At 36.0% G+C, this 72089-nt stretch overlaps 2 protein-coding genes and 1 non-coding gene across 3 annotated transcripts; all 3 read left to right on the top strand.

The window, feature by feature from the left end:
- Positions 1 to 23332: 23332 nt before the first annotated feature.
- On the top strand, positions 23333 to 23439 carry LOC120578769 (small nucleolar RNA R71). The gene has a single exon (XR_005644580.1). It is a non-coding gene; the product is annotated as a small nucleolar RNA R71 (small nucleolar RNA).
- A 12131-nt stretch (positions 23440 to 35570) lies between these two features.
- On the top strand, positions 35571 to 45406 carry LOC25486732 (probable ethanolamine kinase). Its single transcript, XM_013608450.3, has 11 exons — positions 35571 to 35885; positions 36384 to 36475; positions 36709 to 36815; positions 37791 to 37896; positions 38948 to 39070; positions 39925 to 40016; positions 41058 to 41142; positions 42119 to 42224; positions 42339 to 42405; positions 44787 to 44879; positions 44967 to 45406. The coding sequence occupies exons 1-11, from the start codon at positions 35749 to 35751 to the stop codon at positions 45090 to 45092; spliced, it is 1134 nt and encodes a 377-aa protein (XP_013463904.1). The 5' UTR covers positions 35571 to 35748; the 3' UTR covers positions 45093 to 45406.
- A 1321-nt stretch (positions 45407 to 46727) lies between these two features.
- LOC25486733 (protein MIZU-KUSSEI 1) lies at positions 46728 to 48300 on the top strand. The gene has a single exon (XM_013608451.3). The coding sequence runs from the start codon at positions 47017 to 47019 to the stop codon at positions 47839 to 47841; it is 825 nt and encodes a 274-aa protein (XP_013463905.2). The 5' UTR covers positions 46728 to 47016; the 3' UTR covers positions 47842 to 48300.
- The last annotated feature ends 23789 nt before the right edge of the window (positions 48301 to 72089 follow it).

Below are 72089 nucleotides of genomic sequence, written 5' to 3'. Positions count from 1 at the left end.
TCAATGTTTAAACAATACTTGGTGTAACGCCCTTTTTGATTATTTAATTATTTTGTTGAGTTTAGAGTCTATTAAGATGATTTATATGATTTATGTGATTTATATGCGATTATGTGATGTGTGATATTTTATTTGAGAGATCTTATTTTATTATTTAATAGAATAAGATTTGAAAATAAAATAAATATTGAGTTGAGGGGTTGTTTTGAGATTTTAGAGACTTTTGTGGAAAAAAGATGAAATAAGATAAAATAGATGGGAAGAGATAAATAGGAGAAAACCTAAGTCAGAATAGTTTCACATACGTTCAGTTTTGGAGAAAAGGGAGAAAAGTCAAGAGAAGAAAAGAGAACCAAGAGAGGCTGCTGATTTCGATTTTGATTAAGGTAAGGGTGAGACTAACATTCAACTCTCTTAAGCTGATAATTATGATGATTAGATTTAACATGTGTAGGTTAGTTTTGATAGTTGGAAATTAGGGTTAAGAGTGATAATTGATGGATAGATGATGTAGAATTGTAGAATTGATGTAGAAAGTGTTTACAGACCTTAGATAATCCATAGGGTGATGTTTAGAATCAGTTTTAAGCTTTAAACCATGTGTTTAGGTGGATTTTCGTAAAAATCTGCATTCTTCCCGAGCCTGAATTCATCGCTCGCCTCGCGAGGGATGAACTTCATCGCTCGCCTCGCGAGCAATTCCATTCGCCTCGCGAGTTGCACTTTGTAGCTCGCCATAGCGAGCAGATCACTCGCCATAGCGAGTTTGACCAATGAGGAAACCTGATTTTGAGAATTAATTCCTTTAGTCGAACTTTAGATGATTTTGAGTGCCTGAATCAATATTGATTAGGCAAGTTTTTAGATTGAGATTGAACACGAGAAAGTTTAAAAATGGATTTTTGAGTGAAAAATATCAAATTCCCGAGAGCACCCAGTTTCTTGTTCGCCAAGGCGAATGCCAATTTCCTGAACTCGCCATAGCGAGCAATGGCCCTCGCCTCGCGAGCTCATGTAAGACAGAATACCTTGTTTAGGGTTTTGCAATCTTTGTCGCAGAGATGTTATGAGTTGGTCCTTGGGGTAGGAATGGAGGTTGAATATAATATTACTGATGTCCTGTGAAGCTGTTATAATATGATTTAATGTTGATAGTAATTTAATATATTTGTATATGCATTATGTGAATTATTTAAGATGTTTAAGTTGTAGTTGATTATCGCTTGATATTATGTTAATGTGCTGCATACGTTGTTGTTGTCCATCAATTAAACTGCATGAGTCGGTCTAAGATGAAAGATGTTGTTCCAAATTATTGGATTTATATAAGAGGTCGATGTTTGTAAGATGTAAGTTGTTGAGTCCATGCATACTCATTCATGTTGGGGGCTTGATGCCCTGGAGCATTTGCAGGTTTTTGGTGGAAATTGAGAAATTGGGTCTAAGATGAATTAATGGTTTTTGGGGTAGATATTGCTGTTCTTATGTTAGAATTAGGTTCTGGTTGCATAGAACACTTCATTGCTTATCTGTAAACTAATTTGGGGAGTGAATTGGAGGAAAATGGGATGTTGGGGAAAAACCTGTTTTCTGCCCGTACAGAAGTTCATCGCTCGCCTCGCGAGTAGCTTGTGCTCGCCAAGGCGAGTGAGCAACTTCATAGCTCGCCTTGCGAGCAGACCAACTCGCCGTGGCGAGTAACCCAGTTGAAAACATGATTTTTGAAGTATTGTTATAAGCTGTAATATGGATAGTTTTAGGTGCCTAGATGATTTTAGAGAGGTCTGGGACAATTTTCAGATTAAAAAGATGAGTAGGGAACTTAAAAATGAAGATTTAGTGAGAAAAATGTCAAAAACTCCCGAGAGCACCTTATTTTCACTCGCCTCGAGTTCGCCTTGAACTCGCCATGGCGAGCAACCCGTTTTATGAGTTCGCCATAGCGAGCAGATGTGCTCGCGAGGCGAGTAGCCCAGAACCTGAGGGGTTTATTCTGTTTTGAATATTGTTGAATGATGTTGATGTTTGAGCATTGTTTTGTTTAATTGTGCACCTTTTTCTGGATTGCTGGATTACTGATTGTTGATATTGATAATGACTGTGATGTATGTTGTATTTGCTAAACCATATATGTTGTTTAATTACGGAGTCACATGAGAATGTATGCATGGTCAAATTGTATGTAGATATACACAAGTGGGTCCATGGCATATGCATAAACAGCGGGAGGACTCATGTCCTGGAGCACTAGTTGTTCACAGCGGTGAGGGCTTCGGTCCTGATGAATGCTTTAACCATTCAAAAGCGGTGAGGGCTTCGGTCCTGTTTTGGTACCACATGCATAATTGCATTTATTGAGGGGTCTTAGTGGTGTCGTCATGTCATGCATGAGTCTTTGTTGTTGGTTGTAATTGTCATATTGATGATGATTATGATGTTGTTGATGAATATATATTTATACATATACTATGATGAATTGATTTGAAGATGATGTTGTTGCTTTGTGAAATATATATATTTATATTTACAAGATGACGTATTGATGTTTAATAGGGTGTTAGATTCAATTGATGATTTTAATATCTATATTTTATTGTTGTGAATCTCACCCCTTCTGCTTGAAAATGTTGCCCTTCCTATGGGTAACTTGCAGGTGATCCTGAGTAGTCGGTGGTGGCTCAAGTGTCGTGTCTAGGGCTCTGATACGTGGGATGGGATTTCTTATTGTTTTCTTTCCTATGTATCAATTTTTTGGAACATGATGATGTGGCCCTATGATTGTTTAGATTTCTTTGATGAGGCTTTTATGCCAGGATAATTTGATGGAGAATTTAACCGTTGTCGTTGTTGTTTAAATGCAAATATTCCACTGCAAGATTAATGATGTTTTGAAAGTTGTTTAATTAAATAGTTCATATGCTATTTAAGAAATTTTGAAAATGTAGTGTAGCATGCCCGTTTGGTGCTTAACTCTGATGATTATTTTATATTTAATATATTTGGGATATCAGGGTGTTACAATTGGTATCAGAGCAGGTTGGTCCGTCCGGTCAAGTAGTAGAGTCGTGTTGAGCCACCTAGGATAGAGTGTCAACTTTAATGTTGCTTTTGTTGTTGTTCTGAGTTGTTGTTTATTATGTAGAACTTTGAGATGACTGGAGGTACTGATGCTGCTCTCGTTGTTGCGCTTGAGGCTGTAGCTCAAGCTGTTCAACAGCAACCAAAAGCTGAAGCTGGTAGTGATGAGACTAGAATGTTGGAGACTTTCTTATGGAACCATCCACCAACATTCAAAGGTAGATATGATCCTGATGGTGCTCAGAAATGGCTAAAGGAGGTTGAAAGAATTTTCAGGGTCATGCAGTGTTCAGAGGTACAGAAGGTGCGGTTTGGGACGCACATGCTAGCGGAAGAGGCTGATGACTGGTGGATTAGTATGTTGCCTGTTCTGGAGCAGGATGGAGTTGTGGTAACTTGGGCTATGTTCAGGAAAGAGTTCCTGAGTAGGTATTTTCCGGAAGATGTCTGAGGTAAGAAGAAAATTGAATTTCTGGAATTGAAACAGGGTGATATGTCCGTTACGGAGTATGCTGCTAAGTTCGTGGAACTTGCTAAGTTCTACCCCCATTACAGTGCGGAGATAGCTGACTTCTCCAAGTATATCAAGTTTGAGAATGGACTAAGGGCTGATATCAAAAGAGCTATTGGGTATCAGAAGATTAGAATTTTCTCTGAATTGGTAAGCAACTGCAGGATATATGAGGAAGACACTAAAGCTCATTACAAGGTAATGAGTGAGAGGAGGGGTAAGGGACAGCAGAATCGTCCTAAACCTTACAGTGCTCCTGCTGACAAAGGGAAGCAGAGGATGAATGATGATAGGAGGCCCAAGAGGAGAGATGCTCCTGCTGAAATTGTTTGTTACAAGTGTGGTGAAAAAGGCCACAAAAGCAATGCTTGTGGTAGAGATGAGAGGAAATGTTTCAGGTGTGGTCAGAAAGGACACACCCTAGCTGAATGTAAGCGTGGAGACATTGTCTGCTACAACTGCAACGAAGAAGGTCATATCAGTTCGTAGTGTACTCAGCCGAAGAAGGCTAGGACCGGTGGGAAAGTGTTTGCATTGACTGGTACGCAGACTACAAATGAGGACCGACTTATCAGAGGTACTTGTTTCTTTAATAGTACTCATTTAATTGCTATTATAGATACTGGTGCTACTCATTGTTTCATTGCTATTGAATGTGCTTATAAGTTGGGTTTGGATGTATCTGATATGAAAGGAGAAATGGTTGTTGAAACTCCAGCTAAGGGTTCAGTAACTACTTCTCTAGTTTGCTTGAGGTGTCCATTGTTTATGTTTGGTAGAGATTTTGTGGTTGATTTAGTTTGTTTGCCGTTGTCGCGTATGGATGTTATTTTTGGGATGAATTGGTTAGAGTATAACCGAGTTCATATCAACTGCTTCAGTAAGACGATGCATTTTTCTTCTGCTGAAGAAGAAGGTGAAGTTGAGTTCTTGTCTACGAAATAGATGAAACAGCTAAAACGTGATGGAATTCTGATGTATTCTTTAATGGCATATTTGTCGTTAGAAAATCAAGTTGTGATTGACAGGTTGCCTGTGGTGAATGAATTTCCAGAAGTGTTTCCTGATGAGATTCCTGATGTGCCACCAGAAAGGGAGGTTGAATTTTCAATTGACCTTATTCCAGGAACGAAGCCGGTGTCGATGGCACCTTATCGTATGTCAGCTTCTGAGTTAGCTGAATTGAAGAAACAGTTGGAGGACTTGCTTGATAAGAAGTTTGTAAGACCAAGTGTTTCACCTTGGGGAGCGCCGGTGTTACTAGTAAAGAAGAAGGATGGTAGTATGAGGTTGTGCATTGATTACCGTCAGTTGAACAAGGTTACGATAAAGAACAGGTATCCGCTTCTGAGGATTGACGACTTGATGGATCAGTTGGTTGGTGCAAAGATTTTTAGTAAGATCGACTTGAGGTCTGGTTACCATCAGATAAAGGGGAAGGATGAAGACATGCAGAAGACGGCCTTTAGGACACGAAATGGTCATTACGAATACAAAGTGATGCCTTTCGGTGTTACTAACGCGCATGGTGTGTTCATGGAGTATATGAACCGAATTTTCCATGCTTTCCTGGATAAATTCATGGTGGTATTTATTGATGATATTTTAATCTATTCCAAGAATGAAGAGGAGCATGCAGAACATCTGAGAATTGTATTGCACGTTTTGAAAGAAAAGAAGTTGTATGCAAAGTTGTTAAAATGTGAGTTATGGTTAAGTGAAGTGAGTTTTCTGGGTTACATTATTTCTGGTAGTTGTATTGCAGTTGATCCATCGAAAGTTGATGCAGTATCACAATGGGGGACTCCGAAGTCAGTAACTGAAATCAGAAGCTTTTTGGGTTTGGCTGGTTATTATCGCAGGTTCATAGAAGGTTTTTCGAAATTGGCACTTCCGTTGACTCAGTTGACCTGTAAGGGTAAGTCTTTTGTGTGGGATGCTCAGTGTGAGAGTAGTTTCAATGAGTTGAAGCAAAGATTGACGACTGCTCCTATTTTGATTTTACCTAAACCAGAAGAATCGTTTGTTGTTTACTGTGATGCATCTAAGCTGGGCTTAGGTGGTGTTCTGATGCAAGATGGTAAGGTGGTAGCATATGCTTCTAGGCAGTTGAGGATTCATGAGAAGAATTATCCTACGCACGATCTGGAGTTGGCTGCGGTGGTGTTTGTTTTAAAAATTTGGAGGCATTATTTGTACGGTTCCAGATTTGAGGTGTTCAGTGATCACAAAAGCTTGAAATATTTGTTTGATCAGAAGGAATTGAACATGAGGCAGAGGAGATGGTTAGAGCTGTTGAAGGATTATGATTTTGGCTTGAATTACCATCCTGGTAAAGCCAATGTGGTTGCTGATGCATTGAGCAGGAAAACATTGCATATGTCTGCTTTAATGGTAAGAGAATTGGATTTGCTAGAACAGTTTAGAGACCTGAGCCTTGTTTGTGAATTGTCACCTCAGAGTATACAGTTGGGGATGTTGAAGATTAACAGTAATTTTTTGAATAGTATCCGAGAAGCGCAGCAAGTGGATGTAAAGTTTGTTGATTTAATGGTTGCGGGTAATGAGACAGAGGATAGTGACTTCAAGGTTTATGATCAGGGTGTTCTGAGGTTCAGAGGAAGAGTTTGTATTCCTGACAATGATGATTTGAAGAAGTTGATTCTTGAAGAGAGTCACAAGAGTAGGTTGAGTATTCACCCGAGGGCTACAAAGATGTATCATGATTTGAAGAAACTGTTTTGGTGGTCCGGTTTGAAGCGTGATGTTGCTCAGTTTGTTTATGCTTGCTTGAGTTGTCAGAAGTCTAAGGTTGAGCATCAGAAGCCTGCAGGGTTGTTGACACCGTTGGATGTACTGGAGTGGAAATGGGATAGCATTTCTATGGATTTTGTGACGAGTTTACCAAACACTCCGAGAGGGCATGATGCCATTTGGGTTGTTGTCAACCGGTTGACGAAGTCGGCACACTTCATTCCTATTAATATCAGTTATCCGGTAGCTCAGTTGGCTGAGATTTATGTTCATAGCATTTGTGAAGCTGCACGGTGTACCGTCGAGTATTGTGTCGGATAGGGATCCGAGGTTCACTTCTAGGTTCTGGAAGAGTTTACAGGACGCTTTGGGTTCGAAGTTGAGATTGAGTTCGGCTTATCATCCTCAGACAGATGGTCAGTCGGAGAGGACGATCCAATCGTTTGAGGATTTGTTGAGAGTGTGTGTGCTTGAGCAAGGTGGAGCTTGGGATAGTCACCTACCGTTGATAGAGTTCACATACAACAACAGCTATCATTCGAGTATTGGTATGGCGCCGTTCGAAGCTTTATATGGTCGGAGGTGTAGGACTCCTCTATGCTGGTTTGAGTTAGGAGAGAGTGTGGTGTTGGGACCGGACTTGGTTCATGAGACTACTGAGAAGGTCAAGATGATAAGGGAAAAGATGAAAGCTTCGCAGAGTCGACAGAAGAGTTACCATGACAAGCGGAGAAAGGCCCTAGAGTTTCAGGAGGGTGATCATGTTTTCCTGAGGGTCACTCCTATGACGGGTGTAGGACGTGCATTGAAGTCGAGGAAGTTGACTCCAAAGTTCATTGGTCCGTATCAGATTTCAGAGAGAGTTGGAACAGTGGCTTATAGAGTTGGTTTGCCACCACATCTTTCGAACTTGCATGACGTGTTTCATGTGTCGCAGCTTCGGAAGTATGTAGCGGATCCTTCACATGTGATTCCAAGAGATGATGTACAGGTTAGAGACAACCTGACAATTGAGACTTTGCCGGTGAGGATTGATGATCGGAAAGTGAAGAAGTTGAGAGGCAAGGAGATACTGTAACGCTCCTATTTCTATTAAAGCAATTAAACATGCGAATAATACATTTATTCAAGAATTAGAGATTACGTCTTATTCAAAATTCAAAAACCGATAGACATGTATGTAAACCTCAACAATTACAGCGGAATATAAATCAGAGTGATCAAATATATACATGCCATGAGCAAATAAATCATATCCCAAAGATAAATCTCAAAACCCAAACATACGGGTAATCATCAACAAAATAATAATCCAAAGGAAAAATATACACAACCTAATCTAGACCGACACGACAAGCCTAGATCAGAGCCGACACGACACCGATATCGGAGGAAGCTCCCGATATCCCAAGCAAAGACTCACTGAGACTACTCCTGCACAACGTCTACTTACCCATACAGGCAAGTAGGCGGTTAAAACCACTGGGGGTAAGCATTACATTATCATAATCCAGATAATAATCAAATCAAATAATATCATGTACTTGAATAATATTAGTCATGCATAAATACTTACATCACAACTCGATATCTCATATCAACATACATCAATCACATGAATAATTACCCAATCATAAATATTCATTCACAACACCAATCACTGAACAATCATTATCAACATTCATTCATCTCATTTCATCACCAATCACATATTTCCCATAGGACTCATGCTATGAGATGCACTTATGGACACATAAATGCATGTGGTACCAAATCTCAACAAGGTCGTCACCTTTCGATGCCACTTGCACATCGAATGTAAGGGCTCACACCTGCCTTACAATAATCTCGAAGTAAAAGAGTCATCCCTTTTACAGCAACAACGACTATGATGCATGGACATGTGTAAGGACTCGATAATGCGACAACAATCACAATTTCAAACTCAATATATAGGACAACACCCAATTATATTGATTATCTCCACAACATTGCATTATCAAGAAAACATGCCCATACACAATTAAATCATAGTATTCACCATCACACTTCAACATGATTATCAATAATCAACAATGTCATGCAACATCAACTATATCATATAGTTTCACCATTTCAAGCATTTTCATATTCCAAGTAATAGGGAAAAACAACATCTCATGATAAATATCATATTCAACATATAACCATTAAACATCAACTATCACATATAGTTTCACTATTCAAGCATTCCTTACATTCTAAGTAAGATAGCATACATATCTCATGATAAACATCATATCCAAAATATAATCACTCATTCATACAACTTCACTTAGTCATACAAGAATAATCACAATAACTCACAAAACAATTTGTTAAAGAAACATTTCCGACAAAAATCCAAATCATGTGGCAAACGGCCAACATTGATAATTTTCAAAGCTAGGCAACTTATTCAAGTTTGAAATCCTACAATTCAATCTTAATCAATCATATAAGTATGAGCATAGGCCACTTACGAACTATCGATCATTAGTTCAAAGGTTAGCCTAAGTTCGTATGAGAAAATCCCAAGTTTATACATTCCACATTCCACATTCCCACCCGAAAATCAAGTTTGACATGATTAAGACATTGTACCAACCTTACAAGCATTGCCTAAGCCCATAAGAACTGTAGAATAAGCTTGCAACTCCTTTTGTTCACAAAGACCAAGTTCCAACAATTTCCGAAAAACCGAAACGACACAAACTCAAGTTTCAAACCATTTAGAAAATTAAAGTTCCGACAAAGCCAAATGTGTTCTAGTAGAAAAGTAGGTGAAAACAGCAAAAGAACACTTCAAAACGATCGCCTGGCGCTAGCAGTGGGGCGCCTGGCGCTGGCTTCCTGACTTGTGGGCGCCTAGCGCCTTTGCTCAGGCGCAGCGCTCCGTAAACGCGCGTTTTCGCGAGTTTCGGCCGCGGGTTTTCGCCAATTTCGACCAAAAATCGAATATTTAAAGTCCTCAATCATCAAAAGTGATCCGAGGCATAACCCAAGGCTCTAACACATCGAACTCGCTCGTTTCGTGGCATTTGTACAAGTTATGAAATTGTTAAAAATGATTTTCTCAAAACAATAAGTCTTCAACAACAACAACAATTCATTTCTTCCAATTCAACACAATTCAAATTCTCATCATCAATCCATGAATATGCAAACCCAAGCAATTATTCATCAATCATAATATCAAATAACATTCATAACATCAATTGAACATGAATCACATCTCAAATCAACAACAACTTTAGGAGAAATTCACCAATTGAGCATAATATTCATAACTTATCATTTTTGCATATATGAACATGTAATTTCACCAACAATCATACAACTAACATCAATTCATGCATACAAACATAACATCACAACAAGAGCACGAATTTAGCATGAATTGTTCGTCAACTCATTTTCATACAGCATGAGAATATGCAAAATTACACATGATTATGATAATCACTAACCCCCTTACCTTTGAAGTTGATTATCTCTAACCCTTGCTTCAATTCAGCTCCTAGGTCACCCACTTGATTCCTAAAGCTTCCCTTCAACCCTCTTGCTCTTCTCTTCACCTCTTCTCTCTCTACCTCTCCTTCTCTCTATGAAAATTTTTTTGTGAAATGAATAACCATTCTAAGACAACCCTAGTGTTATCCCCCTTAATGGGCTTAACTCAAAATTCTAATGGGCCTAACCCATCCTAACACAATTCAAAAGTTTCTATACACTCCACGGTAATTACTAACAACGGTAAAATATAACCGACGGTCACTAACGGTAAAAACTAATCATTACACTAGTAACTTAGTAAAATAAGGGTTCTCACTAATTATTAAAATAATTCTCACCAAAATTACCATTTTACCCTTACCCACCAAATGACCAAAATACCCTCCTAATACGGTAAACCACGTAAATGCACCCGATGACAATAAAATACATACAATCACAATTAATCACACAATAAAAGTAATTAAATAAAACTAGCTAAAAATCGGACTGTTACAGATACCTCTTGTGAGAGTCGTTTGGGATGGAGCGACTGGTGAAAGTTTGACTTGGGAGCTGGAGAGTAAGATGTGGGAGTCGTACCCGAAGTTGTTTGCTTGAGATAAGATTTCGAGGACGAAATTCTGTAATTTGGGGAGAGTTGTAACGCTCTAGTCGTTGTTTTATTTATTTTAATTTATTTAGAGTCTTGTATGTGATTTTAAATAAATTTGGTGATTTATGTGATGTGTTGTATTTTATTATATAGTTTATTTTATAATAATTAGACTAAGTGAGAAATTAATATTATTTTGGAGTTTGGGAAGTTAATTAATATTTAATAGAATTAAGAGGGAGTTAAATGAAAATAAGGGGAGTTAAGTAAATGGGAAGCTAGGAAAATAGAGGTCAGAAGCATTTTACGTGAAAACTGTCAAGTTGGGAGAAAAGGGAGAGAAGAGCAAGTTAGGCCAAGGAACCAAATTGCTGTGCATTTCTTTCAATTGAATTAAGGTAAGGGTGAGTTTTACTTCAGTAGTATAGATATGAAATTCTGAATTGGAGTTTAACAGGTTTTTGGTGGAAATTGAGAAATTGGGTCCAAGATGAATTATTGGTTTTTGGGGTAGATATTGCTGTTCTGATGTTAGAATTAGATTCTGGTTGCATAGAACACTTCATTGCTTATCTGTAAACTAATTTGGGGAGTGAATTGGAGGAAAATGGGATGTTGGGGAAAAACCTATTTTCTGCCCGTACAGAAGTTCATCGCTCGCCTCGCGAGTAGCTTGTGCTCGCCAAGGCGAGTGAGCAACTTCATAGCTCGCCTCGCGAGCAGACCAACTCGCCGTGGCGAGTAACCCAGTTGAAAACATGATTTTTGAAGTGTTGTTATAAGCTGTAATATGGATAGTTTTAGGTGCCTAGATGATTTAGAGAGGTCTGGGACAATTTTCAAATTAAAAAGATGAATAGGGAACTTAAAAATGAAGATTTAGTTAGAAAAATGTCAAAAACTCCCGAGAGCACCTTATTTTCACTCGCCTCGAGTTCGCCTTGAACTCGCCATGGCGAGCAACCCGTTTTATGAGTTCGCCATAGCGAGCAGATGTGCTCGTGAGGCGAGTAGCCCAGAACCTGAGGGGTTTATTCTGTTTTGAATATTGTTGAATGATGTTGATGTTTGAGCATTATTATGTTTAATTGTGCACCTTTTTCCGGATTGCTGGATTACTGATTGTTGATATTGATAATGACTGTGATGTATGTTGTATTTGCTAAACCATATATGTTGTTTAATTCCGGAGTCATATGAGAATGTATGCATGGTCAAGTTGTATGTAGATATACACAAGTGGGTCCATGGCATATGCATAAACAGCGGGAGGACTCATGTCCTAGAGCACTAGTTGTTCACAACGGTGAGGGCTTCGGTCCTGATGAATGCTTTAACCATTCAAAAGCGGTGAGGGTTTCGGTCCTGTTTTGGTACCACATGCATAATTGCATTTATTGAGGGGTCTTAGTGGTGTCGTCATGTCATGCATGAGTCTTTGTTGTTGGTTGTAATTGCCATATTGATGATGATGATGATGTTGTTGATGAATATATATTTATACATATACTATGATGAATTGATTTGAAGATGATGTTTTTGCTTTGTGAAATATATATATTTGTATTTACAAGATGATATATTGATGTTTAATAGGGTGTTAGATTCAATTGATGATTTTAATATCTATATTTTATTGTTGTGAATCTCACCCCTTCTGCTTGAAAATGTTGCCCTTCCTATGGGTAACTTGCAGGTGATCCTGAGTAGTCGGTGGTGGCTCAAGTGTCGTGTCTAGGGCTCTGATACGTGGGATGGGATTTCTTATTGTTTTCTTTCCTATGTATCAATTTTTTGGAACATGATGATGTGGCCCTATGATTGTTTAGATTTCTTTGATGAGGCTTTTATGCCAGGATAATTTGATGGAGAATTTAACCGTTGTCGTTGTTGTTTAAATGCAAATATTCCGCTGCAAGATTAATGATGTTTTGAAAGTTGTTTAATTAAATAGTTCATATGCTATTTAAGAAATTTTGAAAATGTAGTGTAGCATGCCCGTTTGGTGCTTAACTCTGATGATTATTTTATATTTAATATATTTGGGATATCGGGGTGTTACAATAGTAGTTCACTATATCTGTTTAATTAGAAAGCGTTGAATATGAGGCGAAGAATATGTTTGGAATTATTGAAGGATTATGATTTTGAGTTGAGTTATCTTCCAGGAAAGGCCAATGTAGTAACATATTCAATGAGTAGGAAGTCCTTACACATGTCAACACATATGGTTAAGTAAATAGAATTAATAAATCAATTCTGAGACATAAGTTTAGTTTACGAAGTGACGCCTGATATTGTGAAGTTAGGTTTACTAAAGCTGACGAGTCAAGTGCCGATGAGTCATTTATTACCTATTTCTGGATATTATTTAGTTTAGTTTTAATTAGATTTTAGTTTATTTTATATTAATATTATTTCCTTTTTAAGATAGTTTACTACAAATTGCATTTTATTATATTTCAGGAATGAATATTGGATGGATTGAGTCTTGGAGCAAAAGAAAGGGACTTGGAGCTGATTCGGTACGAAAATACAAAGATTGGAAGACAAAATATGTCTCCCCTAAAGTCAGAAGCTTGGCACGGCCCGTGCTAGCATTGGCACGGCCGTGCCACCCTCCAGAGTGTCTTTTGCTGCTTTTGCTTAGATTTTAAGCTACTCTATTTTTAGCCCGAATGTAATTGCTTAGATTTTAAGTCAAATGTATGCTATAAATAGAGTAGCCATCCATCACAAATATTCATCTTTTCTTGGAATACAATATGTGACAATTGTCTTTCTAATAAAAGTTCATTTTACTTTCTTGTTATTTACTTTTATGCGTTCTCTCTTCTTCTCCTTGTCTACAATGAACGTCAGTGAGTAGACTTCTCTTGTCTTGGGATTGTTGGATAAGTCTAATGACATAATCCTAATCAAACCAACCTTTAAACCTTAATCTTATGTAATCCTAATTCCTTATCTAAATTCACCGCTTTAACATGGATCAACCATTATCAAACTGTGGAAACGAAAGTGGAGTGTTTGACAATTGTTTATCCATCATCTCAAATATCAATTCATAAAACGAAAGTGGAGCTTTGATATTCGAACAAGTGAATTTAGACCAAAGATTGTAAAGGCAGCGAAATAGTCTTTACAATCTTTGAGACATATAGTTTCGATCTTCAAGGGAACTAATAATGATCAAGTCAGCGAAATAGGCTTGGTTGCTAGAGGAACAAAAGAGAAACTGTCTTGAGAAATTAGGTCTAACATAAGGTTATAAGTTTAATAGTTTGGTTTGTGAAGGACTTGTCATTAGGATGAACCAATGATTCCAAGGCTTTTATCTTTTCTTTTATTTTCTTATAATTAAAAATCCAAACTTTTAACCTTTGAAACTTTCATCCAATCATTATTAAAAGTTAATTGAATTCATAACTCCCTGTCGGAACGACACTCTTATTTTACTACTTCGGTAAGACCGTGCACTTGCGGTTTTATCGCATCAAGTTTTTGGCGCCGCTGCCGGGGAGTTATTGTAATTTGATTAACTTTTTAATAGTGGTTATCTAAAATATATATATATATATATATATATATATATATATATATATATATATATATATATATATATATATAAAATATTTTATTTTCTTTTCTTATCTTTTTATTTTTTTATTTTTTATTTATTTCTTATATATTCTATTTCCTTTTCTTTTTATTTTTTATATATAAATCTCTCTCTCCTTCCCTTTTTCCTTATTTTATTATTTTATTTTATTTTTATTTTTTTATTATTTCTTATCTTTAACCATTCTTATCTCAGGCATGGCTCAAAACTATTATCCTTGGACTCCTTCCCCTGTTTTGCCTCCTTGTTATGGAATATTTGATCATACTGGTCAACTAGGTAGTGTTGTTAGAAGTCCTGAGCAAGTAAACTATGCTCAATATAATCAAGGGTTTAGGAACGATCAATTTTTTCAAACCCCTCAAAATCTTTTTGGACAACAAACAACACCACCTGGTTTTGAAAATAACCAAGGAGTCCCTCAAAGATCCAACTTGGAACTTTTGCTAGAAAATCTTGTATTAGATAACTCTAGGCACAACAAAGAATTTGAAATCCAAGCTAGAAATTTGCAGGACTCTCTCGATAGGCTTTCCTCAAAAGTAGATTCTCTTTGTACTCACAACAAAATTCTAGAAATTCAAATCCCTAATGTAGGCCATCAAGTAGCCTCTCGCTCCCAAACCTCTGGAATCCTTCCGAGCCAACCTAAGGCTAACCCAAAGGTTCAACCGAATGATGTTATACTTAGGGATGATAAACAATTAGAGGAACCCGTTGTGGAAACCAAGACTAATGAAGTTGAGGTAGAGAGTGAAAAGCCACAAAGTGAGAAAGTTGTGATAGAGAGTGAAAAGCCTAACATATCACCACCTTATGAGCCAAAAATTCCTTTCCCACAAAAGTTTGATGAGTCCAAGCTAGATGAGCAGTTTAGAAAAATTATTGCAAACATTCAAGAAAAATTGCCATCTAAACTTAAGGATCCAGAGAGTTTCTCCAAACCATGTGTCATAGGATCCGAGATTATAGAAAGAGCCATGTGTGATTTGGGGGAGAATGTCAGTTTGATGCCATTGTCCCTTTGTGAAAGATTGGGTATAGGATAGAGAAACCCTTTGACCGTCAAGCTAATGACTTTAAACGAGCGCTTCGTGGGAGGCAACCCACGCATTTAATTGCTTTTGTTTTATTTGTTTCTTTTTGTTTTAAGTTATTTTGTAGGTAATTGTCCAAGAATGATTCAAGAAAAAAAAAATTTGAAGTCCCGGTCTCCAGAACCTTGGCACGGCTCGTGCTCACACTGGCACGGCCGTGCCAGACCTTGCCACTCCAAAACCAAGCCAAACTCCAGGAACTTGGCATAGCCCGTGCCAACAGCTGGCACGGCCGTGCCCAACCCCAGTTGAGTATAGCCACATTTTCTTTTTCCACTTCATCTTCCCTCATTCTCTAACACCAACATCTCTCCTCCTTCAAACTTCTTTCTAAAACCTACATAACCACCAACCTTCACACCTTCATATCTCCATCAAAACCCCACCAATTCACAAAAATTTCTTCACCCAAAATCAACCAAATTCGTAGCCTTCCCTAACCTAACCCAAAACCCACAAATTCATCACCAATTTCCACCACCCAACTCATAACACTCACCCCATCACTAAACCAACCCTTTCCACTAGCACATTCCCTAAAAACAACCACACTAAATCCAACCAAGGTCAAGGCTATGGCTTCCGAAAGAGGTGGTAAAGAGGTTGCAAGCTCGTCAAGAGGACCTCCCCCAAAGAAGCAAGTTACAACAAAGAATCTTGGAATACAATTCAAGGACAACAAGCAAAGGGATAGGTATAAAATTCTCATCTCTAAATCTATACATGCTTGTAAATTTTCTGATTCTTTTAGCTTGAATGTAGTAGGCATTCACGATAATGTGTTTAACTTTCTAGGAAGCTAGCAGCATTCACAACCCTGTGCTTAGGTACCTTCAAAGGGTTATGGCTTGCACAATTTGGGGTAGGATTGAATTGGGGAACACTAGAACTGATGAACTCTTCATGTTGTGGGCTATGCTTAACAACCACCCCGTTAACACTTACTTTTCCATGCTTGATTACCTTTCCCATCTCGGTAATAGGTCTAATGGTAGGGGAGAGATAGTGGTAGGTGGTATCATCACATACATAGTTAGGCAATTGGGAGTGGGTGAAGACCAAGGGATTAACAAGATTGAGGGAAACAATAGGCTTAACATAGAGGCCCTTATCTCTTTGAACTTCATAAAACCTCGACCACCCATGGCATATACACTTAAACTCAATGTGCCTATTTTGATTATACTTTCTAACCCATCTCGGACTAACACCGAGGTGGAAGAAAATTTGTTGTATGTTGGTGATAGTTCGCAGGTACATGAAGAGCACATTATTGAAGAGGAAGGTGCACACTTGCACCAAGAAGAGGATCACCATGACCATGAAACCGGAGGAAACAATGATAATGAAAGATGGACATGGATGCGAACCGAGGTTGAAAGGATAAGCACCGAGCAACTAAGGCAAGGTGTTGAATTATCGGGACTAAGGAATGATGTCCTAAGGGGCAACCGCATATCCGAAGAAAATAACCAAATGCTTCGGAACATGATGCACCATTTTCACCTCCAAGGTCCTCCCTATAAGAACTCAATGAAAAATGTGAGCTTTCCTCTTCCTCTCTTCTCTTACTCCTCCTCCTCCTGCTTCTTCTTCTTCTTCTTCTTCTTCTTCTTCTTCTTCTTCTTCTTCTTCTTTATTTCTCTTATTTTGAATCATTGAGGACAATGCTTCTCCTAAGTGTGGGGGGAGCCTAAATAAAGTGTCTTTAGTCGTAGTGTTTCCAAACTCCCTTAAACTTTATTCTTTTGTTTTGTTTTATTGTAAAAGGCATGAATAAGCAGCTTGTTTTTAATGTTTTATTATGACATAAATTTTTTTGTTCTCTTCAATGGTTGTTTCTTGTACATGAAAGTGATTTCTTGTGTTGTAAGTATTCTTGCTATACCCACATCAAGTTTTATTGTGAAAATTCTCCAATGAGAATAGCACCTAGTTGCAATCCTTGAGTAAGTGTATGAATAGGTATTTTAAGGAACACGTTCTAGCTTTAATGGTAACCTGCACCCTTAAAAATCTTCAGAGTAAAAGTAGTATAAGTTTGTGTGGGAATAATTCTGATGTGATGAAATGTGTAAACCGAAATGGGGCAGAAGGATATCACCAGCACGTGGAGGAAAGGATACCCTCTCACTGACTTCCTAAATGTGGTGATGACTTCTCAAACAAATTGTGCTTAAATTAAACCCTCTAAAAAGAGGAACTTCCTAAGTGAAGTAAACAAGTTGTAGCACTACTTAGGGTGATCATAGAAACTTGGAGGAAAGGATACCCCTGATGAGATAAAACCGCAAGTGCACGGTCTTACCGAAGTAGTATAAAAGAGTATCGTTCCGACAGGGAGTAGTTCAATTTGATTAACCTTTAGAGATGATTAGAAGAGAGAAGAGAATTGTAAGTTGGGGGTTTTTAAACGGTTAAAAAGCAATATAATAAAAGAGCCTTGGGATCGTTGGTTTCATCTAAATAACAAGTCCTTCTCAAACCAAAACCATAAGCTTATAATGTTATGTTAGACCTAATTTCTCAAGACAGTTTCTCTTAAGTTCCTCTAGCAACCAAGCCTATTTCGCTGACTTGATTACTATTGGATTTTGGTTCCTCTAACAACCAAGCCTATTTCGCTGACTTGATTGTTATTAGTTCCCTTGAAGATCGAAACTATATGTCTCAAAGATTGCAAAGCCTATTTCGCTGACTTTGCAATCCTTGTCTGAATTCACTTGTTCGAATATCAAAGCTCCACTTTCGTTTTATGAATTGATATTTGGAATAATGGACGAACAATTATCAAACCCTCCACTTTCGTTTCCACAGTTTGATAATGGTTAATCCATGTTAAGACGGTGAATTCAGATAAGAAACTAGGGTTACATAAGATTAAGGCTTAGGGCTTGGTTTGATTAGGATTATGTCATTTAGACTTATCCAACAATCCCAAGACAAGAAGAAGTCTACTCACTCATGTTCATCGTAGACATGGGGGAGAAGAGAGAAAGCATGAAAGTAAAAGACAGGAAAATAAAGGAAAGGAAAAGAACTTTATTTAGAAAAGCAATTGTCACTTATTGTATTCCTAGTAAAGATGATTATTTGTGATGGCTAGCTACTCTATTTATAGTACACAATTGACTTAAAATCTAAGCAAGTATATTCCAAGAATATTCCTCAGTAGATTGTGCGCCAAAATAGAATAGCTTGGAGTCCAAGCAAAAGCAGCAAAAGGTCTCTGGAGGGTGGCACGGCCGTGCCAAGGCTAGCACGGGCCGTGCCAGGCTTCTGACTTGTGGGAGATATATTTTGTTTCCCAATCTTCGTATTTTCGTGTCCAATTTGCTCCAAATCCCTTTCTTTTGCTCCAAGACTCAATCCATCCAATATTCTTCCCTGAAATATAATAAATTGCAATTTAAAGTAAACTATCCTAAAAAGGAAATAATACTAATATAAAATAATATAAAATCTAAATAAAACTAAACTAAAAAGCATATTAAAATAGCATATAAATGACTCATCAAACTCCCCCATACTTGAATCTTTGCTTGTCCTCAAGCAAAAGGCATAAACATAGTAGCATCAACAGTTAAATCAAATGACAATTTAATTAAAGCACATGTCTCCTCAAGGGCTTAAATCCCAAATGTACACTAATCACAAACTCAAGTATTTCTTGAAATCTTTATTCTACCCAACGATCAAGTTTTAAGTGAGTGTGTGTGTGAAGTCCAACCCTTTTCTTGCTCCTGTATAAGATAGGCATTATGAGGAAACATGGTCTACTCCTAGCACTAAACTAACCAAGAAAGATTCCTTCTACAATTCATATAAGAGAGATGGGAGTATTTGAGAATTTTTGTTCTTTGCCAAATGCACATTTTAAGTTCTTTATTTAAGGAACAACATTTTCACGTAGGAGGTCGGAGGGCCTACCCCCTTCCCCAATCTAGTTTCAACGATGCTTTTTAAAGTTTTTTTCTCAAGATAACAATCACCTTCACGTAGGAAGTCGGAGGGCCTACCTCCTTCCCCAATCTAGATTCAGCGATGAGATCTTGGAATTTATTTGGCTTTTTGGCTTTTTATGATCTCCCTTATACTCACTTATACTACTGGCGCTTTGAGAGTCTTTAAAGGTTAATGCACCACTAAGATTAGAACGCGTTTCCTTAAAATACCTATTCATACATTTACTCAAGGGAAGCAACTTTGTGTTTTTCTCATTGGAGAATTTTATTCACTTTAAAACAAGATGTGGTTATATCAAGAAGACTTAAAACACAAGAGTTTTCTTTTATGTACAAGAATCAACAAAATAAGAGGAGACAATGAAAATTTTTGTGTCATGATGTTTTCAATAAAAATTAGCTACTTAACCATGCCTTTTACAATAAAACAAAACAAAAGAATAAAGTTCAAGGGAGTTTGGAAACACTACGACTAAAGACACTTTATTAGGCTCCCCCCACACTTAGGAGAAGCATTGTCCTCAATGATTCAAGATAAAAGAAAAATAAAAGAGAAGGAGAGGTAGAAGAAGAAGAAGAAGAAGAAGAAGAAAGAGGAAGAAGGGAAGAGTGGAAGAGGAAAGCTCACATTTTTATTATTGAGGTCCATATGGAGGACCTTGGAGGTGAAAGTGGTGCATCATGTTCCGAAGCATTTGGTTATTTTCTTCGGATATGCGGTTGCCCCTTTGGACATCCTGTCTTATGCTCATGAGTTCAACACCTTGCCTTTGTTGCTCGGTGCTTATTCTTTCGACCTCGGTAGTCATCCATGCCCATCTTGCATCTTCATTTGTTTCACCTTCATTAGGGTCATGGTGTTCCTCATCATGGTGCAGTTGAGCACCTTCCTCTTCTTGATGCAAGTGTGCACCCTCTGTTTCTTCATTATGTTGTTCTATGTGCACCTGTGGGTCATCATCAACATACAACAAATTTGCTTCCACCTCGGTGTTAGTTCGAGATGGGTTAGGCAATAAAATCAAGACGGGCACATTGAGTTGGAGTGTATAGACAAAGGGGACTCGAGTTTTTATGAAATTCATAGAGATGAGAGTTTCTATGTTTAGTCTATTGTTACCCTCGATCTTGTTTATCCCTAGGTCTTCACTCACACCGAATCGCCCAGCTATGTATGTTATGATACCACCAACTACTATTTCTCCCCTACTATCGGACCTATTTCCTATAAGGGAAAGGTAGTCAAGCAAGTAAAAACAAGTGTTAATGGGTTGGTTGTGCAGCATAGCCCAAAGCATGAAGAGTTCATCATTCCTAGTGTTCCCTAGTTCTTTCCGTCCCCTAATGGTGCAAGCCATAACCCTTTGAAGGTACCTAAGTACAGGGTTGTGAATGTTGCTAGCTTTGTTGGCACGTGTGTTAAATTGGTCAAGACCGGTGATTTGCTCCCAAAAGGCGGCGGGTTGATAGTCAACCGGTTTTAAATTTTGATCCCAAGAGTCGTGGATGAACCCCGCATTTGCGAAGCCCATCTCATCACAGAAGTGCTGAAGAGACATCTCGTAATCAATATTCAAAAGCCGGAAAGAAACTCTATGGTTAGGGTTATCAAAGTTCAACCTATCTTTCGTAAAAACAATGGAACTTAAAAATTCATAGGTGAAATTCTCATACCCTCGCATAGGTCTCAACATATCAACCCATCCTAACCTTTCTAGTAGATTCAACACATTATCTTTAATACCTAGCTTATTCATGTCATGGTTATCAAGGTACCTGCAAGGTTGTAGAGGTTTAGAGATTAGAAGTTTGTACCTATCCCGTTGCTTGTTGTCCCGGAAGATGATGCCATGATTTTTGGCTTGTGCTTTCTTCTTTGGGGGAGGTCCTCCGGATGAGCTTGCAACTTCCTTTCCACTTCTCTTTGAAGTCATTTTCTTGACCTTGCCTTTGGTGTGGTGGTTTGGGTAAGGGTTATGAGATTGGTGGAGAATTTTAGGTTTTTGGGTTAGGTTTATAAGGGTTACGAATTTGGGTGATGTTGTTTGGATGGATGAAATTGGTTTTTGAATGGTGGGTTATGATTGGAATGGTGTTTGTGATTGATTGGGTGGAGAAATTTTGGGAATTGGTGAGATTTGGGGTGGGTGTGGAGGTTTGAGGTTTTATGGTTATGGAGGTTTTAGAGAGAAGGTGAAGGTAGAGAGATGTTTGTGTTTGAGAGTGAAGGAAGAAGATGAGGGAAAAACGAGCAAATAGCCTACCTGGGTCGGGCACGGCCGTGCCAACCTTAGCACGGGCCGTACCAACATTCTGGAATTTTTGCTGGTTTTGGGTAGGCAAGGTCTGGCACGGTCGTGCCAGTGTGAGCACGGGCCGTGCCAAGGTTCTGGACATGGGGCCTCAAAATTTTTCTCGTTTTCTTGAATCACCTTCGGACAATTACCTACAAAATAACTTAAAAACAACAAAAACAAACAAAACGAAAGCAGTTAAATGTGTGGGTTGCCTCCCACGAAGCGCTCTTTTAGTGTCATTAGCTTGACGTTAAGAAAGTGTCCTTAGAAAGGATCAAAGAGATCATATTGTGTAGTTGACGCTAGGAAACGTTCCTTCACATTATGTACTTCAATCATGTTACAAGAATAAAGAGCGGGACCTTTCATAACATTTTCCAACTCGAATCCAATCATCGCATCACTCGCTTGAAAAACTATCCTACCACTCTGAACATCTACTATAGCACCTGCAGTAGCTAGGAAGGGTCGTCCTAAGATTATAGGGACATCATGGTCCTCCTCTATGTCAACCACCACGAAATCAGTCGGGATATATATCCCTTCTATTTTGACGGGTATGTCCTCGATGTAGCCAACGAGAGGGATAGTAGAACGATCCGCTAACTTCAAGATCATCTCGGTAGGTTTAAGCTCTCCTATTCCCATCCTTTTGAAGAGGGATAAGGGCAACAAACTTACACTAGCCCCTAAGTCACACAAGGCCTTGTCAACGGTTTCTTTCCCTATCACACAAGGGATGGCAAAACTACCTGGATCTCTAAGCTTCGGGGGTTGCTTCTTGACGATTGCACTACTTTCCCTAGTTAAAGCTATTGTCTCTTTGTGATCCATAGCCTTTTTCTTTGAAAAAATTTCTTTTAAAAACTTGGTGTATAGAGGCATACGAGACAAGGCTTCAGCAAAGGGAATCTTAATGCAAATCCTTTTAAGTATGTTGAAGAATTTAGCAAATTGGGCCTCCAAGTTGAGCTTAGTGAGCCTCAATGGGTTAAGGGCCTTGTTCTTATCAAGCGGTGTCTTTATCGCATCCTTCTCACCTAGAAGCTTAACACTCTCTCCCTTGACACCTTTGGCTTTGGTAATGGTCTCTTCTAACTTATTGCCCCCAAGAGAAATGGCATTGACATGGGCTTTGGGGTTTGTTTCAGTTTGACCAGGAAAGACTCCTGGTGTTTGAGAAGAGATGGCCACTTGTTGGGCCACTTGGGAGATTTGGGTCTCAAGCATTTTGGTGTGTGTGGCGATGGAATCAACCTTGGTATTGAGCTTGGAGAGAGAGTCGTTCAGAGATCCTGTTTGGTTTTTTAACTCCTGAAGTTGTTTATTTTGATTCATCATGCAATTTTCCAACAGTATTTCCAAACTAGATTTCTGAGCTACTCTCTGGTTGTTTGTATAGCCAGGTGGTGCTGTTTGCCCATAGGAACCTTGAGGATTTTTGTAAAAATTTTGATTTGGCCTCATTCCTTGGTTGTATTGAGCGTAATTCAGTTGCTCAATATTGGCAGCACTACCTAACTGACAATCAACACTTGTATGACCAGTTATACCACAGACTTCACAAGTAGGGGATGCATGGGAAGGTTGGGCAGCATTAACATTAAGTTTTTCAATTTTTTGTGTTAATGCCTAGACCTTAGCAGCAAGGTGGTTATATTCAGAGACTTCGTGTATACCTGCCTCTTTCTTAGAGGGAGTAGGAGTGGTGACGGCTCTTTCGTTGGTTCATTGATAGTGATTTTGAGCCATGTCCTCAATCAAAGCATAAGCCTCCGTGTAGTTTTTGTTCATTAGAGCTCCACCTGCAGCTGCATCAACAGACATTTTAGTGGTATATGACAAGCCATTATAAAATGTGTGGACTATAAGCCACTTCTCTAGGCCATGGTGGGGACAAAGTCTAAGCATTTCCTTGAAACGCTCCCACGTCTCATAGAGAGACTCCCCATCTTTTTGATTGAAACGCGTAATTTGGTCTCTAAGCTTAGCTGTTTTAGATGGGGGGGAAAATCGGGCGAGGAATGCTCGCCTCATATCGTCCCATGAAGTAATGGAACCGACTTCTAGGGAATGGAACCAAGCGCTAGCTCTATCCCTTAAGGAAAAGGGAAAGAGATGAAGTCTTACGGCTTCTTGGTTCTCTTTTATGGTGCCACTGAGTCTAAGGAAGGAAGAAATATGGAGATTTGGATCTTCAGTGGGTGATCCAGAAAACTGGTTTTGCTGCACTAAATTGAGTAGTGCAGGCTTGATCTCGAAGTTATTACCCGCAACCGTTGGGTACACGATAATAGCTTGTGGCTCTTCCGTTGAAGGAGTAGCATACTCTTTGAGAGTGCGTTCAGCCATAGCAGTATTATTTTGTGCCTCTCTCTTTTTCTTATGCAAAAATCTTTCGATCTCAGGAATAAATTCTCCGAGACTTTTACTTCTTCGCATAAGAAACCGAGAACCCAAGAAGTTAGTGGTAAAACAAAAGAAAGAAGTAGAAGAAAAGAGGAAGAGAAGAGAGTTCTAATCACAAGGAAAGAGTTAATCAAATTAGTTTACTCCCCAGCAGCGGCGCCAAAAACTTGATGAGATAAAACCGCAAGTGCACGGTCTTACCGAAGTAGTATAAAAGAGTATCGTTCCGACAGGGAGTAGTTCAATTTGATTAACCTTTAGAGATGATTAGAAGAGAGAAGAGAATTGTAAGTTGGGGGTTTTTAAATGGTTAAAAAGCAATATAATAAAAGAGCCTTGGGATCGTTGGTTTCATTTAAATAACAAGTCCTTCTCAAACCAAAACCATAAGCTTATAATGTTATGTTAGACCTAATTTCTCAAGACAGTTTCTCTTAAGTTCCTCTAGCAACCAAGCCTATTTCGCTGACTTGATTACTATTGGATTTTGGTTCCTCTAACAACCAAGCCTATTTCGCTGACTTGATTGTTATTAGTTCCCTTGAAGATCGAAACTATATGTCTCAAAGATTGCAAAGCCTATTTCGCTGACTTTGCAATCCTTGTCTGAATTCACTTGTTCGAATATCAAAGCTCCACTTTCGTTTTATGAATTGATATTTGGAATAATGGACGAACAATTATCAAACCCTCCACTTTCGTTTCCACAGTTTGATAATGGTTAATCCATGTTAAGACGGTGAATTCAGATAAGAAACTAGGGTTACATAAGATTAAGGCTTAGGGCTTGGTTTGATTAGGATTATGTCATTTAGACTTATCCAACAATCCCAAGACAAGAAGAAGTCTACTCACTCATGTTCATCGTAGACATGGGGGAGAAGAGAGAAAGCATGAAAGTAAAAGACAGGAAAATAAAGGAAAGGAAAAGAACTTTATTTAGAAAAGCAATTGTCACTTATTGTATTCCTAGTAAAGATGATTATTTGTGATGGCTAGCTACTCTATTTATAGTACACAATTGACTTAAAATCTAAGCAAGTATATTCCAAGAATATTCCTCAGTAGATTGTGCGCCAAAATAGAATAGCTTGGAGTCCAAGCAAAAGCAGCAAAAGGTCTCTGGAGGGTGGCACGGCCGTGCCAAGGCTAGCACGGGCCGTGCCAGGCTTCTGACTTGTGGGAGATATATTTTGTTTCCCAATCTTCGTATTTTCGTGTCCAATTTGCTCCAAATCCCTTTCTTTTGCTCCAAGACTCAATCCATCCAATATTCTTCCCTGAAATATAATAAATTGCAATTTAAAGTAAACTATCCTAAAAAGGAAATAATACTAATATAAAATAATATAAAATCTAAATAAAACTAAACTAAAAAGCATATTAAAATAGCATATAAATGACTCATCAACCCCCTCACGGACTTCCAATGTGAAATGATAGCCCCTAGGCATCTACAAGCCCCCAAATGTATAAATTCATCAAATCTATCTTAACTCTCCCACCTCTCTTATATGAAATGAAGAAAAGATTTTTCTCGGTCATTTTAGTGTTAAGGTTAGAACCTGTTCCTCATAATATCTATCTTATACAGGAGCAAGAAAAGGGTTGGACTACACACACACACTCACTTGAGATTTGTTGTTGGGTTGAATAAGTTTACAAGGAATACTTGAAGTTGTGATTAGTGTACATTGAAATGAGACCTCGAGGGAGACATAAGCTTTTATTTAAATTGTCATATATTAATCCTTTTGTTGCTGCCATGTCTATGCCTTTTGCTTGAGGACAAGCAAAGATTCAAGTGTGGGGGAGTTTGATGAGTCATTTATTACCTATTTCTAGATATTATTTAGTTTAGTTTTAATTAGATTTTAGTTTATTTTATATTAATATTATTTCCTTTTTAAGATAGTTTACTACAAATTGCATTTTATTATATTTCAGGAATGAATATTGGATGGATTGAGTCTTGGAGCAAAAGAAAAGGACTTGGAGCTGATTCGGTACGAAAATACAAAGATTGGAAGACAAAATATGTCTCCCTTAAAGTCAGAAGCTTGGCACGGCCCGTGCTAGCATTGGCACGGCCGTGCCACCCTCCAGAGTGTCTTTTGCTGCTTTTGCTTAGATTTTAAGCTACTCTATTTTTAGCCCGAATGTAATTGCTTAGATTTTAAGTCAAATGTATGCTATAAATAGAGTAGCCATCCATCACAAATAATCATCTTTTCTTGGAATACAATATGTGACAATTGTCTTTCTAATAAATGTTCATTTTACTTTCTTGTTATTTACTTTTATGCTTTCTCTCTTCTTCTCCTTGTCTACAATGAACGTCAGTGAGTAGACTTCTCTTGTCTTGGGATTGTTGGATAAGTCTAATGACATAATCCTAATCAAACCAACCTTTAAACCTTAATCTTATGTAACCCTAATTCCTTATCTAAATTCACCGCTTTAACATGGATCAACCATTATCAAACTTTGGAAACGAAAGTGGAGGGTTTGATAATTGTTTATCCATCATCTCAAATATCAATTCATAAAACGAAAGTGGAGCTTTGATATTCGAACAAGTGAATTTAGACAAAGATTGTAAAGGCAGCGAAATAGTCTTTACAATCTTTGAGACATATAGTTTCGATCTTCAAGGGAACTAATAATGATCAAGTCAGCGAAATAGGCTTGGTTGTTAGAGGAACCAAAATCTAATAGTAAGCAAGTCAGCGAAATAGGCTTGGTTGCTAGAGGAACAAAAGAGAAACTGTCTTGAGAAATTAGGTCTAACATAAGGTTATAAGTTTATTAGTTTGGTTTGTGAAGGACTTGTCATTAGGATGAACCAATGATTCCAAGGCTTTTATCTTTTCTTTTATTTTCTTATAATTAAAAATCCAAACTTTTAACCTTCGAAACTTTCATCCAATCATTATTAAAAGTTAATTGAATTCATAACTCCCTGTCGGAACGACACTCTTATTTTACTACTTCGGTAAGACCGTGCACTTGCGGTTTTATCCCATCAAGTGCTAGAAGAGATAAAAGAAGGGAAGAAAACTGATTTGGAGTTAGTTGACTGTGTAACACTATTCAACCATGGAGAGGAAGTGAATTTCAAAATAGACGAGAATGAGATTACGAAGTTTTGAGATAGAGTTTGTGTGTCGAATATTGTAACACCCCGTTTTTCCAACATAAAAATTTCATAACAATTATGAAGGTATTCAACACATAAACGAAATGCTACACTTCTTAAAAATCATAAATGAGATAAATAAAAATTTATCCTTCAACATAATTATTCAAAACTTCGCAGCGGATTTAATTCAACATCATAAATAGTCTTGACACGTAGGCCTCATCAAAACATCTCATAAATATCCAATTAACATCTTAATCATATAAATTCATAATCAAATACGTAAGGAATAGAAAATAGCCACAAAAGTTCCTATCCCGTTACGTATCAGAGCACCTAAAGACACGGTGAGGGATAGCCACTCACGACAGCAATCAACAGCTACTTATTCTCGATCACCTGCAAGTTACTCATACGAAGAGCAACATTTCCAAGCAGAAGGGGTGAGATTTCACAAAAAAATAATATTAAGCATATAATTCAACAATTATATTTAACAACATGAAAGCATCATAATATCATCATAGATAATAATATAATCATATAACACTTCATTAACAGCTCATATATATAGAATCACAACTTAACATCTTGACAACTTAACAACTTTGACTCGACAATGCGACTTCGACTTGACTATGCAACTTAAACCTCTTATATGCATGTGGTACCAATCCAGGGCATCAAGCCCTCAACGTATTAAGTATTAATATACTTCCAGGGTATCAAGCCCTCAACTTAGTTGAGCTAAAGCTCCAGGGCATCAAGCCTTCAACGTGGTGAGCAAAGGGTCCAGGGCATCAAGCCCCCAACAATGAATGAGTATGCATGGACTCAACAACTTAACATCATAGAAACATTGACCTCTTATATAAATCCAATAATTTGGAACATCATCTTTCATCTTAGACCGACTCATGCAGCTTAGTTAATAAACAAACAGCAACATAGGCAGTATATAAAACAGTTCATGATATAACAATATCAAATGCAAATCAACGACATCTCAACATTATAAATAATTCATGTAATGCATATACATTTATATCACATTATTAACAACATCAAATCATATAATTCAGGCTTACTTGAACAACAACAGTAAGATAAGCAACTTAGTTTCTTACCCCCAAGATCAACTCACATCAACTCGTGCGACAAAGGTCACATTTAACCTAACAAGGTGTTCTGTAACTGGGCAACTCGCAAGGCGAGAGCCTCTACTCGCTATGGCGAGTTCAGGAAAAAGGGCATTCGCCTTGGCGAGTAAGCTACCCGCCTTGGCGAACAAGAACTGGGTGCTCTCGGGAATTTGACATTTTCCACCCAAAAATCCATTTTTAAACTTTCCTAGGTTCAATCTCAATCTAAAAACTTGCCTAATCATTATTATACATGTTCAGGCACTCATAATCATCTAAAGTTCGACTTAACAAGCGAAATCGCAAATCAGGTTCCTCACTGGTCACACTCGCTATGGCGAGTGAACTGCTCGCTATGGCGAGCTGCAAGGTGCAACTCGAGAGGCGAAAGGGACATGCTCGCGAGGCGAGCGATGAAGATCCTCACTCGCTATGGCGAGGATCAACACTCGGGAGGCGAGCATGAATGTTGGCTCGGGCAGAAGTGCAGTTTTCACGAAAATTCACCTAATCACATGGTTTTAATCTTAACATTGATTCCTGTAATCATCATATGGATTATCTAAGGTCTGTAAACAGTTTCTACATCAATCTAACAATTCTACATCAATTAATCATCAATTTTCTCACTTTAACCCTAATTTTCAACTTCTCTAAATTAATCCTACACTTGTTAGATACAACCATCAAAATTACAGACTGAATAGAATTGAATGCTAGTCTCACCCTTACCTTAGAAATTGAAATCACAGCTCTTTAGGTCTTCTTCTCTTCTCTTGGCTTTTTCTTCCTTTTCTCCAAAACTGAACGTACGTACTACTTTTTCTAAACTAGGTCTTCTCTTATTTATATCTCCTCTATCTATTCTATCTTATTCCTCTTTCCCCCCCCCAAAACTCTCTAAAATCTCAAAACAACCCCTCAACTCAATATTTATTTTATTTTCAAATCTTATTTTATTAAACAATAAAATAAGTTACAACACATCGTTAAATCACATAAATCACTTAAATCATACAAATCATATAAATATGTTCTAAACTCAACAAAATAATTAATTAATCAAAACGGGCGTTACAAATATGCCGGAACTGAAGCAGAGTATCTTTGAGGAGGGTCACAAACATTTGAGTATACACCCGAGAGCCACTAAGATGTATCAAGACCTTAAGGAGATATTGTGGTGGGAAAGTGTGAAGAAAGATATAGCTGAATTTGTGTGTGCTTGTTTAGTCTTGCAAAGGTCAAGGGGTGGAGCATCAAGAGTCGTCGGGGTTAATGCAACCTTTGAGTATTCTAGAGTGGAAGTGGGACAATATTTCTACGGACTTTGTTGAGGGTTTTCCAAATAACGAGAAGTGAAGAATTTAAGGGGAAAGGAGATTGCATTGGTGAAAGTGACATGGGGAGGACCAGCTAGAGGAAGCATAATATGGGAGTTGTAGGGTTAGATGAAGAAGTCCTATCCGGATTTATTTCCTTCAGTCAATTTTCGAGGACAAAAATTCTTTAAGTCGAGGAGAGTTGTAACACACCGAAAATTACATGTAATGATTTAATGAAGTTAAATAGAAGAATTCTTGATTTTTTTTTTTTTTATAATAATGGTGTTATGCTGCCAGAATATTATGTTAGCTATGAAGAAATAGACATATGATGATTAATGACGTGCTATGAGTATTATTATGATGAAAGGGAAAAATAAATAAAGTAATATAGAGGCGGGAGGTGTAGAATAGAAATTTTAATTAAGTGGGGGAGGGAGAAGTAAAAAAATAATATAAAATAGAATGACAAGAATAATATTATGAGGTTAGCCCATATAAAAATAGAGAATTAACAATCAAGGCTTCCACTTTTTCTGAAACGTAGAAGCAAGAGAAGAAGAGAGAAGAGGAGGAGAAAACCCTAGTTTCGGAGAAGAGAGCCAGAAAGCTGTGACTTCGAAGATTCGAGGTAAGGGGGAGATCCCTACCACTTTAGGGTGTTTAATCTATGATAGTTTATTTAGTATGAGGTGTTATTATGATGTGATTTATGATGAAATTATGGCGTTGCATAGAGGCGATGATGTTGTTGAACGAAAGAGATTTATGAGATTGATTTAGGGTATATAAATTGAAGATTTTGATCTCGAAAAGAGTAGGTAATCCGGTGAGACAATGGAAAAGTTAATGTTTAGATGATAGAGTAACTCTAGGTAATGTCTCATATCAATTTAGGATCAAACGAGGTCAAAAACAGATATTTCTAGCCAAGTTAGGGGTAAATTCGAGGGCAAAAACGCTGTTTTCTGGGTTCTGAAAACTGCCCAATCGCGCCACGATTGAAACCCAACGTGCCACGATTTTTCCAGCAACCAAAACCATTTTTTAAGCTGTCAAAACGTGCCACGATTGGAACTCAACGTGCCACGATGCAGTGTGGACTTAGACTATTTTTATGCCTCCAAAGGGTTCCTAAGATGTATCGTAAGGCCCCAAATCAATAAACTTAGATGAGAGGAGTTTAAATAAAGGTTATGAGAGTAGTTTCATAAGACATAATGAATTTAAACCAATATGAGTATCAAAAGTATTTGAGGAGAACTAAAGTAAGGATATGTGTTATTCTATGACTGTAGTGATAGGAAATATTTGATGAGCCTTAAACATAGTTTAGTGAGAGGGAGACATGACTATTATACGGGAGAATACGGAAGGATAGTTGTGGTAGTCTTCAATGACAAGTGAATTCCCAATGTAAAGGTAAGAGTCGTAAACTATTAAATCTAAATGAGAGAGTATGCTTAAGTGTCATTAGGATTTATTATCTCAAAAATCAAAAGAGATTAGGTAGTGAAACGATGAAGGACTTAGAAGTGAAGTAGAGAGAGTTGTGAGAGGGTAATTCAAGAACTAATGAAGATGAAAATAGTAGTAAATTAGAGTAAAGGATAGCTGCAACGATGAGACTATAAAAAAGAGTAAGAACTAAGGTAAATTAAAGAGACATGATGGTAAAGGAATAAGGTAATAAATGATGTTAATGATGTGGCAAAGTATGAAGTAAGGTACAAGATATGAATGGGTTAAAGAAGTGAAATTACGATGATAAGAGGGAATAATAGTAGATGGTTATGGGTAATTGATGAGGTTAAACATAATAGCCTTAAATACTAATGAGCTTAGGAAAGTTGTTAGGTTGTAGGGAATAAGAGTTAATATAAGCGGTAATGTTAAAGAGTTGATGAGGTGCATATAAACAAGGAGAAGGATAGGTGGGTTAAATGAACGAATAAGATGAAGGATGAAGTGTGTCACCAGGAGTAAAAGACGCAGAGAATGAAAATTAAACTAATGGTGGGTGTAAGATTTAGATGTGATGTGAATATGACAAAATTATGAGTTAGACATAAGTAGACGAATATATGGTGTAAAATAATGATGAGTTGCTAATGACGTAAGATGATGATGTAAAATGAGGTTATGATTATTAAAGACGAATGATGTAAAATGACATATGATGAATGACGTACTTGTTTTCTAATAACAAGTAATATGACGAGTAACTATGATGTAAAGATGATGTGTTGTTTATGTGTCTTCTAAATGATGTTTTGGTGGGTCCACATGCATCATATCATACTGCATAATGACGAATGACGGATGTAAGTTCAGTAACACACCTTTGACTTACATTATTATGACGATAGGATCCGGTACCGGCATGCATGTAGGTCTAGGGATGAAGTATGTTGCATATAGGTCATGTTAGGTGAACTGTGATATGTGCTAATGATGTGAATATGATATGTGTGTTAAAGGTGTGCATAAGATGTATGTGTTAATGATGTTTAGGAAATGAATTGTGTGAATATTATGATGAATGATTGAGGATGGTATGATGTTGATGAGATGAAGGACCGATAAAGATATGATTATCTACTTTATTATTCATGTATCCCAACATATGTTATGATGTGAATTCTCACCCCTTTGTTGTTGTTTGTGTATGTTGGTGTATGTACCCTTGGGGTACAAATATTCAGGGCGAGGAGCTTTAGATTTGCGAGATGATTAGAAGGTGGCGATGGGGGACATACCACCGTAGCTATTATTTGGGATATTAAGTAGTCGAATAGATACGTGCTCTGATCTGTAACACTGGGGTTCGGTTAAGCGTTGAATGTCCTTAAATTACAAAGTTGATTTAAGAACTATGATTATTTAAGCTATTTTTCCTAAATAATGTTAAAGACAAGACATTTATAGTCATGAAATTTTATGAAGTATCTTCCGCTGTTGTATCTGATTCTCTATTATTTTATTAGTGTGAAAGATGAATGAATGTGTGACATCCTTTTTCGTTAAATCCATGATTATTATTATTATATAAAATTACCGTCGGGAATTAGGGTGTTTCACGTTGCCGCTAGGGTGTCTCCTCTAATGATCTTCTTTTCTTTCTTTTCTACGTTCAACAATACTGACTCTTCTAACTCCTAACTTTTCTATTTATATTGGGGTCGGTCACTTGTTAAGATTCTCTTCCCCTCTACTCACTATTCTTTTACTCCTCCCATCCCCCTTTATTTAAAACTTATATTCTACACCCCCGACTCTACGTTATTTTATTTTGACTCCTCCCTTCATTATAATTAAATTCTCGCATTATTCCTCGAGCATTATCAATATTCCATTTTGTCTCAATAACAAAACAATACTCCATCATAAACAACATCAATAATAGTATTAATCAAAACTTCACCTAATGAATATCAATGAATTAAATAGAAACTAAAAGTTGGGGTGTTACAGATGACTTGTCACATAGTTAATAATTATCTTGAAATTTATATCAGCGACAACTTGTCTGTTGTGTTATAATTATTTTTAATTTGTACTCAATGATAACATATCCCGTGTATAATACATATTTTTTTATATTTTTAATTTTTTTTCCCTTATATTATGAACAAAAAAGGAGAATGCCCGTTATACACGGGGGAAGTTGTCACCGATAAAAATCTACTAACATCCAATTCTACTAACATATATATAAAAATCGAAGTCCATCAAAATAAAATAAAAAATTGTTTCATAGTTATGAGTGGAAATTAGTTACACTTTTGTCAACATTATCCGTAATTAGTTTTTAAAAACACAAATAAATTAAATTTTGCAAAATAACCATCATGCACATGAAATTAAGAAGATAGTGGGTTTTAATATGGATGATAATGAAATTTTGATGAACTTCAATTTTTATATATTGTTAGTAGATTATTGTTAGTAGAAGTAGATGCTAGTAAATTTGTATCAGTGACGAGTTCGTCTGTGTGTAAAAATAATTTTTAAAGTTAACAGTGACAACTTGTTTCGTATATAATAATTTTTAAATTGGAAATTGGTCTTCATTTTTTTTCTCTCATGTTTTTTCATGTGTCCACATCTCTACCCTTAAATCTCCTTTCTTTTAAATCTTTGTTCTCTATTCTTTATGATGAAAGGTGAAGATTTAAGTGGCTCTCTTGTCACATAATAAGATTCATTTCCGACTAATATAATTGTATTGTAGTTTCTAGTTTTCCTTTATTTATCATAAAAGGTTATAGAAGAAATAAAAGATAATGAAAGGTTGATAAAAAAACTATTTATGTTCCTCTTAAAAAAAAGCTATTATGTTGAACACTTATTGAGTGATATAAAGGGACACTCGACTCACGAATGTATATAAAAGACTTTCAACAACGAAACTATTTTTTAGAAGGCTCTCTTGCATCTCCATAAGTGCTAAAAAGATTTATTATAAATTGATTAAAAAATATATGTATTTTTTACTTAAAAAAGGACAACCAGTATGACTAAAGTTTTCAAGTTTATTTATGTTATTATTAAATTTAGTTTGACATTAATTTCTCATAAAAAAGTTTTCAAATTTGTTTATGTTATTATCAACTTTAGTCATAAACAAAAATTACATCTATTTCTCATGACTTTTGAAAAGAGGACATATTAAAAAGAGGACTCACGTTAACTTTTTCTTTGAATATTTTAAACCACATGTTCTATTGTACTAAATAATTAAGATTTGGTGTAAGTCGACTGGTGTCAACAGATCAATTGTAAGTCGAATGATGTGAATTGAATTATGATTCTGCCGAACCTGGTATCTTTGGATTGATGGAGTTGAATGACCTTTTAGTAGGACACTTTCATTGGCTATTCCCTTCTTCTCTGTCGCCCATGACCTTCTTCTCCAGGTGAATGGGGGTGGTGACTTGTACATGCTACGACGCTCAAATCAGTGAATGATGTAGGATGATAGGTGTATCTGACCCCGAGCGTATGAGCCATTATTTATAGTGGAGGTTTGGGTTTTTGCGCTTGCACCGTTACCTAGACACCTATTGTGGAAGGACAATCATGGTCCTTTTAGGGATAGTTGTAGTCTTTTGAAGGATAGTTGTGATTGTTTGCTCCTTGGATTATTTGTGCCATGGACCATGTTGGTTGTTCACCTTTGGTCTGTGTGCTTCTCTGCCACACACCATGTTGGTTATTCACATTTGGTCCACGCACTCCCATGCTAAGGACCATGTCGGTTGTTCATCTTTAGTTTGTGTACTTCTACGAGGAGTGCTTTGGATTTTAATAGTGGTCGGGCGTCATCCCATATCAAAATTATTTTCCCCAAGCTATTAGTTGAGGGACTCAAGTGATAGCTTGTATATGAAGTTGAATGGAAAACCTTTTGTAGTTGGGGTCCGTTTACGCATTGTTCTGTTTATTACACCATCATATTCGATATTGTGCATTGTTTCGTTTCTTACAAATATATCAGCTTTTGATTTTAGTCTCTCTAAATTTTTTTTCTTCCGAGTTTTAGTCCCCAAAAGTTTTCCATTTTCACTTTTGGTCTCTCATTTTAAGTAAAATCATATGTAAAATTCATATTTTTGAATAAAATTTTGCAAAAAAGTTTAAAATATTATAAGAATCTCTCCCAAAATTTTTTTTTTTTATATATTTTGCGAAAAATTCATTTTTAATTCATGTTTTGTTAAAAAATTTTATTTTTTTTGAGATATATTTTTACAATATTCTAAACAATTTCATTAAAAAATACAAAGGTTACATATAGTTTACCTTCAGATCAAAAGTGATGACTAAAATTTTTATAAATACTAAATAAAAATCAAAGAATTTTTTTTAGAGAAACTGAAACCAAAAGTTATATATATATTTTTTTTAAGGAAGGAAAAAGTTATATATTTATAAGTTGAAAAACATATTTAACCAAAATAAAATAAAATAAAAAATAAAGACGTGACTGTGTGTGTGGATTTGCCGACTTCACCAATCCTTCAACTAAAGCAACGAGAAGTGTAAGAAGGCCATATTGGTCATTTCATTTTGTATGACTAGTGATCATTGGACACCACACCGCCCAATTCGAAAGACACAAAAGGAATAAACACCATTCTCATTTTCTCATTCTCACAAACCATCATTCAGAAAATTCTCTTTTACAACATCATCAAACTTCAAACTCTACACTTTCTCTGTGTTTCAACCTCTGAATCTTTCTTTCTCATCGATTCAATAATCAATAATACTAATAATGGGTGGAAAAGTTAAGATCTGGAATCCCGTTGAAATCGCAGAACAAGCTAAGAATGATTACGCTTCGCAGATTTTTCCTTCTCTTCTCTCCATTGATCCTTCTCTTTCCCTTCCTCAAATGACACCTCTCGTCATGTCAGTAACTCTCTCTCTTAACCCTTTTTCTTTTCTTCCTGCACTTCTTTTTGCAATATTTTCACTTTGTTTAGAAAATTACCCGAAAATGAAGGTGTTGGGAGAGTTGACAACATGACTTTCCCCGAGGAAAAGAACCCGGTTAGATTCCTCGAGTCGTCAATTTGGAAGGTAGCCCAGTCCAAAAAAGGGAAATGTTAACTGGTGCCCCGGACACTGGTTAAAGACCTTAAAAAAAATGATTGCTTGGCTGTCGACTTGAGAATTAGTCTCGTAGCGGACCCAAGTGGCCTAAGCTAGGATTTCTGGTGTCGAAGATTCTAATTACTTAGTTATTGCGGAATCTTAGAAACATTTCAATTTCTTTGATTTGGACTAATGGGTTGTGTAATTTGTTCTTGAATTTGAATTATTGAGTTTTGGGGTTTGTTTTTGCAATTGAATGTTTTTTTCTACAGAAATTGATTTATTTTTCTTTTATCTTGTATTTGAATGCAGTAATTTGTGCAAGGACATGTTCAAGACCTGGTCAAGTTTAGGTGATTCTTGCTTTAAAGTTGAGAAAATTTCTGGAGGCATAACAAATTTATGTGAGTTTTTTCCTCATAATTTCTCATTTTAATTTGTTACTTGCTAAATCCAGAAAAATTGCTACCTTGATTAGTACTTTTTGTTCATCCAGAGTATTGTGATTTTTTTTTTTTGAATGGAAAATGTTCGTAATTAGTTGGTAGATTAGAACCAGGACCTGAAACTAGTTGAGCTACCCAATCCCCCTAGTATTTTGTGGTTGATATTTGATAATTTTTTCATTATTTGTCAGTACTGAAGGTTTCAGTTAAACAAGGGGACTCTATTGATGATATTATAACGGTCAGATTGTATGGCCCCAACACCGAGCATATCATTGATCGCTTTCGAGAATTGCAGGTTAGTTAAACAATGTACTGCAATTTCATGAACAAAAATGTCGCCATTATTTTGTATTGATGTTGCTGTTTTGATTTTGTTTTTGTTTTTGTTGCCTGTGGTAATATTTTTCTGAATACTGTGTATAGCTGTCAAAAATGCCCTATATTGAAAAGCCCCATATTTTTGTCCCCCTTTTGAGTGAATCTATATTAGGCCCTAGCCCCACTTTTGTTGTTTTATTGATGGCCCTATTGAGAGCCAACTCTTGGCCCCACTCAAATCTCCAATTTTTTGTTGGAATTTTTTTTCTTCGATTTTTTATTATTTTTTTAGAATAGTTTTTTTGTTGAGAAAAAAAAAGTGAAGAACAAATTAATGGAAAAGGGGGCCAACTTCAGGCCTCCTTCATATGCGGGGCCTACAACTTTGGGGCTTATGGAAAAGAGGGCTCATTATCCTCGAGTATTTTAGGCCCCCTTCTTTTTGAAGTAGCAGAAATTAGTTTTATGAGACTTACCGTGCTTCTAAGTTTGAGGATGCTGCATAACTAAAATTACAGATGCTTTTAGTTTTCTGGAACTAGAATTTAAAATGTATTTCAATGTAGATAGATATATCAATTCCTTTAATATGTTCTGTAGATTTCGTTTTCCTGAATATGCTTTAATAAGGTCAGATTAAAAATTATGATAATAATAACAACAATAACAAAGATGAAGAGGGATAAACAACCTGAACTTCCAATAAATTCAAAATTATCATAAACATATATATTTTATACTTATATAGGTGCAAATATTTGTTTATTTGCCTAAAATGAGAAAATAGAAACCACCTTTTCATTTGATCAGAGGAAAATATGAGTTCTAATGGTTAATTTTAGTTGATTCTTGAACCAAGTCTTGCAGTGGGATAGATTATTTGCATCTTTTAACATACTAAATAGCTTACTTGAAGTTTCTTTATTGTAATTGCTTGTGAAATGGTGTTTAGGCCATCAAATACATCACTGCTGCAGGATTTGGTGCTGAGTGGCTTGGAATATTTGGAAATGGCATAGTGCAATCTTTTATTAATGCGCATACTCTTGCTCCATCAGGTACAAATTAAAAAAATTCATTTTCAGCACAATTGACAAAGGCACATAGATTTTGTTAGATTGCGCTTTTTTGGTGTTATTGATAATATTTATAAGAAATTTAAGCATCACTAGACAGAGAATACGTATCCAATATTGCATTGTACGTATGCAAATTCGTTTTTACTGAATGCAGCATATCTAGGGATAATATTAGGGGTCTCCTTTAGAGCTGTGGTAAACTGCTCACTAGATATGTACCGGAAATACCCTTCTGAATCGATTTCAATTTATACCCAGTTGGTGATTGGATCTTAACTTTAGAACGCCATAGTCCTGAAGTAAATTCCTTACTGGATGAACTTGCATCGTTTTGAGCTTGTCTTCCCCAACCTTGTAGTCTTTTCTCCTAACAGTTGACCATGAGAACTTAATACATATTATGAAAATTTGTTATTTAAGCCAACTTTTTTAAATAAATCTCAACAATATTGTGATAGCCATGCAAATCATGTTTATGCTAGAAAAATGAAAATCGGGTTGAGGAGTAGTGGGTTGGATGGAAGTGCGGGGATGCATTTGTTAGGAAGAAGATGAAACAGATGAATTGAAGAGCATTGGAAAGTACCCACTGCAAATAAAATACCGAAAGGAAGAGGTTTGTTGAAATTTGGAAGAGACTCGGAAGGCTATAATCTTTTCATGCGTTGAGGAGAGGGAAGGAAGGCAAGAATTGAGTAGGATGGAATAGTTTTGGAGTTGTGATATTCTGTCCTGCAGAATTCCATTTATCTTGTTTCCTGTATTTTGCATTTCCAGTTTTACAGAGGGTTGCTTTTGCTTGTAGCGAGCTTGTCCACCCTATTTTCTAATCCATTTGCAAGTTCACACACACACACACACACACGCACATACACAGTACTGCTTTGAAACATCTGAATTAAGTATCATATGGAGTAAGTTATACAATGATATTGGCTTTCATTTAATAATTACGTACTTTTAACACTTTTGATGACCTGTAGAATGACAACCCAATTAATGCTTCCTGAATGCTTTTCCCCGATGACAGATATGCGAGAACCAAAACTGGTTGCCAAAATAGCCAAACAACTGCAAAAATTTCACGGTGTGGAAATTCCTGGTTCTAAGGAACCCCAATTATGGAATGATATCTGGAAGTTTTTTGAGAAAGGTTCTTTCTTCTTCCCTATAACTAATCTGAACTTTGATCACTTCTCTTTCTTTTGTTTTAGTTACTTCTGTAATTTTTCTTAAGGTGAATTGAATTTGTGTCGATGAGTTGTAGGATTTCAACTATGTCTCGTAGGCCAAATTTTCAGCTTCCCTTCAGCTTTGCCTCAATTTTAGCACTTCCCCTGATTTCAAATTTGAGAGAAATTGCTCATGATATTAGAATGATTTGTTATCCTATGTGAGGATTCTCTTGGGTGGCTTGCCTAATTGGCTTAGTATTCATCTATTTAATGTCCCCATATTTTTCTTGGAAGGTCCTTGCATTTGTTATTCTTGCTCCCTAGTCCTGAAAAGTACTTGATCAGTATATTAAAATTGTTATCAATATAAAGAGTTACCTCGTGCAATTTTCTTTTGTCATGGTCTAATGTATATTGATAGAACCCCAAAATTCGAGATAAAAAAATTGTATTATTGAATGGAGATGGGTGAGCTTAAGAGCTCTACAATGGTGGAAAAACAGAAAAGGAAATGATAAACCAGAGTTCAGAGAACTCCTACCAGAGCTAAGCTCCTAGATCAGAGAGAACTTCTCTCCTAAACAACTCATGACAAACTTTCTGAATGCCTCATTCTCTAGGTTTTCCTCTCTCTTATAACCCCGTTGACGTGAATGGATGATTTAGATCTCTTTTCTTCTCCCAATTCACATGACAATTAGTGCCACCTTATTATCAAACTTTTTCTCTCCATTCCTGAATCCACTTTGACCTTTCAGGTTCCTATTATATATCTTTAAAGGTTGGTATTTATGGTAATTGAGCTGCCTTAACTTTTTGTTTTCATTTGCAGCATCTGTTCTAGAATTTGGTGATAGTGAAAAGCAAAAGACTTACAAGACAGTTTCATTCAAGGAAGTTCATGATGAAATTTACGAGCTCCAGGTGCTTATTCTTTTCTTATTTATCTTAGCTGTTATGTTTGTATATTACTTTGTTTGTAATGCATGATCAAGTAAATTACTACTATTAGTCCAATCCTAATCACCAAGTGTGAAAACTTTTAGATTTAAGATGGGCTCTTTACATCTGTTGTCCTGTTAAATTTTTTATCACTTTTACTAAACATTCGAACTGCATTAGGACTGGGGCCCTTGACAGAAAGTTCCCTGATGAATGCAATTACCAAGTAGTGCTCCTTAGAATGAAGACAAGGATAGCTTATGCAAAACAAATTTCTCACATCAAAAAAAATTTCTCACATCATTCTAACTAGTATGTCATAGAGGTAATTGGCTTAGAAAAAGTTGGCTCCTTCGAATCCCTACCTCAAGGTTGTGAGTATTCAGCTGCAACCATCTATTTATAGTTGTCACTATGAGGTTGAGTGTGGACATAAGACTTGGGGCTTTTGGGTCTTGTGCACCATCAAGTCAAAATTTTGGTCTGTTTTCAAGCCGTGTGTACGCACTTGCTAACTTGCCTTATGTCTACATGCACAAATAGTAGCCACATGAAAGGTTTCTGTGTCAACACTGGCTTCTTTCATCTTCCATTTGCTGTCTTCTCTGTCTCTAGCAATTCCTACATCAATCAAATTGTGAAAGTTTGATTGCATGATGATAAAATTGCTGCAATATCTCTCTTTAATCTATGAATAAAGAGAGATGTAATAATTGTATCCAAAAAGAAGAAAGAGTCATGTGATAACAAAGAACTCTATCTCATTGAAAACCAAATAAATAGAAATTGGATTAGAAAGTACATTATAAATCCATTCATGAAGTAGATTTATCATGCCTAGGTGTCAGGCTTAGGGATATAACATATCATCCTCTTCTTTTCCAGTTTCGTGTTTGTGATGGTAGGTTATGAATAAGCTTTGGTAAATTCTTTAAAATGGATGAAGTAGTGGCAGTAAATGATGTACATTTTATTTGTAAAAAATGTTCTCTTGACATACATATATTTTTTATTTTGCAACAGGTGTTGAGTGATCGTCTCAAATCTCCTGTAATTTTTTCTCACAATGACTTGCTTTCTGGAAACATAATGATTAATCACGAAGAAGGTAGCCACATACCTCAATAACGTAATAGTTATGCTTCCACCTTGTTGCTGTATATTTTAGTTTTATTTATTCATTAATTTATTGTAGAAATTACTGCTGACATTAAAACATATTTTGCTAGATGCTTTCTATTCATAGTTTTTTCTTATGTTTGCCATTTTGTGTATGTTGCCTTTATATGAACCTTTGAGAGTATGATTATATCTCAGTGTTCACCAAAACAATAAATATTTATTTTTATGTTTCCTTTGCCATTCTTCTTCGTAGACTGTGTTGATGTTATTGAAACTTGAAAATACATGACTCAATGAGTAAGCACATGCGGCAAATTACTTATTACTGAGCAGTGAGCAAGTTAAAATGTAATGGTGTTGCATTGTCTGTTAAAAACAAGTAGTATGTGTGTGTTTCTTCAATAGTTTTTGTTAAAATTAAGAATCTTTAGATATTCCTTTAATTGTACAACTTCCTAGATTGATTGATATTACTCCTAGAGTATTCAACTTCCTATGCTAGTGCTTACTAATTAAGCATTCAATGCACTTACGGGAAAACCATTATAAATACAAGGTGTGTGATCTCATTATAGACACACACAGTTTACACAGACTTACATATTTTACAGTTTTGAAATGGTTGAGTACAAAAGTCATCTTAAAGGTAGGGTCATGAGTTTGGTATAAGTTCTACCATTTTCAATGTTGATGAGTTAAATTATAGCAGGAAAAATGGATCATACTAGATTAATGATGATCTAAAGCTTACCGAGTTTGTTTGATAACATGAAGTTATGATCTGAATTTATTCTATTAGTTTATAACAAAATCATAAGGAGACAAACACGCCTCTGGAATATGGGCATTTGGCATCAGAAATAATGTAACATTCTCATGTCAAGAGAGAATGGTTTGATAACCTATTTATTTATTAGTAAATCTAAGTTTTTAATCTTTGATCTGTTCTGACAAATGTCCAGATAAACTTTACTTCATTGATTATGAATATGCATCATACAACTACAGAGGCTATGACATAGGGAATCACTTTGCAGAATATGCTGGTTTTGAATGTGACTACTCCTTGTAAGTTGTTTATGCTTGCTATTCTCGCTTTACTCAGTCATGATTAATTTCTTAGTTATTCAACATTTTATCATGCAGATGAATTTCTTAGTTATTCAACATTTTATCATGCAGGTACCCAAATATGAATGAACAATATCATTTCTTCAGGCATTATTTACAGCCAGACAGACCTCAAGAGGTAATAATCACAGTGAAAGGGATTAATATTTAAAAGGGTTAAATATGTTATTGATCCCTACATTTAGCACGACTTTGAAGAATAGTACCTACATTTCAATAAATGTTTTTAATATCCCTACATTTTTGCTCCGTTACTAAAATTAGTCCCTTCCGTCAATTTTTACACAGTCAGCAAACAGATTGGTGATGTGGTATTTTTTATTTTTTTTTACTTCTTAAATGGGTTGGACCAGCAAACATGGTTAAAACAACCCGACCCATTTATCAAACCCATTACAAAGACTTTCTTTGAAAACCCTAATAAGCTAAGCGGTGAGGCAGAGGTAGCAAAAGCTTATGGAGGATGGTGCAACCTATCGCAGGCGTCACAGCTACGCAACCAAATCCAACCAACACAGTTGTCAAAACTCCTTTCGATAAGCTTTTTATCAGAAACTATAAGAAGAGAGCTAGTGGATCATTAAGACTGTGAACCATGCTTATGGTTGAGATTTGTTTGGAGGTGTTGCTTTCTGGGCTACTGGTTTCCTTCTGTTACTGTACGTTACCAAAGAACCTTTAATTTCAGCCTCTTGGTAGTTAAAAAAAAAATAAAAAAATTACAAAGAGAGAGGATTGAAATCTCTAATCCCCAAATCAAACTCATTCTTCCTCATGATCTCTCCATTCATCTCTCTGCAAAAGGAATTCTCCGTTTAAGCTGAAAAAATCCCAGCAAAATCAAAAGGAAAAAAATGTCAAAGGAGCAAAAAACCAATTTTGAATTACTGATTTGACTTTGGAAGTAGAAAACCGAAATTAAAAAACAGAGGAGGAAGTAGAAGGAGGAAAGGTGAGTTAAGGCTACATGATGGAAATGGTGGCTGAAGATAAAGGCAGATGAGGTGATGTTTAATAAATCAAATAAATATTAAAATTTTAAATTTAATATATATAATTTGTTTGGCACGTGGCATCCCATGTTATTATTAGCCCACGTGGCATCCTAGTGTTGTTGATGTGGCAACTTCTGTTTGTCCTGGCAACAAAATTTGACGGCAGGGACCAATTGTAGTAACGGAAAGAAAATGTGAGGATTTTAAAAACATATATTGAAATGTAAGGACTATTATTTAAAGTTGCGCAAAATGTAGGGACTAAAAACATATTTAACCCTATTTAAAAATGCAATTTATTTTATTGTTTCCAGATTATCATGCATCCGTAAAACGAGATCCACATAGTCTATCAACTATGGCCATGATCATCATCTTTTCTGTCATGCGTGTTTATTTAGGTTTTTTACTGTCTACGATTAAAACACCACTTCAGTGTTAGTATTTGTAAGTTATCTTTTTATTTTGACTTTTGGGTATGGGAGGGGAGTCAAGTTGACAAACTCTCATACTTGCTACAAAATTCATTGACCTGTCAGGGAAATCTCTGTATTGGTCAGGAATGGAGAATGTCAAATTGATACTTGCGAAATTTACTTGGCCAGTGGTGATGATATTTTGTTACTCCTAGCCATGGAAATTACAATCCCGGTTTGAATTGTAAAATCTTGCGATTTTGCAACTATGTTTGCCGTCAACGATTAAGAGCACACAAATAATCCTATTTTTGTAGAATAGGGTGGAATCCTGATTTGAGTCGTAAAAGCTTAAGATTTTGTGATTATGCTTACCTTCATCGATTAAGAGTACACACATAAATCTTGCGATTTAGTGATTTTGGTTGCATTAAAATAAAATCCTTCTGATTAATTTCCAAATGACTTCAAACATGCTATTGAATTTGAATTTACTTAAGTATTTCAAGTGTCATTTAAGGTTTTCTTTCTTTGATTTAGTTTTATATGCCCACATACACCCACATCCCTCCACACACACACATATTTGTAAACTCGGTATCCGGCTCAAGGAACGACTAATCTGAGGGATCAACTCCCACTGTCCATTTGCGGGGCCCTGTTTAAAGCCAGAGCAAAGCTCTCTATGCACCGGTCCACCGAAATTGGCATCGGTGGGAATCAAAACTGAGACCGTGGGTGGAGCACACTCAAGGTCCCAAGTCAAAACTGACGATTGCACAATTTACGATTTTACGTTCCCTTTCTGATTTTGCGTAACATCTCGATTTTAACTACCTTGCTCCTAACCAGGCTACAGTCCTTCAGGGCATCAGTTGTATTGTGTATCTCCGACATAAAAATTTAATCTCTTTCGAACATTACCGCTTTTATTCCAACACTTTTTGAAACTTGTCTTAGACTTGAAGGCCCTGTTCCACTTGAGGACATGTAAATTATTCGTGTACTATTTAACTGTAATATAGGTTATTTTCTTTTCCGGCTGTATTGCATTTCTATAAGATCTTTAATACCAATTCACAATACAGGTGTCTGAGAATGATCTTAAAACTTTGTATGTCGAGGTAAATACATATGCACTGGCCTCACACCTTTTCTGGTCTTTGTGGGGGCTAATTCAGGTAATATATTTTCTTCTTTTATGCTTGTTTTGCTTTGTTATTAAAATTATATCCATGGCTATTGATATTTCCTTGCATAATAAACAGGCAAAGATGTCCCCAATAGATTTTGATTATCTTGGTTACTTTTTCCTTCGTTACAACGAGTACAAAAGGCAGAAAGAAAAGCTTGTATCGATGGCGCTGTCCTACCTTTTAGAAAGGAATGAGTAGAGATAGTTTCTACTTCATCAAGATTGTATGTCAAGTTTGTAGCACGAGACCCTGATTCACGTAGTTAAATGTTTCCTGATAAAACGATGTAGTTAAATGTTTGTGTAAAATATTTTTTGTATGCGATCATTACGATCAAGGCAAATTTAGGCATTTAGTTTGAGCTCTGGTAGCTCCTCATTGTTGTATTGTAATCCAGAAAATTAGGCTTTCAAATCGATCTATCATTCTTTCTAGATGTATTGTGGTGATCTTTACAAATTTTGATCTGGTTACTTTTCATCTCATTTCCTACTAAAAAATTCGTATATTTTTCAGAAGTGTCATTTCAGATGACATAATTTGTTCGGCAGTGCATTTCTAAGTGATATAAAATTAGTTTTTTTTTTCTTTTCCTTTCTCCTTTCTTTATGATGTGTAAATTCAGATTCATGTTAGTGAAAGACTGAAGGATAAGTATAGGGAAATACAATTATAATGACAAGAGATGCACCACAACCTAAGGCTATGTATTCATAAATTAGAATACAAGCAAAATAAACTCGAATGACAATCGATGGTGCTTGTGCTTATTTGTAGCTTTTAAAATCACTTTTAGATATTTTTGGTTTTTTACATTTTATTAACAATTAAAAAAAAAAATCTTTATAAACTTACACTTTTTATCAAAAAAAGAAAAAGAAAAGAAACTTGCATATTTTTAGTATTTAAGATATTCAATGACAATTTGTAATTGAGTATCATAACTTTTAGATAATTTATGTATTAAGTTACAATATTTAAAAAAAATAAAAAATAAAAAATAGTTAAAAGTGGTCTCAAGAAATACAAACTAGATTCCCTAAAAAAAAGAAATACAAAAAAGACAGTTAGTGTTATTTTTTTTTGGTAGATGAACAAAATGACAAAACCATTAGAAACTCACATGAGATGAGATGGGGTTCGAACTCTGATTACCGACCTAATAATTTCGACATTTTTATTAGTTGAACTAGGACATGTGCACTAGTTATTATTAGTCTACCTTTGTACCAATTCGAGGTATGTTATTCTATAAATTATTAATGCTTTTGATCATTTAAAGTCTTTAGCAGTATATAAAAGATACAACATAAAAATTTAAAAAAATACAGAAAATGATAATTCAAAGTGATTCCTATGCATAGTGACAATGAAAATTTTCAAGATAGTTTAATGTTTAGGTATGCAGGTAATATATCATGTGGTTGTATTTATCCCTCACCAATTCCATTCTAAGGTGGGTATGGTAGGTGTGATTTCACCTGCCATTAACTGTCTCCAGTGCTAGTCAGTGTAACTAGTCAAGCCCCTCCTCCTACCCTTTTCTCTTGATCAAGAAATAATACCAAAACAATGTTACTTTTTTTAGTTCCACCTCAGAGGGTGCGGTTATGGTACATAAGGAAATCCTTGTAAAATGGTTTTGGCATAATTTTATGCAGTGCTGAAAATCCTTATGCAGGATGCTGGAAACCATTAAGTACATCTAATAGCTTTGGAATACAACTCACAGAAACCATTTCTGAATTTATGCAGGATTTCCTTGTGCACCATAACCGCACCCCACCTCACACACACAACAATATCATCAAACTTTACCTGTCCATATCAATTCTGATTTATTGTTGCCCTCAAAATCTTTAAATCCTTGTTCCCTAAAAGGTAGGTGGTGGCCGCTTACCTTCCTTTTGTCATATTGTTTTGACAAAAAGGTGATACAATGATGAAGATAAAATCACCCTTTTAAACACACTAAGCACACTACTAAATTATATCATTTGTAAAACCTCTCTTGGTTACTTACTCTCTTTTGTTTATGTTGATGATCATTATGATAATGCTCATGTGGTTCTTATAAAAAAAAAAATCTTTTCAGAAGTTACTTTTTTACATTTTTTTGGTTATGAAGACCATAATGGCAGCCAAGTCATCACATGACTCTTCTTTCTCCTTCTCTAGAAGGTATTTCCATTGGAAAAAGAAGGCTTTGGATGAAGATGATGAGGAAGTAATACTCAATATAAGTTCATCATCACACTTTCCTGAGGATGATGATGATGATGGTGGTGAGAAAGAAGAGGATCATCATCATCGACATCATCATAATCATTTAAGAATCCAAATGCCATTAGAAATTGCTGCTCTTGAAAAGAAGAAGAATTCAAAATCAAAGTTCAAGTCAGCACTAACAATTCTCACAAAGAACCGTTCACTTCACAGTTCTAGTGGCACACGTATGGTGGGCACCCTTTTCGGATACCGTCGTGGACATGTCCATTTTGCTTTCCAAGATGACTCAAAGTTGAGCCCTACATTCTTAATTGAGCTAGCAACACCAACAAGTGTTTTGGTTAGAGAAATGGCTTCTGGAGTGGTGAGGATTGCATTGGAGTGTGAGAAGAAAGGAGGAGGGAGAAAGAGTTTGAAGTTGCTTGAGGAACCAATTTGGAGGTCTTATTGTAATGGAAGAAAATGTGGTTATGCTTATAGGCATGAATGTGGATCAGAGGAATGGAAGATATTGAAAGCTGTGGAACCTATTTCAATGGGTGCTGGTGTGTTGCCAATGCCAAGTAGTGGGAATGGAGGTGAGTTTGAAGGTGAGCTCATGTATATGAGAGCTAAGTATGAGAGGGTTATTGGGTCTAAAGATTCTGAAGCTTTCTACATGATGAACCATGTTGGTAGTGGTGGTCCTGAACTCAGCCTTTACTTGCTTAGAGTTTAACATAGGCAATGTATATGTATTGGCGTCGACAACCAGCATACTCCCTCTGGTCATATTTATAAGAAATATTTAGGTCAACAAAATGTGATGTATCTGACTAAGAATTTGGACCAAATACATCAACTTTTGTTGACCAAAATGTCTCTTATAAATAGGACTGAAGGAAGTATTATTTTGTCGTATCTCTATGACATGGATCAAGTACGTTGTTGTATGTGTTTGTGTCTCTATATGTAGGTTTATGTAATTTTGATAAGTGTGTTTTGCATTCATGTGTAAAGAAGATGCAGAGACCATAATTTTAAGTTATGGCTGCAGTTACGCTTTGAACTTTTATATTACGGTAAAATACGAACAAATACTGTCATAGTTGCTGTGACTTCAGTTACGATATTGCAAAAACCTCCAAATTTGGGGATGCAAATCGGAGTTGCATAATGCAAGACATATGTAAGAGTACGTAATTTTGCAGTTTTCTACCCTTTATTGATCTTTTGAATTTATATTACAGGGGGAGTTAAGAAGTGATGAACTGAAAATTAGTTATCATGTTCATCAGAAATTGTATGATTTCATTGATTTTGGAATTAAAAAACACGTGAAGATGCAATAGAACTCGGATCCTTTACAGCCAGTTTTGCGATGTAGTAAGTTGTAGATGTTAGATTAAGGGAACCAAGTTTATCTCTCTCGACCTAACGATCTATGATCGACTGTACCGTAATATAGCCCGAAGAGGATCAATTGAACACATGAAATAGTCGCAAAATGCTTATTATTACCGATATCCAACAAAATGTGAAAAATGAATCTCTTCCCCTAACTATATCTACAACCGGTGGCGGAGGCGCGGAGCCTTCATGGGTTTTAGTGGGTCGTTAAAAAATTAATTGTTACTTTTTCCATCCAAAATACCCTTTGTTTAGATTCTATAAGCCGAATAGTAATTCGACTTCTTAAATCTAAACAATGTAAAAACTGAATTCAATGATAAAATTATGTTAATGCCAGTCCAGAGCTTGTAAAAAGACTTTTCGGAATCTTGAAGCTGAGTTAGTGTACAATACTTTTGCACATACAATCCGAAAAGTTTCAAACCCTCCAGAATACCATGTTAGAGGAAAATTGAAGTGTAAAAAATACACACGTTTTCATTTATAAAAGCCGAACATTTCTTACAATTTGGTTTTATAACTGAAATATATCAAGACAAAAACATAACCATCGTTTTTTTGGCTGATACATTTGTTTTCGCAAAACGACAAATCTGGATTGATTTTAACATGCATACAATCAAATTATAAGCACATACTTTAAGGCAAACGATATGAAATAACATAAATTAAACATACGCCGTACATAGTAGCACTAATATCCATAGGTTATATTTGTTCAAATGTTACATCAACAACAAAAAAACTACTGGGTAGTGCTATCACCCCTAACACGCCTACGACGATAAATCCGTCCTGCATGAACCTCTTGCATTTACCGTATGCTTCGTCGGGATTCAAAGATACAATTATGGCAAAATACCCCTATTTAAGGACAATTGCGCACCATTTCAAATGAACACTCTTTTTTCACCACTTTCACCGAGAGAATTCTCTCTAGGTTCTCTTGTAATATCATTATACTTTTATCAGAGAACTAACTCCACCCTGACCTAGCATCACACCGCCGCGTCGATGAACTTATTGTATCGTACATCGACTAATACCCCACTAATACTTGTGAAATTGATACCGTTGTGTCCATCTAGATTTGCCCGAGACAAATCAAACATTGAAATAGAATCAGTTTGCTTGCGAGTGAGACTCTATCAACTAAAAAGAGAGAACTGAGTTAGTGGGTGTGACTTTAACATTCCTCCTACTATTATAGTATTTATTCATAAGAAAATGAGAATTGACTTCCAAATTTTAGGTGTTACACATCAGATGAGATATTCAAGACCTCTATCAACTGAAAAATTATTACAAGACACTGGATTTCAAATCATGGTTTTAAAAATGAAGACAAATCCAATACGATAATCAATTTATTTTTTATTTTTTATTTTAATTTTTTGTGTGTGCAGATAATGTGATTAATGGAACCTATCAACCTCTTTGATTATTAACAGCCTAGTAGGCTAGTACATGACTGATTCGAGAGTGTTCTCCTCTAAAAGAGGTATAGTGTTTGCCTTACAATTGACCCTTAGATTACAATGAAAAATCCATGTTACAAATCTACCCTTAAATCTGGGTTTTCCATTAGCATATTTTTGGAGAAAATTCCTACATATCATAATGAATTAATAGTAATTAAATGAGCAACAGGATTAATAGCTTCTTCAACAACTATTACATGTGAAACGTGTTAATAGTGGTCTTGAATATGCAAATATAATAGCTTTTTATATTTGCATATTTTGAAAAAAAATTCAAGGCATAGAGGCAGAGGAGACATTAAAATCTCTATTATTTTGTAACATAAAACAACATTTACTTCAAACATCAAGGCATATAAAAAAAAAAACAAGAAGAAATCTTAGACAAATTAAAAGAGATCATGAAAAATAAAAAGGATGAAAGCGAAGAACTGGGAGCTCCCTTCAGTCCAAAACATAATTTGCCAGTAGAATTCTCACTTGGCGCTTTGGGCTGCAAGGAACTCCCATTTCTGCAACTTTCATATATCACAAATCTCAAATAGCTTTGATGAATTGAACAAGAGTGCTTTCATTTATAACAATGTAGATGGAGTCATTTATACAAGCCTCATTTCCAAAATAATTCAATTCAATTTTCAACCATCTACCATAAAAAAATAATAAATTAAAAGTTATTAATGAAAATGAACTATATTCATTTATAACTAGAGTTACCGTTACAGCTTAGAAAACCACTAAAAACAAATTGCCACCTTTTTAACAATTTGTGCTATCATGAGGGAGATTTTAGCCATGTAAGGAGCACCTATAGGCACCATAGGCATAGCTAGAAATTGGTTCATGACTCAGTTTCAAGCTTCCTCAATACAAAAGTAATAACAACATAAATGCTTGATGGTAACACTTTCATATATCAAAGAGAATACTAAAGGCAACAATAACAATACCTATCTAACAAGAGTTAACAACATTCTGAAAAAAGGAATATATATTACATCACATATAAATGCCATTTATCCTTTCCTTTTCCACTTTGAGGTATTTGAGTTTCTTAGTGGTTTTGTTTCATGGTTTGTTAAGTGGTCCCTTGTTGGCCACTATGAGAATTTTGCTGCATATATCTGCTATGTTATGAATGTGGATTCTCAAAATCTGTTTTTTTTTTTTTTTTTCCTGAAGAAGTTAAATTAGCTCATCCAAATTGACACTGGAGAGAATTGAACCTGGAACTTTGAGGAGGAGCACACTCCCAGTTCCCAAATCAATACCACTGACCAACCCAATTGGGTTTCTCAACATCTGTTTAATTTGATGAAAGTAATTGTTTTACTTTGTGTCCCATCAGAGGCATAGATATGGGATTGCATTCCTACCATGATTCCTTTTTTAAACCATGTGATAGGAACTTCATTTTCTTTTCAACCAACATTTATGGATCACTTTCTTTCCCCTACATACGTCATACACTCTTCAAAATATTGCCATTATATAATTCAGTTTGTAATTAAACTGGGAAAGGTCCCATGCTCTTTTCTTTTGTCTCCACTTGAAAGACTTGGGAAAAAAAATGTTGATTTAGCAATAACTATTCTCCGTTGGGAAATCTGTGCGATACATAACGTGAATTTTTTTTATCCCAATTGAATTTTCTCCATACACAAGAACCATAGATCGTACCTTTCCGACCACTTACTTAAGGGGTCAAAGTTTTTTATCATTTGAACTAATAATTCATAGTTGTTAAAAGTGTTTATCATAGTCAAGTTATTAAAAACTAATAATTAAAATGCATTTTGTGACCTTTTAAGTTATAAGATTTTAACGAGTTAAACCTTCAAATTTTGTTGTAACAAATCGTTCCTTTTAAGTTATAAAACATTTTCACAATACCCTTTCACATCGAACTCCATTAAAAGAAGGTTATGTGGCTGCTTTAAAGCTGAAGTAGCACAATTCCAACTCAACAAATTGCATTTATTTATTATAATAATTAAAAGTTCAAAAATTGATGAAGATGAAGAACATATATATTTTTTTTTTTTATACATTTAATTCTTACTTTAATAGTGTTGGTATTGTCACTTCAGCTTTAACATGATCCCTTTCGAATACGAAGTTTGATGGGAAGTGATAATAGTAAAAATATTGGCTAAATTAATCAAATGGTCCCTCAACTAATTACGAGTTTTTATTTTGGTCCCATAAGTCTTAAAATCATCATTTTGGTCCCTCAACTAGGGATGGCAATGGGTACCCAATGGGTAGGGTACTACAATGCCCGTCCCCATACCCAAATTTATAAAAAATACCCGTACCCGTACCCTCGTGGGCAACAACTGTAGTCCCCTTCCCCATACCCTATGGGTACTTAAGTGCCCATACCCGCACCCATTACCCGCACTTTAACTATGAAAAAATAAAAAAAAAACATCACAAATGAAATAAAACTACGATCCCAATTTTTTTTTTAAATTAACTCATAAAATAATAAGAATCGTGGTATTTAGTCAAATAGAAAACATCCGAAATATTCCTAAAAAATTATACACCGGCATGTTGGAGTTGTTATTGTAATAAGTAGTTGTTTGGTTTAAGTTTAGGTTTAGGCTTAAATAGCTAAATAAATTAATTAATTATACATAAAAAATAAATAAATAATTTATGATATTATATAAATATGTATATGCGGATCTGCGGGTCTGGGCAGTATAGTACCCTTACCCGTGCTCATATCCATTTAATTTTGTGGGTATTACCCGTACCCGTGTCCAGACCCGTAAAAGCGGGGTTTTACCCTACCCATTGTGGATATTTGTTGCGGGTATCCATTGGGTCTGGGTCCAATTGCCATCCCTACCCTCAACTCTTGCTCCGTTATTCAAAAAGGTCCTTAGCCGTTAACTTTAACTTTAAATGTCTAAAGTGGAACACAAAAATATTGGTCCACCATAAACCTTATTAATTCTTTTAATTTTAACCGTTTGATTTTTTTTTATAAAAAAGTGACGGTTGGATCATGAAGTACATTATAGCTTATGGTATACCATCAATAGCTTTTTTTTTTTGCCAATTTCTTCATAAAAAAATATTAAAAAAACCAAAAAAAAAAAAAAAACATAAATTTTATCATTTTTCTTTCCTTTTGTTTCCATTTTCTCATTTTCAAAAAAACAAAAAAAGAAACGACACCTAATCATTTTTCCATTTCTTCATCTTTTTCCCCAACATCTTCATTCAATCTTCAAGAACATTCATAAAAAAATAAAAAATAAAAACCCAGAAAATCTAAAATCTAAAATCATTCACATCTTTTTAATTCTTCCACCATTATCAATTCAGATCCAACAACATTGGCACCATTCTCATTCACATCTTTTTAATTCATAGCAACACATTGAGTTTCTCCATGATTACAACATGCACTCAGAATCGAATCGAATAATCTTTTCGCCAATTTCAAATTCCCACATTTAGCGTACATATCTAATAAACTAGTCTTGTACCAAAAAAAAAAAAAAAAAAAAAACTAGTCCTCAAACGAACAGTCAACTTTACTAGCTTTAATCAATTCAAACATCGATGGATCCAAACACCAATATCCAAAGCACCTAGATGAGCACACAAGCAGAAACAAATAACCGACTTTCCAGATTAGTTGAAGAGATGAGACCAAGAAGAAGAGAAGAGAAGTAAATAAAATAATTGTGAATCACTTTTCCGGTGCAGTGGTCGCAAACTCCGGTGCGGTGGTCATAAACTAAGCTACTTAGGTCGCAAAATAAATTTAAGAGTTTTGTCGAGGATTTCATGAGGAAGAAGATGATGAATTTAGTTTTTTCGATTGTAGCTCGCAGTGGCCGGGAAACAGGAGAGAAGGTGATGATTGGGGTTTTTGAAATTTCACAGATCTAGAAAATAAATGGGTGATTTTTGAAGAGGAAGAAGAGAGGAATTTAATGGTGGTTTTGGTTTGGTCATACGACCTCGGATGGCAGTCCTACGACCTCTGGAAGGGGGTAGCATGGTGGCAACAATGGTGGAGAGAAGAAAACTTCTCTCTGGTTTTGTTTTACACGAGAGAGAGAGAGAGAGAGAGAGGAAGAACTTTGGTGTGGTGTTGTGTTTGTTTTTGAAGAAAATAATAAGCTACTGATGGTATACCATAAGCTATAATGTACTTCATGATCCAACCGTCACTTTTTTTATAAAAAAGATCGAACGGTTAAAATTAAAAGAATTAATAAAGTTTATGGTGGACCAATATTTTTGTGTTCCACTTTAGACATTTAAAGTTAAAGTTAACGGCTAATGACCTTTTTGAATAACGGAGCAAAAGTTGAGGGACCAAAATGATGATTTTAAGACTTATGGGACCAAAATGAAAATTTGTAATTAGTTGAGGGACCATTTGATTAATTTAGCCTAAAAACATTTGATGACTTAACCACCGATTTGATACACAAAAATAACTTATAGAATTAACTTGTTAAAAATTTATAACTTAAAAGGTGATGCATTTGACAAACAATAAAAAAAAACTAATTTTAGATTTGAGTGTGAGTTTTTGTTTTCTGACCCGAGATAAAAAAATATAAAATTCCTAGTATATATATATATGGATTTGTTAGAACACACCTACTAATTTTTATGTGGGAGTGTTTTAGCAAAGCTACACCTCAGGATGTATTTAACCACTTTTTAGTTATTCATTTGCTAAAGTACCCCTTCTAAAAAATAAGGACATATCATACGAGAATGCATTATGTGAAGGTGAGAAAAATACAAGAAGGGTGTGTTGGTTTTTTTTTCTTTTTCTCCTATGCTGAAAACACTGATCAGAAGCAGATAGAGTTTTACTTCTGAAGTGATGTTCAGAACTAGATGCAGCAGATAGAGAGAGAGAGAGAGAGAGAGAGAGAGAGAGAGAGAGAGAGAGAGAGAGAGAGAGAGAGAGAGAGAGAGAGAGAGAGAGAGAAGAATGACACAAAGCAATTATACAGGTTCCTTCTACAAACCGAAAGTCAGTCCTGTCCCCCTTGCACTTCCAATGAGAGTTCACTATGTAATATCTAATTACAATTGCTCACTGCTAAAACTAGCAAGAGACTTCAAATGCTTAAGCACAACTGCAAGAGACTTCTTATGCTCCTGAACACAATCAAGAGACTTCTATGCTCAAGCACAACTGCAAGAGACTTTTAAATTCAAACAGAATTACAAAGAAAAACGTTTGAGGTTGAACACTTGATATACAATCAGTGGTGTTCACAATATAAATCAGATACAGACTCTTAAGTCTCTAGAATTTCTAAGATATGAACTTTGATAAGAAATTCTAAGTGAATTTTGAGCAAAACAATTTTAACAGAGTTTAGGCGCTTTCAAATTGTTGTTGAGTCTTACAATTTCTCTAAGTTTTCACTCCTTTACATGAGGTGTAGAAAAGAGACGTTGTCACTTTTCCAGCACATCAAAATAGAGTTGTTTGAAGCTTTGATCAATCACCAATAATCTTTTGCCTGATATGGTTATTGTCCTCTGAAGGATCAATTTCAAATCCATTGCCAGTATGTAGGAACATTGTTGCAGGCGGAACTGTTATCCTTGTCTTGTAGCAGAGACACAAACTGAGTAGTGGAGATAGTGGTTGTACACTTCGTACAATTGTACTTTGTCAACACTCTTCAAAGAATAAGCATCCAATGCCTTCAAATTCTTTCAAAATAGTCGTTGCTTTACTCTTCCAGTCTTCTGCAATGCTTAGACGAGATTAAATCCATTGAACAGCCTTTGAAGCTTTAAGTCTTGCATCTCATGATGAACTAGAGCTTCTGGTGATTTTCAGCTTCTGATGAGATGCTTCTGATGAACTTGCTTCTGATGACGTCATCACTTCAGGAGCACTTTGACTTCAAGAGCACTTCTCTTCAGACGCTTTAAGCTTACTTTTTGTTGATTCAATTGCTCTCTTTTGTTCTTCTAGAACCTATTTAAGATGTCAAATTTTTGTCTATGGTCCTGTACACTTGAACAAATATTAGCATATCCAGTTGACAATTTTTAATACCTTGTTATTGTAACACCCCGTTTTCCCAACGTGAAAATTTCATTTATTTAATCAGAGTAATTCACCTAAACGGAATGTCACATTCTTTTCTTAAAATCATAAACTGTATAAATAACTATTTATCCTTTAAAATTCAATAATTAAAAAGTCTTTAATACTTCGCAGCGAAAATTATTCAATAATCAAAACAGTCTTTGGCACTAAAGTCTCTTTACAATTATGTCATAAAAATCCATTCTAAAAACATAGTCATAACTCTTCAGAACAATACGTAAGGAATAGAAAGCAATAACAAATTCCCATCCCGTTACGTATCAGAGCACCTAAAGACACTTGAGCCACCACTCCTACTAATCATTAATACCTGCAAGTTACTCATACGAAGAGCAACATTTTCAAGCAGAAGGGGTGAGATTTCACAAAACAATAATATTAAGCATATAATTCAATAATTATATTTAACAACACAAATAACTTCATCTATTAGTAATAATAATTCTTCATGTAATAATTCTTAATAACTCAACCAACTTCTAATTATCATTTAACACATATTAACCAAATCGTAACAAACATAGATCATCACATCATAGTCATAGTTCATATATAGCATAACAACATCTTAATCCTAATTCATATACAACATAACAACATCATTAATTCATAATAATAATTATTCATCAAACATCTCATTATCAATTCATTAATAAAAGACAACTTATCAATTTAACATAAACATCATCAAGTACACTTAACAACTCATAGATATCATCATGTACTCATCATCACTAATAACTTTAAAACAACACAATATAATCATCTCTTATTAGTAGTAATAATTATCTACATCCTAACATAAACATCTTCTTATAATAATATAACAACAACGTAACATGATATTCACTTAATAATAATAATAATTATATATACATCATCTCGTCATAATATAATAATATAACAACAACATAACATGATATTCACTTAATAATAATAATAATTATACATACATCATCTCTTCATAATATAATAATATAACAACAACATATTCATCTTCTTGTATTAATATAACAACAACGTATTCATCATCTTATGAAAATATAATCAACACATACTAACACCAAAATCAACATCATAAATCTTCAACATAAACATCTTAAACAATATCATCTTAAACATCATAGCATCTTTGATAAACAATTACCAAGTAATCACAACATTCGATCATCATCAATAACATAACATAATATTCACTTAATAATATTAATCATATATAGAACAACATATTCATCACTTAATAGTAACAATTATACACAACATCATAACAACTTAACAATATCATAATCATTATCTTAAACAACATAGCAACATAACAGTATCATAATCAACATGTTAAACAACATAGCAACATAACAATATCATAATCAATATCTTAAACAACGTAGCAACATAACAATATCATAATCAACATGTTAAACAACATAGCAATATTTTAGTCAACATCATATAATTCACATCGTATAATCTTCGTAGGTACTTCTTTAACAACACATGGGTAGAACACAACTCGACAAACTCATGGATGATAATTCATCGACAACTTAACAACTCATGGATGATAATTCATCAACAACGACCTTGACTCGACATATGCGACAATGCAACTTAGACACTTATATGCATGTGGTACCAATCGTCATCATAAGTATTAATATACTTTTATTGTGCGGAGGACAAAGCTCCTAAAACGTGCGGAGGACAAAGCTCCTAATCGTGGTGAGGACAAAGCTCAATGAAATGCTATGCATGGACTCTTAACAACAAAACACCGTAATCATCGTAATCAACATATCATCATGCATCCAATAATTTGGAGCTAAACGTCATCATTTCATAATATATATATAGACATCATGCACTTAGTTAAATAACAGCAGTAGCACAGTCAAATCACACAACAATAGAGAGATATCAATATATCAATTGCAATTCACAACATAACAATATTAATGTGAAGCATCAACAACTTAAACATCAAACATCTTCCACATAAGGCATATAAATATTTCACATAACCAACAACAGCAACATAGGCGACACATAAACATCTCAGGATACAACAATATCAAATGATAATCAACAACAACTCATGTAACTTAGTTAAATAACAATAGCAGCATAATCAGATTATATCAACAGCTTAATACCAATTCATTTTCAACAACTTCCTGATCATTCAATAATAATTCAAGTAATGCAATCAATCAATAAATCACATTATAAACACTTAGCATTTCAATATAGCTTCACAATTCACAATCATTATCTTTAATAGGTCACACTATGTACCTAAAGTTCATTTCTAACCAATCCAAGCAACTCAAGTCTCACAATGCACTAAAAACACTCAATTCTGGAAGTGCTCGCGAGGCGAGAGCATCTGCTCGCCGTGGCGAGTACAAGCCAACTTTCCAACTAAGGTTGTTATAGGTTCAATCTCGTTCTAAATCATTCTCTAATCAATAGTAGGCACCTAAAGGTACTCAAAGGCATCTAAGGTTCAACTCAAAAGGTCGAAACACAAAATCTAACATGCTCTCTGCCTTAACTCGCTATGGCGAGTAAGGTTGCTCGCAATGGCGAGCAATACCAAAACACTCACGAGGCGAAGGGGAAGGCTCGCGTGGCGAGCGATGAAGATCATCACTCGCGAGGCGAGGATCATAGCTCGCCGTGGTGAGCGATGAATCTAGGCTCGGACATGATGCACTTTCTACATGAAAATCATCATCTAACAAGGTTCTAAGCCTAATTTCAATTCCAGAATTCATCTAAATCATTATCTAAGGTCTAAGGACAGTTTCTACATCTTTGTAACAAGTTTCCACCGTTTAATCATCAATTCTATCAATTTGACCTAATTTCCGATTCTTCTTAAACTCATCCTAATTCATGTTAAACTTAACCATTGATTCACATACTTAATAGAATTGCAAGGTTAGTCTCACCCTTACCTTATAATCAGGAAATCGCAGCCCCTCTAGGTCTCTCCCTCTTCTCTTGGCTTTTCTCCCTTTTCTCCAAAAGCAGTCGTACGTACGTTATGTTTTTCTAAACTAGGTCTCTCCTATTTATATAAATCTTTAACCTACTTATTTTTCTCTTAAATCCAAATATTAATATTCTATCCCAATATATATATATATATATATATATATATATATATATATATATATATATATATATATATATATATATAAAATGTTTCTATAACAATAATAAATAACAAATATATCTCTATAACATATATATATATTTCCATAACAAATCATACATATTTCTATAACAGATTATATATATTTCTACAACAAATCATACATATTTCTACAATAAATAACATTTATTTCTACAACAAATCGTGTATATATTTCTATAACAAATGACATATATACATTTCTAAATCAAATAACATATATTATATTTTTAAATCAAATAGCATATATATATTTCTAAATCAAATAACATATATATTTCTAAATCAAATAACATATATATTATATTAATAAATATATAACATATATCATAACAAAATATCATTCATCAAAATAAATCATATAAATCACACAAATCATATAAGTATATTCTAAACTCATTTAAAATAATCAAATAATTAGAGAGGGCGTTACAACTCTCCCCCCCTTAAAAGAATTTCGTCCTCGAAATTCAAGCACACAAGAAATAAACTCAATTATTGTATAACCATACTAAACCATATATAGTTAAATAGAAACATCAACAAAACATGCAAACCACATAAAAGTTAGTCAATCAAACATGATCACATAATAAACATAATTATTAATCAGAAACACAACAACAACTAATCAAACAGCATAAAGGTAGTAATATAACTATTACTAAAACTCGACACGACTCTTCTAATTGGCCGGACAGACCGACCAGCTCTGATACCAATTGTAACACCCCGTTTTCCCAACGTGAAAATTTCATTTATTTAATCAGAGTAATTCACCTAAACGGAATGTCACATTCTTTTCTTAAAATCATAAACTGTATAAATAACTATTTATCCTTTAAAATTCAATAACTAAAAAGTCTTTAATACTTCGCAGCGAAAATTATTCAATAATCAAAACAGTCTTTGGCACTAAAGCCTCTTTACAATTATGTCATAAAAATCCATTCTAAAAACATAGTCATAACTCTTCAGAACAATACGTAAGGAATAGAAAGCAATAACAAATTCCCATCCCGAAGCATAAAAACTTGTTCAGAAGCAAAAATAGAAGATAGAAGTACAATAAGACAAAAACTAAACAAGCTAAAACAATGTTTTGAACTAAGGGGTGGCTTGTTTGTTGAACATGTCCATCATCTGTTTCAGCATCTTGTTTGTCTCTTCTTGTTGCTGCTTCATTTCTTTCTTGAATTCTTCATTGCTCTTGAGCAAATTCTCTTCTCTCACTCTTGATTCTTCCAATTTAGTTTCAGTGGATGACTAGTATTCAAGCAAAAGTAGCTTCTGTTATATAAGTTCTTTCTTCAGCTTCTTATTCTCTCTTTCCAAATCAGCATTTCTTTGCATTAAATCCAGGTTGGTAGAGGCTGATTTGAAGTTAACCTTGCTCAACCAAGTTAAATCCAATTCCTTGGGATGCACATCAACAGGAATGAAATCAGTAGCATTCCTTTCTCTTAAGCACAGAGGATTTTGCACTCAAGTTCTTAGAACTTTAACTTGTTACAGATTGCTATCAACTCCTTTTAGCCAATCTTGAAGCTTTTGTTGAGCTGAGTCTTGAGCATCCATACATGATCTCTGAAGCTCATTCAAGACAAAATCAACTCTCTCCTTTAGTCTTTTCCAAAGCTTCTCATAACTGTCCTTGTGAATAAGGTCATTCCTTGCTTGAACCAGATTGTTCATCTCTTTAAATATATTCTCACACAGATCTGCTAAGATAGTAGAATGTAGAAACAATGTGGGTGGAGAAGGGTTATTTGGTTTGGCAGGAGCACAAGGCTGTGTGACTAAGCTTGATGATGAAGGTTGGCTATTTGTGGAGGTTGGAGTTTGATTGCTGGTTATTGAAGGTTGATCAGGAGCAGACTTTACAATCATAGTAAAGGAAGAGTTTAACTGCTCATCCTCAACATCAGAAGCTTCTGATGTGATCATAAAGTCAAGTTCACTGACGGTTTGTTCAGAAATAGACTCAAGTTGATCAGGAACAGAAGGTTCAGGAACAACATGTTCAGAGGTAGAGACATCATGACAGGTTGTTGAGGCCATTTGTAAGTTTCGTGCTTGATGTTGGGGGCTTTCTAAGGTAACTTCATCAGAAGCTACTTCAGAGGCTTTCTGTAGATTTGGCTCAACACCTGGTAGTTCACGAGAATAGTGACTAACTAGAGTCTCTAAGATAGATGTTTCAGTAGTTTGGTTGGTTGAAGTGGGGTGAGATGATGATGATTCAATATTCACATCAACAGGAATAAAGTCGAGGGGTTGAATCATTGGTGGTTGGAAAGGATGGTTAGGGGGTAGTCTTTCACAGACTTTGTTTCTCCTTTCAGACAAATTCCCTATCCTTTCATCAACACTAGGAATCATTGGCTCATAGGGAGTGTTATTGACAGGATTTTTGTGATGCTTGGTTGATGGTGAAAGGGCTTTGTGAATGGTTGAGTAAATTTTTCCTAAGGGTACATCATTTAAGTCTGAAGAAGATGTTGAGGAGGGGGATTGAGAGGATATGGAGGTGGTTGAATCTGATTCTACTACTATAACATTATCAATGTGTGGAGAATCACAATTACCTTTTGAAGCTTCTGAAACAACAGCTGCTGAACAGCCAACAATCTCCTCCTGAACTTCTTCAGCAGTTGTCAACAAACTGCCACCTTCAGTTGTCACTAGCTCTTGTGCAACTTCAGCAGCCTTGATAACCTCCTGAGCATATGTAGCAACATCTTCTCCAGCAATGCTGGATGAAGGGACCTTAATCTCTTTGCCAAATCCAACACCTTCTAAAGGGTAGAATCATCTTCAGCTTTCTTTTTCCTTACTTTTCTTGTGACAAGATCAGTAGCAGCTGCAATTTTCTCTTTGTAACGCCCACTTTCGTTTAATCGTTTATTTAATCGAGTTTAGGTGATTATATTATATTTATATAATATATGCATGATTTTGGTATGTCTTGATGATTTATGATGATTTGATCGATGACGTGTTAAGTTATGAGCTTTGGAAGATTTGATAAGAATATGAGAATTATTTTATTGTTAAATAAAATAAAGATTTGAAAATAATATAAAATATTTAGTTGAGGGGTGTTTTGATATTTTAGATAGTTTTGGGGGAGAAAGTGAGATAAGATAAGTTATTAGAAAGAGGTATAAATAGGGAAGACCTAATATCTTTAGAAAACTATTGTACGTGAAAACTTTTGGAAAAAGGAAGAAAAGCTTAGAGAGGAGCAAGAGACCAAGAGTGCTGCGATTTTCTTCAAACAAGGTAAGGGTGAGACTAATAATTCAATAACGTTGATTGCTGTAATTCTGATGATTAATTGACAAAGTTAGGATTGATTTAGAAAAGTTTTGGAATTAGGTCAAAACCCTAAAAATTGATGATCAAACGGTAAAACTTGTTTAGATTGATGTAGAAACTGTCCTTTAACCTTAGAACATGTTTAGGATGGATTATGGAATCAAAATTAGGCTTTGAACCATGTTGTGTGTTGGATTTTTGAGAAAAACCCTAGTCTGCCCGTGCTTCTGTTCATCGCTCGCCACGGCGAGGGATGATCCTCGCCTCGCGAGTGATGAACTTCATCGCTCGCCACGCGAGCCCTTTCCCTTCGCCTCGCGAGTTGTTTGGTGCAACTCGCCATGGCGAGCAACCCTTTCTCGCCTCGCGAGCTTAGGCAGAGTGCATGTCATATTTTGTGTTTCGACATTTTTAGTTGGACCTTGGATGCCATAGAGTGCCTGAACATACCTAGTATTGATTAGGAATGAATGTAGGATCAGAGGGAACCTAGAACAACTTTAGTTTGGGAGATGAGTGGTACTCGCCATGGCGAGTAAGAACTCTCGCCTCGCGAGTACAACCAGAATGTACTTGCTTGAGTGTTTGTGCGATCTATGTCGCACGTGTTGATCAAGAGCGAACCCCTAGTTGGTATTAAGACCTAATGATGACGTTTAATGCAATCTGTAGAGTTGTTTAAGTTATGTTGATATTAAACGGACATGAACTAATGTATTGTATATTCATGCTAGAAATGAAGGTTGATATTCCTGATATTTATAAGCTATTGATATAATGATATCATTTTGTTTCTGTCCTCCGCACGATTAAAGTATATTAATACTTATGATGACGATTGGTACCACATGCATATAGGGAGTCTAAGAGCATTGTCACATTGTCATGATTAAGATGCCTTGTTGATGATGATTGAATACGTGTTTACGTGATAAGTGTTTATCAATTATGTGATTTTGTTCATGATAATTGGATACATGATTATGTTATAACTGTTTAGCAATTATGCAATGTTATTTAAGGAATGATTATGATGTTAATTTATAATTCGCAATTACATTGATTAATGTTATTTGATTATGAAATCTCACCCCTTCTGCTTGAAAATGTTGCCCTTCGTATGGGTAACTTGCAGGTGATCGTGCTTAGTGTGCAGTTTGCTTTCGTGAGTTGGCCTTGCCTTCACTGTGTCGTCTAGATCGCTCTGATACGTAACGGGATGGGGTTTATGTTTATGCATGCTTCATTCTCTTACGTGACTATTATGTTATTTTTATAATGTTATGGATTACGATTATGAACTATTTGATGGGGCCTACGTGCCAAAACGTTTTATGAATTATGATTATGATTTTCCGCTGCAATGTTTAAGATATTGGTTAAATTGTTATTTAACTGTTGGATTACGTTATATGTGATATCCCGTTGTTTGATGTTTACTCTGATAAATGTTATGTTTTAAGAATTTTTAAATATTGGGAAAACGGGGTGTTACAATTGGTATCAGAGCAGGTCGATCCGTTCGGTCAATTAGAGAGTCGTGTCGAGTCTTAGTAATATTTATATTACTATCTTATGTTGTTGTTGCTACTTTTGTAGAATATCAGGAATGGCTGGAAGAAACGATGCTGCGTTAGCTGCTGCTCTACAAGCTGTTGCCCAAGCTGTGGCACAACAACCTAACGCAAATGCTGGTGCGAATGCTGAAGCTAGGATGTTGGAGACTTTCATGAAGAAGAACCCTCCAACTTTCAAAGGACGTTATGACCCTGATGGAGCCCAGACGTGGCTTAAGGAGATTGAGAGGATTTTCCAAGTTATGCAGTGCACTGAGGATCAGAAAGTGCGGTTTGGTACTCATCAGCTAGCCGAGTAAGCTGATGACTGGTGGGTTGCTCTTCTGCCTACCCTTGGGCAGGAGGGAGCTGTTGTGACTTGGGCTGCTTTCAGGAGAGAGTTCCTGAGGAGATACTTTCCGGAAGATGTTCGCGGGAAGAAGGAGATCGAGTTCCTTGAGTTGAAGCAAGGAAACATGTCTGTGACAGAGTATGCTGCCAAGTTCGTGGAACTGTCAAAGTTCTACCCGCACTATACTGCTGAGAATGCTGAGTTCTCGAGATGCATCAAGTTCGAGAACGGTTTGAGGCCCGACATCAAGAGGGGGATTGGATACCAACAACTTAGAGTTTTTCAGGATTTGGTCAATAGCTGCAGGATCTATGAAGAGGATACGAAGGCTCACTACAAGGTAGTGAATGAGAGAAAGGGCAAGGGACAGCAGAGTCGTCCTAAGCCGTACAGTGCCCCCGTTGATAAAGGGAAACAGAAGATGGTCGAGGTTAGGCGGCCTAAGAAGAAGGATGCTGCAGAGATTGTGTGTTTCAACTGTGGTGGGAAAGGCCACAAAAGTAATGTCTGCCGTGAGGAAATCAAGAAGTGTGTCCGGTGTGGCAAGAAAGGTCATATTGTAGCTGATTGCAATCGTACGGACATTGTGTGTTTTAACTGTAATGGAGAGGGTCACATTAGTTCACAGTGTACTCAGCCTAAGAGGGCGCCGACTACTGGTAGAGTCTTTGCTTTGACTGGTACTCAGACAGAGAACGAGGATCGTTTGATCAGAGGTACTTGCTATATTAATAATACTCCTTTAGTTGCTATTATTGATACTGGTGCTACACATTGCTTTATTGCTTTCGATTGTGTTTCTGCTTTGGGTCTTGATTTGTCTGATATGAATGAAGAGATGGTTGTCGAAACTCTAACTAAGGGTTCGGTGACTACTTCTCTCGTATGTTTGAAATGTCCTTTGTCTATGTTTGGTTGTGATTTCGAAATGGATTTAGTTTGTCTACCTATGAGCGGTATGGATGTGATTCTGGGTATGAACTGGTTAGAGTACAACCACGTTCTTATTAATTGTTTTAGCAAGTCAGTGCATTTCTCTTCCATCGAAGAGGAAAGTGGTGCAGAGTTTTTATCTACTAAGCAGCTGAAGCAACTGGAACGCGACGGTATCTTGGTGTTTTCGTTAATGGCTACTTTATCTACTGAGAATCAAGCAGTGATTGATAGGTTACCGGTGGTGTGTGAATTTCCTGAAGTTTTTCCAGATGAGATTCCTGATGTGCCTCCAGAGAGAGAAGTTGAGTTTTCTATTGATCTTGTCCCTGGAACGAAGCCAGTCTCGATGGCACCTTATCGTATGTCTGCTTCTGAGTTATCTGAGTTGAAGAAACAGTTGGAAGACTTGCTTGAGAAGAAGTTTGTTAGACCGAGTGTTTCACCTTGGGGAGCGCCGGTTTTGTTAGTAAAGAAGAAAGATGGTGGTATGAGGCTATGTATTGATTATCGACAGTTGAACAAGGTAACTATCAAGAATAGGTATCCACTTCCGAGAATTGATGATTTGATGGATCAGCTAGTGGGTGCACGTGTTTTTAGCAAGATTGATTTGAGGTCAGGTTATCACCAGATTAAAGTAAAGGATGAAGATATGCAGAAGACAGCTTTCAGAACGCGTTATGGTCACTATGAATATAAAGTTATGCCTTTTGGTGTTACCAATGCACCTGGAGTGTTTATGGAGTATATGAATCGCATCTTCCATTCATTTTTGGATCGGTTTGTGGTTGTGTTTATCGACGATATTTTGATTTACTCCAAGACTGAAGAAGAACATGCTGAGCATCTGAAGATTGTTTTGCAAGTGTTGAAAGAGAAGAAGCTTTATGCTAAATTGTCTAAGTGTGAATTATGGTTGAAAGAAGTGAGTTTTCTAGGCCATGTTATTTCTGGTGATGGTATTGCAGTGGATCCGTCTAAAGTTGAAGCGGTATCACAGTGGGAGACTCCTAAGTCAGTTACTGAGATTAGAAGTTTCTTGGGTTTAGCTGGTTACTATAGAAGGTTTATTGAAGGGTTTTCTAAGTTAGCTCTTCCGCTAACGCAGTTGACTTGTAAAGGTAAAACTTTTGTGTGGGACGTCCATTGTGAGAAAAGTTTCGGTGAATTGAAGAAGCGTTTGACGACTGCTCATGTGTTAATTCTGCCGAAGTCAGATGAACCTTTTGTGGTATATTGTGATTCGTCCAAGTTGGGTTTAAGAGGTGTACTTATGCAAGAAGGTAAAGTGGTAGCTTATACTTCAAGACAGTTGAGAATTCATGAGAAGAATTATCCTACGCATGATCTCGAGTTGGCGGCCGTAGTCTTTGTATTGAAGATATGGAGACATTACTTGTATGGTTCGAGATTTGAGGTGTTTAGTGATCACAAGAGTTTGAAGTATTTGTTCGATCAGAAGGAATTGAATATGAGACAGCGAAGATGGCTTGAATTGTTGAAAGATTATGACTTTGGTTTGAATTATCATCCAGGTAAAGCTAATGTTGTTGCAGATGCCTTGAGTAGGAAGACATTGCATATGTCCTCTATGATGGTCAGAGAGTTCGAATTGCTTGAACAGTTCAGAGATATGAGTTTGGTTTGCGAATGGTCACCTCAGAGTGTGAAATTAGGTATGCTGAAGATTGATAGTGAATTCCTGAAAAGTATCAAGGAAGCGCAGAGAGTTGATGTCAAGTTTGTAGACTTGTTGATTGCTAGAGATCAGACTGAAGACAGTGATTTTAAAATCGATGATCAAGGTGTGTTGAGATTCCGAGGAAGAATTTGTATCCCAGACAACGAAGAGATTAAGAAGATGATTCTTGAAGAGAGTCATAGAAGTAGCTTGAGTATTCACCCGGGAGCTACGAAGATGTATCATGATTTAAAGAAGATTTTCTGGTGGTCTGGTTTGAAACGAGATGTGGCACAGTTTGTGTATTCCTGTTTAGTTTGTCAGAAGTCGAAAGTTGAGCATCAGAAACCTGCTGGAATGATGGTACCTTTAGACGTGCCAGAATGGAAATGGGATAGTATATCCATGGATTTTGTGACGAGTTTGCCAAATACTCCTAGAGGGAACGACGCAATTTGGGTTATTGTTGATAGATTGACGAAGTCGGCTCATTTTCTACCGATTAATATTAGTTTCCCCGTTGCCCAGTTGGCAGAGATTTATATCAAGGAGATTGTGAAGTTGCATGGTGTTCCTTCGAGCATTGTGTCAGATAGAGATCCAAGATTTACTTCTAGATTTTGGAAAAGTTTGCAAGAGGCTTTGGGTTCGAAGTTGAGGTTGAGTTCGGCGTATCATCCACAAACAGATGGTCAGTCAGAGAGGACAATTCAGTCGCTAGAGGATTTGTTGAGAATTGGTGTTCTTGAGCAAGGATGAACTTGGGATAGTCATCTTCCGTTGATCGAGTTCACATACAATAATAGTTATCATTCAAGTATTGGAATGGCACCTTTCGAGGCTTTATATGGTCGGAGATGCATAACTCCATTGTGCTGGTTTGAGTCAGGTGAAAGAGTGGTCTTAGGACCAGAGATTGTTCAGCAAACTACTGAGAAAGTTCAGATGATCCAAGAGAAAATGAAAGCGTCGCAGAGTCGACAAAAGAGTTATCATGATAAGCGTAGGAAAGATCTTGAGTTCCAAGAAGGAGACCACGTGTTTTTAAGAGTCACTCCTATGACTGGTGTAGGACGTGCTTTGAAGTCAAAGAAGTTGACCCCGAAGTTCATTGGTCCGTATCAGATATTGAAAAGAGTTGGAACGGTGGCTTACCGAGTGGGCTTACCGCCGTATCTTTCGAATTTGCACAACGTTTTCCATGTGTTGCAACTTCGAAAGTATGTTCCGGATCCATCTCATGTAATCCAAAGTGACGATGTGCAAGTTAGAGACAACCTTATGGTAGAGACTTTACCGGTGAGGATTGATGATCGTAAAGTGAAGACGTTGAGAGGCAAGGAGATACCTCTCGTGAGAGTCGTTTGGACGGGAGCGACTGGTGAAAGCTTGACGTGGGAGCTTGAGAGTAAGATGCTGGAGTCTTATCCAGAGTTGTTTGCTTGAGGTAAATTTTCGAGGACGAAAATCTTTTAAGTGGGGGAGAGTTGTAACGCCCACTTTCGTTTAATCGTTTATTTAATCGAGTTTAGGTGATTATATTATATTTATATAATATATGCATGATTTTGGTATGTCTTGATGATTTATGATGATTTGATCGATGACGTGTTAAGTTATGAGCTTTGGAAGATTTGATAAGAACATGAGAATTATTTTATTGTTAAATAAAATAAAGATTTGAAAATAATATAAAATATTTAGTTGAGGGCTGTTTTGATATTTTAGATAGTTTTGGGGGAGAAAGTGAGATAAGATAAGTTATTAGAAAGAGGTATAAATAGGGAAGACCTAATATCTTTAGAAAACTATTGTACGTGAAAACTTTTGGAAAAAGGGAGAAAAGCTTAGAGAGGAGCAAGAGACCAAGAGTGTTGCGATTTTCTTCAAACAAGGTAAGGGTGAGACTAATAATTCAATAACGTTGATTGCTGTAATTCTGATGATTAATTGACAAAGTTAGGATTGATTTAGAAAAGTTTTGGAATTAGGTCAAAACCTTAAAAATTGATGATCAAACGGTAAAACTTGTTTAGATTGATGTAGAAACCGTCCTTTAACCTTAGAACATGTTTAGGATGGATTATGGAATCAAAATTAGGCTTTGAACCATGTTGTGTGTTGGATTTTTGAGAAAAACCCTAGTCTGCCCGTGCTTCTGTTCATCGCTCGCCACAGCGAGGGATGATCCTCGCCTCGCGAGTGATGAACTTCATCGCTCGCCACGCGAGCCCTTTCCCTTCGCCTCGCGAGTTGTTTGGTGCAACTCGCCATGGCGAGCAACCCTTTCTCGCCTCGCGAGCTTAGGCAGAGTGCATGTCATATTTTGTGTTTCGACATTTTTAGTTGGACCTTGGATGCCATAGAGTGCCTGAACATACCTAGTATTGATTAGGAATGAATGTAGGATCAGAGGGAACCCAGAACAACTTTAGTTTGGGAGATGAGTGGTACTCGCCATGGCGAGTAAGAACTCTTGCCTCGCGAGTACAACCAGAATGTACTTGCTTGAGTGTTTGTGCGATCTGTGTCGCATGTAACAGCCCGATTTTTAGCTAGGTTTATTTTAATTATTTTTATTATGTGTTTGTGTGTGATTATTTGTGCTTGTGTGTAATTAATTGTCATCGAGTGCATTTTCATGGGTTTTCGTATTAGAAGGGTATTTTGGTAATTTTGTGAGGATGGGTAAAATTATAATTTTTAGTGGGAATTGCTTTAGTAATTAGTGAGAATGGTTATTTCATTAAGTTACTAGAGAAAGTCGAGATTTTACCGTTAGTGACATTTTACCGTTATTAATTAAAATATCATTTGAAGTGTAGTAATATTTTTGGTTTGAATAGAAACAGGTTAAGCCCACTAGAAACTAAGTTAAGCCCATTAGTAGAGATAACACTAGGGTAGTGTTAGAAGAACCAAATCATTTTCATTTCACAAAACATTTCTAGAGAGAGAAAGTGGGAAGAGAAGATAAGGGTTTGGAGAGAAGAACTTGAAGAATCCAATTGGGAAAGCTTAGGAGCTAAATTGAAGCCTAGGTTTGGTCTAATCTTCATCTAAGGTAAGGGGGTTAGTCTTTATCATAATCATGTTCATTCTTTGCAATTTTTCATGATTTGGATGAAATGGGTTGAAATGAATGAATGGATAATTGTTGCTAAATTCGTGCTCCAACTTTGATGATATGTTTGTATGCATGAATTGATAATAATTGTATGATTGTTGGTTAAATTACATGTTTGAATATGTGAAAATGAAAAGTTATGAAAATTGTGCAAAATGGATGAATTTGACATGTTGTTGTTGAATTATGATGGAGGGTATGATTATATGTTATGATTGTAGTTGATTGATGATGTTGATCTCATTTCATAACTTGGGTATGATTTATGTTGAGATGTTGTTGTGAATTGTGTTGAATTTGAAGAGATGAATTGTGGTTGTTTGAAAACTTATTGTTTTGAGAAAAGTTATTTTAAAACAATTTCATAACTTGTACAAATGCCCCGAAACGAGCGAGTTCGATGTGTTAGAGCCTCGGGTTATGCCTCGGATCACTTTCGATGATTGAGGATTTTAAACGTTCGATTTTTGATCGAAATTGGCGAAAACCCGCGGCCGAGACACGCGAAAACGCGCGTTTACGGAGCGCTGGGCGCCCACTTACAGGGAGTCAGCACTTGGGCGCTGCACCTCTAGCGCCAGGCGCCCATGACAGGACAACGGGAACGTTGTTCCGTGTCCGGGTGCTTGGGGGTGGTCGTGCAGGGGTCCTAGGCGATCGTTTTGAAGTGTTCCTTTGCTGTTTTCACCTACTTTTCTACTGGAACGCGATTGGCTTTGTCGGAACTTTAATTTTCTAAATGGTTTGAAACTTGAGTTTGTGTCGTTTCGGTTTTTCGGAAATCGTTGGAACTTGGTCTTTGTAAACAAAAGGAGTTGCAAGCTTAGTCTACAGTTCTTATGGGCTTAGGCAATGCTTGTAAGGTTGATACAATGTTTTAATCATGTCAAACTTGATTTTCGGGTGGGAATGTGGAATGTATAAACTTGGGATTTTCTCATACGAACTTAGGCTAACCTTTGAACTAATGATCGATAGTTCGTAAGTGGCCTAAGCTCATACTTATATGATTGATTAAGATTGAATTGTAGGATTTCAAACTTAAATAAGTTGCCTAGCTTTGAAAATTATCAATGTTGGCCGTTTACCACATGATTTGGATTTTTGTCGGAAATGTTTCTTTAGCAAATTGTTTTGTGAGTTATTGTGATTATTCTTGTATGACTAAGTGAGGTTGTATGAAGGAGTGATTATATTTTGGATATGATGTTTATCATGAGATGTTGTTTTTCCCTATTACTTGGAATATGAGAATGCTTGAAATGGTGAAACTATATGATATAGTTGATGTTGCATGACATTGTTGACTATTGATAATTATGTTGAAGTGTGATGGTGAATACTATGATTTAATTGTGTATGGGCATGTTTTCTTGATAATGCAATGTTGTGGAGATAATCAATATAATTGGGTGTTGTCCTATATATTGAGTTTGAAATGGTGATTGTTGTCGCATTATCGAGTCCTTACACATGTCCATGCATCATAGTCGTTGTTGCTGTAAAAGGGATGACTCTTTTACTTCGAGATTATTGTAAGGCAGAGGTGAGCCTTACATGCGATGTTGACTTGTCCATCGGAGGTGACGACCTTGTTGAGATTTGGTACCGCATGCATTTATGTGTCCATAAGTGCATATCATAACATGAGTCATATGTGAATTATGTGATTGGTGATGAATTGAGATGAATGAATGTTGCTAATGATTGTCTATGACTGATGTTGTGAATGAATATTTATGATTGGATAATTATTCATGTGATTGATATATGTGGATATGAACTAGCAAGTTGTGATAT

The sequence above is a fragment of the Medicago truncatula genome, chromosome 2 (genome assembly GCF_003473485.1).
Source record: "Medicago truncatula cultivar Jemalong A17 chromosome 2, MtrunA17r5.0-ANR, whole genome shotgun sequence".
In the NCBI taxonomy this organism is placed as follows: Eukaryota; Viridiplantae; Streptophyta; class Magnoliopsida; order Fabales; family Fabaceae; genus Medicago; species Medicago truncatula.
Note: the sequence above shows the minus strand (reverse complement) of the source record. Positions and strands in the feature narration are given on the sequence as shown.

Bases quoted from the DNA above. Each gene is read 5' to 3' on its own strand.
- LOC25486732 (XM_013608450.3), top strand. From the start codon at position 35,749: ATGGGTGGAAAAGTTAAGATCTGGAATCCCGTTGAAATCGCAGAACAA. The intron at 35,886-36,383 runs GTCAGTAACTCT...ATTTGAATGCAG, and splicing joins CAAATGACACCTCTCGTCAT to TAATTTGTGCAAGGACATGT. The intron at 41,143-42,118 runs GTAGCCACATAC...ACAAATGTCCAG, and splicing joins AATGATTAATCACGAAGAAG to ATAAACTTTACTTCATTGAT.
- LOC25486733 (XM_013608451.3), top strand. From the start codon at position 47,017: ATGAAGACCATAATGGCAGCCAAGTCATCACATGACTCTTCTTTCTCC.